This window comes from Symphodus melops (assembly GCF_947650265.1).
Source record: "Symphodus melops genome assembly, chromosome: 5".
Taxonomy (NCBI): Eukaryota; Metazoa; Chordata; class Actinopteri; order Labriformes; family Labridae; genus Symphodus; species Symphodus melops.
Window position 1 is genome coordinate 2,976,968 of NC_136695.1, and position 68,085 is coordinate 3,045,052.

The 68,085-nt window shown below is 44.9% G+C and overlaps 4 protein-coding genes and 2 long non-coding RNA genes across 7 annotated transcripts in view; all 6 read right to left on the reverse strand.

The window, feature by feature from the left end:
- Positions 1-22,071, reverse strand: part of ascc3 (activating signal cointegrator 1 complex subunit 3) — an 82,331-nt gene extending 60,260 nt beyond the window's left edge. Inside the window, exons 1-8 of one of the 2 annotated variants that reach the window (XM_079343479.1) lie at positions 21,894-22,071; positions 20,791-20,903; positions 18,262-18,412; positions 14,581-15,158; positions 9,911-10,028; positions 1,954-2,155; positions 635-770; positions 65-190 (exon numbers count right to left, since the gene is read on the reverse strand). In XM_079343479.1, coding sequence (XP_079199605.1) covers positions 65-190; positions 635-770; positions 1,954-2,155; positions 9,911-10,028; positions 14,581-15,158; positions 18,262-18,412; positions 20,791-20,880 — 1,401 coding nt within the window. In that variant the 5' untranslated portion in view covers positions 20,881-20,903; positions 21,894-22,071. Of the gene's footprint in view, positions 1-64; positions 191-634; positions 771-1,953; positions 2,156-9,910; positions 10,029-14,580; positions 15,159-18,261; positions 18,413-20,790; positions 20,904-21,727; positions 21,868-21,893 lie in introns of those variants that run through there. The other variant, XM_079343480.1, reaches the window with a different exon arrangement.
- A 12,787-nt stretch (positions 22,072-34,858) lies between these two features.
- LOC306823300 (uncharacterized protein) lies at positions 34,859-36,761 on the reverse strand (the record flags this gene model as incomplete). Its single annotated transcript, XM_079342756.1, has 5 exons — positions 34,859-34,998; positions 35,127-35,282; positions 35,397-35,638; positions 35,747-35,852; positions 36,019-36,761. The coding sequence occupies 5 exons, from the start codon at positions 36,759-36,761 to the stop codon at positions 34,884-34,886; spliced, it is 1,362 nt and encodes a 453-aa protein (XP_079198882.1). The 3' UTR covers positions 34,859-34,883.
- A 414-nt stretch (positions 36,762-37,175) lies between these two features.
- Positions 37,176-38,676, reverse strand: LOC306824294. Its single transcript, XR_013779124.1, has 3 exons — positions 38,510-38,676; positions 37,476-37,770; positions 37,176-37,321 (listed from the first exon to the last, which is right to left on the reverse strand). It is a non-coding gene; the product is annotated as an uncharacterized lncRNA (long non-coding RNA).
- Positions 38,677-40,341: 1,665 nt separating this feature from the next.
- On the reverse strand, positions 40,342-44,507 carry LOC306823301 (uncharacterized protein; the record flags this gene model as incomplete). Its single annotated transcript, XM_079342757.1, has 7 exons — positions 44,340-44,507; positions 43,061-43,355; positions 41,478-42,906; positions 41,206-41,311; positions 40,856-41,097; positions 40,586-40,741; positions 40,342-40,456 (listed from the first exon to the last, which is right to left on the reverse strand). Exons 1-7 carry the CDS (start codon positions 44,385-44,387, stop codon positions 40,342-40,344), a joined length of 2,391 nt encoding a protein of 796 aa, XP_079198883.1. The 5' UTR covers positions 44,388-44,507.
- A 1,662-nt stretch (positions 44,508-46,169) lies between these two features.
- LOC306823302 (TOG array regulator of axonemal microtubules protein 2-like) lies at positions 46,170-47,704 on the reverse strand (the record flags this gene model as incomplete). The annotated part of the gene is made up of 5 exons (XM_079342758.1): positions 46,170-46,309; positions 46,439-46,594; positions 46,709-46,950; positions 47,059-47,164; positions 47,331-47,704. The coding sequence occupies 5 exons, from the start codon at positions 47,702-47,704 to the stop codon at positions 46,195-46,197; spliced, it is 993 nt and encodes a 330-aa protein (XP_079198884.1). The 3' UTR covers positions 46,170-46,194.
- Positions 47,705-48,362: 658 nt separating this feature from the next.
- Positions 48,363-49,889, reverse strand: LOC306824517. The gene is made up of 3 exons (XR_013779150.1): positions 49,695-49,889; positions 48,662-48,956; positions 48,363-48,507 (listed from the first exon to the last, which is right to left on the reverse strand). It is a non-coding gene; the product is annotated as an uncharacterized lncRNA (long non-coding RNA).
- Between the last annotated feature and the right edge of the window lie 18,196 nt (positions 49,890-68,085).

Sequence of the window (68,085 nt, forward strand, 5' to 3'; positions counted from 1 at the left end):
ACACACACACACACACACACACACACACACACACACACAGACAGACACACAGAGTGGCTCCTACCTCGTCCAGTTCAGAGATGTAGACGGGCTTCTCTTCAAAGCCGATGGGCATGGGTTCGTTGGGCGGGATCTCCACCTCTTCATACATCTTACTGTTGTCTCTGCGGATTCCTTCGGGAAGCAGCAGCTAAATGTCACAGCAAAGAAAGAAAAAAAAAACACACATAAGAAAACACAGATCTCAAGAACGACTTCAAGGACGGGAAAATAACAAAGCAAGGATTTCAAAAAACACTCTCCAACTTGGAAGGACATCCAAAGTCAGAGAAAAAGACGACTGAAGAGTTCTTCTGCTTTTTTCATGTTTAGAAATACAAACCTAGAGCGCAGGTTCTGACCATGTCCATGCATGAATAAGAATACATCTATACACGTCTGCACACTTGTTTTTCTCTGGTGTAGAAACAAGAGAGTCACGCTCCTCCTGTCTTCTGTTCCAGACAGAGAATCCTGCCTCGTTGGGCCTTAACAGATTAACTCTTCTCAATAATCCCGTTCTTTTTTTAATAATCGGAATTCTAGCAGGTGTTAGGAATCATGCAGACATGTAAAGTGGGCGTGTCACGCTCACCCTGGCTCCTCCCACAAAGGCGGGACTCTTTGTTGCCTCTGCGTAGCAGTCGTAGACGTTGGGGTATCGAACGCGTTCGTACACCCGCTCTCTGCTGAACACGGGTTCACGTCGGGCAGTCAGCAGCGCCTGCTCCCTGCCAGGAGAAAGACAAACACATCTGGAGTTAGAAACAGGAAAAGTAACCCGGCGAGGAAGCTGCTGGAAAGAAGTCAAGTCAACTTTACCAAGTGCTGCACATGAAAATACATTTCATCCAAACATCATAGAAGCACATTTAAAAACAAGTTCAAACAACTAATTGAAGTAACATGCAGTCAAATCACTACTACTCTGAACCATGAGCTTCATTATGAGTCCATATCAACACACGTCTTATTAACAGTTAACTGTGGAAGTTGTCATCTATATATTCCATTCATTTAAAATCAGTATCTGAGCAGGTTCTGTTCCTGTAAATCATAAATGAGGTGAAGCTGTCCCAAACGTTGCAGAGACATTGGGGACTGTCTCCTGCATGAAGCCGTCAGCTTCGTGTGGTTGAGTGCTTGTGCGTGAAGCAGCACACCAACACTTATCAAACAAAGTGGACTTACAGTCCGGACTCGAATCTTTAGCGGACAATCAACAGATTATTAAGCAGAGTCAGGCTGACAGAGTTAATAAGCTGAATGCTCCTGGCACTGACTTGAATGGTAACGGTCCTTCGTGTCAGCTCTACTTCAAAGCTGCCGTCCTTTTTGGGGTTTTTTAAAGGTTTATTTTTGGGCTTTTGAGCCTTTAATGGACAGGACGGTGGATAGAGTCAGAGAGTGGAGAGAGAGAGAGAGAGAGAGAGAGAGAGAGAGAGAGAGTGAGGAGAGACATGCATGTAAAGTTGCCGCGGGTTGGACGCGAACCCGGGTGGCCCGCACGAGGACTGTAGGGCCACCGCACCACGGCAGTGCTGCTGGATGAGGCTCCCGGCTGTTTGGGACAAACTCGGAGATCCGTGGTGTTTTCTGCTTCAGGAGGAATATTGTGCTGCGGATGATTAAAATGAAGAGACGGAGATGTGTGTGTCCTTAAGTGGCTTACCTCTCTCTGCTAATCTGTTCCTTCACACTGGGCTGGATTTGGCCATACTAACTTTTTAATTAAACAGATCGCTGCTCCTTTTTTGTTTTTTTTTATCCTCTGAAATTAAACTTTCAGAAACATGTTGAAAAATGTGACAAGCTGCAGCATCTCTGTCTTTCATGTTTTCATTTTGGACTTGTCCGCTCAGACATCAGAGAACACAGAGAGGACGGACAGAAAACAAAGAGAGCGTTTCTTACCGCAGAGCTCTCATCTCTCTGGGGTCAAAGGTCATGAGAGCATCCGAGGCGTCGCCTTCGTCCCCTCCTTTGCCTTTCTTCCTCTCCCTCTTCTCCTCCCTGCGGTACATCTTCATCATCTGTTTCTCCTGCTCTGATTGGATGGTCACCTGGCAGCCGTAGGCGGGCTTCGTCACTTCCCCGCTGACTTTTCTGCTCCCGTCTGGAACGAAAGAACTCGTGAATTAAATCATTGGATTTCTCCAGCCTCAGTACACATGGCTTTACACTGATGTGAGGAGATGAGCGGATTGTCAATTGAAGATTTATTTGAAATGTAACATATCGTAACATGGACCAAAATATCTGCATCTGAAACGTGTCCGAACGCTCCTGTGAGCGTTGAACTTTCAGTCTGTGTGGATGTCTTCCTGTGGACACGTCTCTTCTGTCCTGTGAAGGCATCACTGAGACGATGCTGCTGCGTCCTCCTCGGCTCACTCAGCTAACACACGAGGAGGTCTGTCAGGAGAGACTCCGGGTGAAGTCCAAGTGTGACAGCACTAAATATCCACCCACTGAAAGTCAGAACAGGTTGGTGTGACCCGAGGGCAATAACACACGCACACCGTACCGAGTGTCTTTATTGAGCTTACAGCGACAGACATCCACGAGGCATTCAGGTGCAGAGCAGTCAGTAGGACAATACGGCGGGGTGAACAGGTATTAACACACATGTTCCGGGGTAAATCACAGAACTCACCGTCTTATCGCTGAGCGTCTCTGTTGATGTCTCATCTGAAACATGTCTCAATACTTTGGCCTCATTTTGTTCCAATAATGACTAAATCAAGACGTTGCACTTGAACACATCGCAAAGACTGCAGCTGACAGCCAATCACCACGCATGAAGCAGGCTGTGGTCCGTCGTTATGATAGGAGAGGAACATTTTCACAGCGCTGTCGCTCACCACTCGTCTTACAGGAAGCTCACTGATGGAGAATAATGTCTGATAGAAAGTTGAAGATGTCACTTGCGTTGTCTTTTAGCGGAAAAAGAAAAGAGGAGGAGAAACTGCAGTAATAGGTGAAAGCATGGAGACGACAGCAGCAGACTCCAGGGGCTTTCATGAACCTGTGTCGAGAGTTCAAGTTACAGGAAACATCCAAACAGCCAATCAGAGAGGAGAGATTCCTCTGGAGTGACGGAGCCGGACACACCGGCTCACCGACAGTCCAACTACCACCGACCATCTCCTCCATGCGTCAGAGCCTGAAGGCATCGATAATATCACGTCAGAGGTTTCAAACGTCCTCACACTCTGACGCATCCTGAGGGAACATAAATGACCTCATTATTTACAACACAGCTCGTTCTGATCCAAGTTCAGAAGCTTCCAGTAAAAACAGATGGATATGTGGCGCTGCTTTAGTTTAAACAGCAGCGCGTCCTCGCCGTGCTGCCTGGTCGAAGGTTCGACTCCTCAGCCTGATTCGGATTGGTCCTTCTCCTCTCCCTATAGCCGTCTGCTTGCAAATAAAGATGGAAGTATGATGTAAAGACTCATATTTAATGTGTGGCCGTGTGGTGCAGCATTGATGCAGCACTGAAGGGGTTAATGTTCCCTTTGCAGCCTCCCTGTTTGAGGCACAACAGCTCAATAAAAGGCAGAATTGCTCTTGAAAACAGATGAGATCTGATGATTGCACCGCGGCCCGGCCTGATTGACTGAATGATTTCTTCTTTATCTCATCTCGTGGCTCTACCTGCTTCGCCCGCTCGCTCCCCCTCCTTCCAGCAGCTCCCCTCTTCCTTGTCACCCCCCCCCCCCCTCCTCCTGCCTCCCTCCCATTACCTCTCCAGCTCTCAGGGCCGTTAACTCTGTCACCCTCTCTGCACCAATCCCTCGCTCTAAACCGTTCGCCGTCCTTTACTTTCCCTCTCTCGGGGAGCGATTGCACCTTGTTATGTGTCTGCAGCAGTGATTGCCTCCAAATCTCCAGGATTCTCATTTCCACATGCGATCACGCCGCCCGAATCACGGTGAAGAGCAACGGCGTGGGAGATGGAGTTTGTTAACAAGATGTTCTGTGTTCTTCAAATGTAATACAGTGGTCACACATCTGTAAACAGTAAAGCACGTTGTGCTCAAACTTCAGTGATCCAATAAAGTACCTTTACATGTCAGAGTGTAAGAGATGTGATGTGACAATTATTGTGATGATGATCACATTAATGATGATGACCCCCCCCCCGTTTTGGACGCCCCTGGGTTTGCCAGATATGAGAGCAGTTATCAGGTCAACAGGTGTTGCAGCGATGGAAGCGGGCAGTGGAACTGCTTCAGATAGAAGTGATTGTACCCGAGCTAAAAAGCCTCTGCATGTTTCTAATAAGCTCCAGCAGCAGAAAGCTGCTCAAACTAGGATCAATGTTGGAGATGCTTTTGAAACATGGAGAGAGGTTAGAACGCAGAAAGCTTTACAGACCCATGCAGAGCTGGCTAAACACTGAAGCTACAGTGTCCACCACATGCAGAGCTGGCTAAACACTGAAGCTACAGTGTCCACCACATGCAGAGCTGGCTAAACACTGAAGCTACAGTGTCCACCACATGCAGAGCTGGCTAAACACTGAAGCTACAGTGTCCACCACATGCAGAGCTGGCTAAACACTGAAGCTACAGTGTCCACCACATGCAGAGCTGGCTAAACACTGAAGCTACAGTGTCCACCACATGCAGAGCTGGCTAAACACTGAAGCTATAGTGTCCACCACATGCAGAGCTGGCTAAACACTGAAGCTACAGTGTCCACCACATGCAGAGCTGGCTAAACACTGAAGCTACAGTGTCCACCACATGCAGAGCTGGCTAAACACTGAAGCTACAGTGTCCACCACATGCAGAGCTGGCTAAACACTGAAGCTACAGTGTCCACCACATGCTGACCTGTGTGAGAGGAGTTGGGGAGACAGCTCTCTGTGATGATTAGAGTTTAGACTGCAGTACTCATTTTAAACACTCGGGGTGTAAAATAAAATAAAATAATAAAAACATCAGTATTTTGATTTGAGGAGGCCGTGTGGAGAAAACTCCAAGTATGAGTCGTCTGTGATATGAATCTATAAACAGGTTTTGATATGCTCCCCCTGTCTTCAGTCCAGAGTCGGGATGAATGAGATGTGAAGAGTCCATCAGTATTAATCGTTCCACTTACAAACATTCATCCATCTCACCAAGCAGCAACTTTGACTGCAGGAGCTGAAGGAGAGAGAATCAAACCCTCAACCTTCTGTTTGAGAGACAACTGACTGTAACCACTGAGCCACAGCCGCCCCACTGTAATGACATGTGACACCTTCAAGCTCTGACCCACGTTTGCAAACAGAAATGAAACCCAGAAAGGAAACTTGAATTTCCCTCGGGATCAATAAAGTATCTTTCTGTCTATCTATCTATCTATCTATCTATCTATCTATCTATCTATCTATCTATCTATCTATCAATCAATCAATCAATCAATCAATCAATCAATCAATCAATCAATCAATCAATCTATCTATCTATCTATCAATCTGTCTATCAATCTATCTATCTATCTATCTATCTATCTATCTATCTATCTATCTATCTATCTATCTATCTATCTATCAATCTGTCTATCAATCTGTCTATCAATCTATCTATCTATCTATCTATCTATCAATCTGTCTATCAATCTGTCTATCAATCTGTCTATCAATCTATCTATCTATCTATCTATCTATCTATCTATCTATCTATCTATCTATCTATCTATCTATCTATCTATCTATCTATCAATCTGTCTATCAATCTATCTATCTATCTATCTATCTATCTATCTATCTATCTATCTATCTATCTATCTATCTATCTATCTATCTATCTATCTATCTATCAATCTGTCTATCTATCTATCTATCTATCTATCTATCTATCTATCTATCTATCTATCTATCTATCTATCTATCTATCAATCTGTCTATCAATCATCTATATATCTAAAATATCTTTTTAAAGAACATTTGCATCGTCACATTCTCGTAAAGTCGTAACAGAACTTTTATTCATCAAGTCGGCGCGCACACACACACACACACACACACACACACACACACACACACACACACACACACACACACACACACACACACACACACACACACACACACACACACACACACACACACACACACACACACACACAGAGAGAGAAAAAGAAATATGCTTAATGACCCAGTGAGAGTCATTTGCACACACAAACACTCCATGGGAGGCTCTCTCTCCCGGGTCAGAGCTGTCAACGTCCCACCGGGCTTCACCTCCGGTTCCCCCACCTCGCTGATTAAGAGACAATGACTCTCCCTCCTCTGGTGCGGTAAACACACAGCAGAGGTGTTACAGTGGAGCTGCCAAACTTAAACAACAAAAAGTCAACAGAGAAAAGTTTGCAGCTGCGGCCCCACGGAGGGACATCAGCGCTCAGTGTGACCTCCTGTCACATTTATCTCCTGAGACGCTGTACAAGGAGCAGGGACAACGCCTCACGCTTTGTTCTGACGCTTTTGGGGCGGGGCCGTCGCTCCGTCTGCAGGGACTGAAGCTGCTGATGACTTACAGGTAAACTCTACTCTGTTTCCATCAGATGGAGATTCACACTCAGGCAGGAAGTCAAGCTGCAGCTGGCTTTTCAGTGTAAGAGCGAGGAAAGGAAGCTGCAGGTAAAGTTTCATAAACACGTTTCCTTCAAATCTCTCCCGTCTTTTCGCCACAGTTAAAAACTTTCCAGATGTGTGGACGTGTTGTCGACGAGCCTCCGAGAGAACCCGGTCTTTGATAAACATGCGAGTGCCGAGCTGCGAACGGAAAATGTGAAAAGCTAATCAGTGAGAGACAGGCATCCCCGCTAAATCCCAGTCTTCCTGATGGCATGCAAATAGTGGAAAATTTAATCAGCCTTTTTTTTTTTTTTTTTTTTAACCCTCAGTCGTCACGGCAACACTAATCTGAAAAGCTGTCTGGAAAGGGAAAATGTTAACGCTGATCACAAGTTGTTCACAAACAGAAAAGCATCAGCAGCATGACTGGATCCATAACTTTAGTTTACAGAGAGAAATAAACCTTTACTGCACTTGTATTTATGTTATTGATACTTTATGTTGTTCCATTTTTAAAGGTGGTCACCTCACTCCAACACAAGCTGCTGAAAGCTGAGCCTGCACCTCCTTTAATGAGCACCACATGTGAAGCTGGGACCCGGGGTGCAGATGGTCTGGACGCAGTGTTAGGGCGCACGTACTGAGGCGAGAGTCCCCCAAGCCGGGCGTCCCGGGTTCAAGAGTTCTGCATGTGTCTCTCCCTGATTTCCCACTCTATCCACGATCCGGTCCAAATAAAGACACGCAGGTCCAAATCCTGATCCTGCCAGGTCAGAGGATTTTTGTCAAACATAATCCCAGATCTTCTGCATTTAGCAACAAATGGGAGAAACCCAAACTGTTATTCATCGTCTAAGATTGAAAAGTTGAAGGTGATAAATATTCACTCTCTTTAGATCCATCAGTCTGTTTAAACTGGAGTCCAGCAGTGATTCTTCCCTTTACAGAGCGTTTAGCACCTTCTCAGACTCTTAACAGATCACACATTTCCTCTCTGAACACGGCGACACACTTGGGAGAATTTTCCTGTATCGTCCTTAAATCTTCATGAAATATAGAAGATGCTCATGTTCAGCTCAACACCAGCGAGACAGAGGAGAGGGTGTTTGACTGGGACAGCTTCAGAGGAGACACACCCACACCTGCTCCCCCACAACAAGGAAGCCTGGAAGTGAAGGGCCAAAGCAGTCTGAGGAGACTGACGTCCAAACAGGGACCCAGCTCCTTCAGCATCATCTTCACATATATGATGAAGACTCAGCGCCATTATTATTAACCACATATGCATGCTGTATCTACATGCGTTTAGAAAGATCACTTAAACCTGGGCAGACCCTGGACTCTCTCAGGTCTCAGACCCTGGACTCTCTCAGGTCTCAGACCCTGGACTCTCTCAGGTCTGATTGCTCCACAGCGCTCGAGGGGGCGTGGCCTGATTTAAAGCTTTTCTTATCAGATTCTTTAGTCCCAATAATCTTCAGGTGCGTGGCATCGCCCCGTGGAGTCAGAGCCTCTCTGATCTGGAGCTGTAAATATCAAACATGTCTGACATTTTCACGCTCCTGCTCACACTGCCTCCCACAGAAAACTGGGATCACGCGGGATCCTGAACGAGCGTCTGTCTGTGTAATGGTTGGGACAAATCGCAGGCGTGTGGTCTCCCGGTCTGGCCGAGTCGTCTGCTGAGTGTTCAGAGGATTACAAGATCAAAAAACAAAACAGGTAAATCTGACATTGTGTGTGTGCTCTCTCATGTTTAATCCTCTGGTGTGTGTGGCCAGCTTTAAGGTACTTCTGTTCTCCTGCTCACGATACAGAAACCTGAAACCTGTCAGCAGAGTTTGTGCTGTTTAAACTAAACCAAAATAAAGTGATTTCATTTCTCGTATCCACAACATGAATAACTTCACCCTCTGGACTCTTTTGTTGAGGCATAAGAAAACGTGAACTCCATCAATGATTTAAGCAGCTAATTGGACGAACAGGGTAACAAGCCTAAATTAATGAGCTCATTTCCATCCTAGAATTAAAATCTATCTTTAGGAGCGCAGATTTTTTACATTAGTCCAACAAGTGTCGAGGATGAAATAGAGCAGCAGCTCTCTCGTCTTATCTTCAGCCACTCTTTGATGTCTACCTTGCATATGGATCAGAGGAGGCAGCTCTGGCAATGAGGAATGATCCGTCCTTATCTCTCCTCCAATATCGCTCAAAGCAGAGGAGCAAGTGTGCGAGGTTAGGACAAAGGAAACAAGACAACGCTGGCTCAGGACGGAGGACGGCATCTGTTGTTACAGGCATGTAGAGATTGTACATCAAGAGGAAGGTCTGCTCACTATCAAACCTCCTGAAATACTATCTCATGCAAAATCAATGAAGTCAGCGTTAAGCTGCAGGGAGAGCCAGATAACTACAGCAAGAACCAGTGTAAGCCATTTTACTCACAAGAGTCTATTTAGGCGTTAGCAACAGCTTCCTGGTGTCAGCCGCGTGCTCCATTAGCAAGGCATGATACTCTATTATTGCTCTTATTCACGAGAGGCATAAAGCAGGGACAGAAACGCAGCGTGTGTCAGGTCTTCTGCATTCCTTTGGACATGAAGAGTGAGGTGGATCTTTAATCACCTTTGAGTGTGTGTAGAAAACACATGTAGCCATCAAGCCCAAAGAAACCACGGCAACACATCAACACAAACAACAAGTCACAACATCCGACATCAGCTCGTCGTAAACACACACACATGTTCAAGGTAAGAGCAGTACAGAGGCCATCAGACCACACACATCATGAGAGGAGGAGCAACAAGGATCCTTCCACTTCAAACACTGATTCAGCGCAACAAATCAAATCAACATGTTCGAGCCGAGGACAAGTCAGACCGCCTCTTGTGCATAATGCTGCTTTCTCCTTCGTGTGAACTCGAGTGGAGTCGAGTCTCTGATTTAAATAAATCTGTCTCTACATCCAGATGTGAACCTGGACACCTTTGAGTCCATCCCTATGAAACTTTGCTATCCCAGTGTCGTCTAAACAAGCCATATAATAAGGCATTGTGATGAACCCTTGGTTCTAGAAAATTCAACCCAAGGACAGAAATGCACGACCATAAAAGGTAATATGAGGCTGAATGAAACGTCCGTAATTATTCCCTCGTTGTGTTTCTGCAGAACAGAACGAGCAGGGCCTGTTTCAAAGAGATTAAGCCACATGAAGTATTCATGAACGGTCTGCAAGCTCGGTCTTAGCCGAGTCTGTGTTACCATGGAGATGACCTGGTTGCCATGGGGCACTCTCACCTGGTGGGTAGCCTGCCCTGTCAGGTGGGAGGGCGAGGAGCGAGTCGACGATGGCGGCCCTGCACTGGAGGAGAGTGGAGATCATCTCGAAGCCCTCGGGGCCGAGCAGCTCAAACAGCTGGAGGGGAGAGAGAGAGAGAGAGAGAGAGGAGAGATGAAAAATCAAGCCCACATGACAGAACCACACACACACACACACACACACACGTATACACATCCTATGGCTCACCAACACCCCCAAACATGCTGCTTCTGCCAAGGCTGAGCACCTGGTAATTACCATCCGCCTGGTACAGAATATGCTTCGCCGCTTAGCCTCCCAAACATCGCCACCTGGCACTTAGCGAGTGACAGGAAAACAACAACAAAAACAACAACAACAAGAAGACACCCGGTGCACAGCAGCAGCAGCAGCACACAATTAAGAGGAAGTGTAGACAGCGCTGCACACGCAGACAGTCATCAATATGACTGTGAGACTGGAGTCGCACGGATGATAAAGTTTGTGCTTTGTAAATTGGAAAACAGCGGACCTGAAGGCGGCGGGTTTGTAAATTGAAGCTGGAAAAAAACACAATGCTGTATTTTCTCCCCCGCTCCGTTCGGGATGGAGGTATGGCGGCGTGCTCTTTCAGTCTGTGCTCCCCTGGGAAGGCGATAGTCAGCACAGCGGGGAGCTAAAACAACAGACGCACTTTGATGTCAGGTCAGCCGTGCTCTTTATTGAGGTTATCTTTGTTTCTCTCGCTGCTCTCTTTTATATCTCTTCTAAATTTCTATCGGCCCCTGTGCCTGTCTGGGTTTTATTACAGTCGCTGCGCTGTGCGGCGGCGGCGGTGGCGGTGGTGCCAGGGAGAGTTTCTTGTGCTCAAAGTGGCTTTTCTTTTTTTATGAACTCTCATGAATGGCGTCCTTGGAGCTGACTGATTAGGCGCGGGCTCCTCCGGGACTGAGAGGCAGAGTTTCACCTTCAGATGTATTCAGCACAGTCCACCATCCCGCAGGCCAGGCCAGTCCACTTTTAATTGTGTAATGCACCCGCATGTGCAAGGCCACAGGTCAGGAGAGTAAACACCAGTGTCCTCCTGCTTTATCTGTGATTACACACTCGGCCTTGCCTGCTCCATTTTTCAGCCAGTAAACGGAAGAATTAAAGACTTATTTGGACTGAGTCATGGCAGGGCAAGGCTGCAGCTCTCCATCCACGGATGTAACACAAACACTCATTTTGATCTTCAGCAGTCAGATCGCCACACTGATGAAATGTCACGATGAGCACGGCCAGAAACTCTTAAAAGACAGACTGAAAGAAAACGTCAATGTGAAGTGCGTCAATAATGAAAACAATGTTCACATTTACAAAACATATTTTGACCCTCATGTATGTAGATATACATGTATGTATGTATGTGTAGGTGTGTGCAGGGCCAAGTGGGGGCCCTCAGCTGGATTTTATTTTGGGGCCCCCCTTCCAATAACATAATAATAAAAAATTACAATTACTAACAAATCAAATGAGCAGCCTCTATCAACAGTGGAATAATAAAAGCATAGATTGATAGGCTATAAACCTGAGCCAACATATGACCACCAACTGGTCAATTAAAAACTCCTTTTTTTCAATAAAGCTGAAAATATTCAGTTAACAAGACATTTAATAAATGGTCATCAGGGCCGCTTGAAAATGTAACCTCCAGTCCACATCTCAACACAGTTATCATCTGTTCTGTCTCATGATGAGCACGAGCAGACATGCCAGCAGTTTATGTTTATATGCCACTAAGTTTTTTCTTTCTTATCTCAACAACATACCCACCTTCAAGTGAAGCACGAGCCTCTTCCTGTTTGGACTTTTTCTTTCTTTTGCTCGCTCCCGAATCGTATTGACGTTTGAAAGCCATCTCTCTCTTCTCTCTACATGCAAACAACTGCCGGCCGGCCCATCTGACCGCTGATTGGTCAGATGGGCTTTCAATCACTGCGTCTCTTTTTTTTCTCTCTCTCTCTCTCTTACTTCGGGCTGACTTGGTGGCGGTGCTCTACGCACACCTCTCGGCAACATGCACGCGCATCCTTTGCGCATTTGCAGAGAATGATGATACTTTATTGATCCCGAGGGAAATTATATTCACTTGCGAAATGGGGCCCCCCCATGGATCGCGGGGCCCCACGCACAGCGCGTGTTCTGCGTTTAGTGAGGGGCGGGCCTGGGTGTGTGTATTCATATATATATAAGTTTCCAGACAGCATAATCATATGCTACACCTCCGTTCCATGCAGGTCTTCAAACTGCTCTGTGTTCTGTGCACATGTATGTGTACTGTGTCTTTATATATATATATATATATATATATAAAGCCCCAAGCTGGCCCTCCTCCTCAGCTCCTTCAATAAAATGTCAGCAGTGGAAGACCAGCAAGGAGAATAATAAGAAGCAGGTTCTCTCCATTGTCAGCTTTAATGGCACTGAGTGCAGAGCCTCTGAACTTTACCGCTGACTTTGGAGTCACAGCGAGGGAGACGCATGGAGAGTCTGCAGGCGCACACACTCTTTTCTCTCAGAGATACACACACACACAGTTTGCTTCCAAATGCCAGCGACGTGAGAAACATGGGCAACCAACAGAGAGCAGCTGAAGATGTACAGTTCAGCTTCTGTAAAAGGAGAGAGAGGGGCGGACAGAGTGAGAGAGAGAGGCGGAGAATGGAAGTGGGTGAAGATGATGGGGCAGCGAATGATGGAGCACTCTCCTCATATATAAGTAAATGTGCTGTGAGACGTTGCAGAGGACTCCAGCGACCTCCATGATCCTGATATTTGTTCTGTTTTCCTCACTCGCGGCGTGGAGGAGGATCTGAACAGCTGAGCTCTCACAGCTGAATGCTGTTCAAACGTGGAGCTGCTAAAAGTACACCTCCGTTTCACAGCAGCCATATTACCAACTGTACTTTAAAACAAAGTGATTCAAGGTGGCTCAGATTAGAAACACGCTCACCAAACTGCTGGTTACACTTTATAACACCATTAATGAGACTTAGGTGTAGTAGTATGGCACGAGCACGAGGGTACACTATGCTGACAGAAACCCAGAGCTTTATATATCTGACTGGAATAACTCGGACATGTTCTCCGTGTGCTCCTCTGACACGCAGACGCAGACGAGCGTCATTTTACAGATGGAGGAACGAGGAACATAAAAATGTGACGAGGTGTGATTCCGGACAGTCTTACAGCAGACCTGTTCCAGTCCAGGTCCAGAGGACGTGTTTGATCATGAATGATCTTCTCCGTGTAAACAAGTCAGTCATGCTGCAGTCTCCGTCTGTGTGACCTTCGATACTCGTCAGACTTTAAAGTCACACGCAGGGACATAAAAAGAGGACATGGGTCTGGATGGGGAGCAGAGTGGAGCTGTTGGGTTGGTGATAACTTTCAGCTCTAAGATGGATGTGGGGTTACATCCAGGCGACAACAGCAACAGGACATGAGCTCCGGAGCAGGCAGCTCAGCTCTGTGCGGCTCGACTCATCTGTGTGTTTACATCCAGGCTACATGCTACCCAAACAAACATCTATTCTGGCTCATCTTTTTTAATACTCTTTCACCGCTGGCCAACATGAAAGCCTGCATGAATGGAGAGGTGACGACCCGGTCCAGACGACCCGGTCCAGACGACCCGGTCCAGAGCCCAAAATGCTGCAGAGAAGGACACCTCCAACAGGGCCAGAGGGACTTTGGACGCTGGCATTGGAAAGCAAAGCAGAGGCATGGGGAGAGGCTGGAGGGAGACCTTTACAGCTGAATGAAACGCTGAGTCAGCTGGGGGGAAAGAGAGTGCTCTGTTCAGAGTCTTCAGAACTGCCTTTCTGCTTTTTGCAGATGATGTGGTTCTGAAGGAAGGCTGTGACCTTCAACACACGCTGGTCGATTCGCTTTCAACTTTGAAAGTGTAAGTCAAAGCGTCTTGATCATGAATATGTTTCACACTGGGTGGGTAACCAGATAACACCCCGAGATGCTACGACCCAGGAAAAGTTTTTAAGTCGACACGTAAGGGTAAAGTGGGCCATGCTAAAAACTCCACGTCAACGTTTGTGGAAGGTAAAGGCCAAGCAGCTGGATCCAAACCAAAAGGCCTGTTGTTTAAGGTCAAGGTTAGAGAATCAATAACGATATTATCAGGACCAACTGAGCTCTATGTCACACACATGTTGACCCCTCATGTCAAGTTCAGAGTGACCTTCTCACTTATTTACCAGGTGTTCTTTTCAGAGGTACTGATGCATTACTCCTTTCCAACCATCTCATTACAGGCAGGGCTGCTCATTTTTCAGGGTGTCCAGATCAGATATTGATATCGGATATCGGTCCGAAATCAGCCAGAAAACTAATATCAGGTTTTATCGGGCTGCATCTAAAATCTTTTATGTAAACGCTCCAATGACTGACTGTAAATAATAACTGAAGTAAACTTGAATTGTTTGCACTTTAATAAGTATAATTTGTTTTTATTGGAAGTAAATCATAAAACCTCAAAATGAATCCTATCCTAACCACTGCCTCTCTCTAAGGTTCACCAGTCTCATGTTTAACCAACACAAAGAGGATAACCCAAATCACGTTTTCACATCCATTCAAACACAATCAGTGTATTTGTAGAGACCCAAACCTCATTCTGCAGCTCATCGTCGCTCCTGTGCGAGGCCAGCATTTCAAACAGAGACGTGCACAGCTCCTCTGGACTCGAGGAAATCATGTTGCCACTGTTCAGATATTTCTCCACCTCTGTTCTTAGGATCGCTCCGTCCCCGGAGCTCAGAGCTCTCCCTGAGCCGGACGCCTCTCCTTCACCATCCGTCTTTCTCCCGCTCTGCTGGTTGTTGAGGAAGTTGATAAAGTCCAGGCTGATGTCCTCCTCGTGGATGTCAGAGTACGGCAGGTCCTCCAGAGGGTGCAGCGTGTAGCCTTCATGCGAGAAGGCGATGTTGCGTCCAAAGGAGGAGCCTCGTTGAGGGTTGTGACGGGAGCTTTGTGTCTGGATGAAGTCCTCCACGTGGGAATCTCCGAGCGGAGCGACCAGCTGAGCCACAGAGGCACAGGAGGCCTCGGCGGCAGATGATGGAAAAGGGCCGAACATCTGTTTGATGGCCCTGGTCTCCTCCGTGCCCACGTGGTCTTTGTTGTGGAAAGTCTCAAACAGAAAGACAGCAGCACTTTCTATGACCTCCTGACCCTGATCAGTCCCCACTGTAAGACAAAACACAACATCTTAGCACGTGCAACGTCAACATCTCTTCACAACGAGCAGAGGAACGTTTAATGACCACACGGAGGAGACAACCTCATGCATGGAGCCAGAAAGATCCACATTCAAAACATTGGATAGAGCTTCCTCCCTACACTTGACTGAGCACATAGGGCTGGGAAATTACAACATTCAGAACCTTTAACCATGACAATAATTCTGATTATTTTCAGGGCAGACACACGTCGATATGTCTACTCTGCTACATGGAAGCAACTTCCTGCATTTGGACATTTTGTCTTTAGGGAAGACGACAATGAACCAAAAGGAGTCAAATGAAAACTCTGCAGAAAAGCAAGTTATTGATTTCAAATGAAGTCAAATGTGTCGTTTTTATTTCAAGCAACCACAAAATAGTTTCTCTTTCATCAGAAAACACATCGAGTATATTTAGAGTAGAGCGCGTGTCAGTCAACTGTGAGGGCAAAAAACTAAATGAATTAATCGTGATGTTGATTTGAGGTCATAGATCCCAGCCCTATGTGCACAATGAAGCTTCAGTGTTTAGCCAGCCACCTTTCTGTGTGGAAAGTGGAGGTCTGTGCTGAACTGCGCCCTCTACTGGAGGTCCTTGATTAATGTCCATGACGTCATAAAAAGGGTGGTGAGTAGTGACGATGATGTCGTTTCAAAGCGCACGTGAAACTTAAGGAGATGTAACTCGACTTAGTTAGTTGGTCTTTATAATAACTATCATCTTTTTAAGAACATTTGTGTTGTTATCATCGCTCAGAGAAGAAGGCCAGCTTGTTAGCTCTTAGAAGTATTACCTCAGTGTGCATTTCATCTGTACGCGCGTCTCTGTTTCCGTTTGATTGAACTAACAAGGACTAACTGAATGTTTAAGGTCCTCGTACCTCATTCACATCATATTCCAAACAACTCCTTCTTTACCACCAGAGCTGCAATAAACAAAAAGGAGCACAGAGTAATTGTCCAATTAGAGAAAAAAATGGCCGGACAGAGGAGAGAAGATGTGTGGAGTGCTAGAGGAGAGCAAGAAAAAAAGGGATGAAACGGATTTACACCAATTAAAATGGTCTAAAAGCATCAGACTCGACGCTGCTAACACGAGCAGGACGGCCACTTTCATCCTCCGCAGAGCGTTTTTTTATTCTTACTTAGATCAGTCACATCAACCGAGGGCAGAATGGTCTCTTAAAGCACCAACAAATACTGTTTTTCTTTGACTGACACGTGAGATGGGAAACAGAAAAATAGTGCCACAAACTGAGAGAAGAGCAAACTCAATTAAAATGATCACAAGCTTTCACGCGAGCGCGCAGTAATTGACTCGTGAAGTTCAGCTAACACCTCAAGTCATAAAAGGAGGATTAGAGCCAACACCTGTTTCTCTCTCTCCGGAGTCAATCAGGAGCCTTTTCATTAGTCGGAGAACATTCGGATTCATTTGAGCACACAGACATTTATCTCTAAATCTTTTTCCTGGACTTTAAATAAACCTGTGGATGTTGGCTCAGATGAGCACATGGAGAAGATTTAATTGTGTATATTCTGAGTTCTTGCTTTAACCTCTGACATTGTCCATGGAGCCGTTAAATATAGCAGGACATGTGAAAAAGAGAAGCAGCATGAACATGAATAATCTCACGGTGGAGAGCTTCAACACTAGCCAGGGTGTTGAACAGAAACACAAACATGAATCTGTTTATATCCCTTGAACTCTTCCACTTTATTCCAATCATCTCATTTTTAGTGAGCTGGACAAACAGGGAGACCTAACCGTATCTAAGGGATCATTTGTTGAAGAGAAGGAAGGTAAAACATCCTAATATAAAAACATGCGGTCTGTATTCGTGGTGTTTTGGAGGCTAAACAAAGACCGCAAACCAAAAATAAGTGGCTCCGCCCCTTTTTACCTGAGAGCAACCTGAGTGGAGAGAGAATCAAGGAGGGGCACCGACAGTCACAACATCTTCTTATCTTCTTCGATGTAATCATTAGTTTCACTGGTATAAATAAATAAGAAATATGACGGGTGTTTCCGTGTCTGTCCCCCGATGGGAAACTATCAAAACGAAAAACACAAGAGGGAAGGAAGGAGATTCGTTTTTGTAGTCAGGTAAAATTTGAATGTGCTCCTCCCTCAAACTCGTAATCATTTCTTCAAGGTGTCAACCAAAAGCTACTCCATGTTAGATTAGAGCCGGGCTGTCCAACCTCTCTTCATCTGAGTGAAGTGTCTAAGAGCTCCCTGCATCACATCACACAGCACACATCAGCTGACTACAGCGACTGTTTACATGTGTTAAACTGTATTAAGACAATACTGATCAATAATCTTATATTCACATCAAGGTCCAAGAAAACAACATGAATATTTGACTCTTCTTATTGTGCCACATAGTGAGCTATGGTACTGAAAATTCACATCAAGATTCAAGAAAACATTTCTCCTTTAGACGTGTTTTTATTAGTCAGATATATGAGTTTTAAATGTTGTCAGATTGATTATTTATTTATTTTATTTTTTACACACTCGGTCAACCTACATGCGAGCTCCTGTTAGCTCCCGAGGTACGTGTTGGAGACCCCTGGGTTCGAGGATCCCAATCAGCAGTGGCCCGTTAACAGCAGAAATAAATGAATGATGTGTGAACAAGCCGGCCGTAGAGCATGGAGGAAACCGCCAACAGCAGGTGAAGCTACCTCAGCACATGTTCACACAACGACCGCTGCACTGACACCTGGCCATGAAGGATTTTCTCTAGTCTCTAGTCTAGTCTGGAGGTGGAGTCTATGGGAGGAGATACCAGGGGAGGGGGAGGGGGGGATTTATTTATCTGAATTGAACTTGTGATGTCACAAACTGAGAACATTTAAAACGGAGCATTTTTCTCTGTGTGATAAGATTTAAGCAAATCACAAACAAACTACTGGATGGATTTATTTCAAATGTTGTGGATCAATAGACACTCAGGTGACCCAAACAAACGTTTAAAAAACTCTGTAAAAGTGGATTTTTCATAAAATGTCCCCTTTAAAACAATTCAGAAACATGAAGATGGACTGTGAGTTAATTACCAATCTGTTTGGCCGCCTGAAGGAGGCTCTTCAGCTCCTGACTGACAGCTTGCTGCTTGGCTCTGTCCTGATGCTCGGTGCAGAGATGGACAATCTTCTGCCACGTCAGGCCCTCTTTGGCAAACAGCTCCCGTCTCTTCAGTCGCTTGGTCTAGATGAGCCGCAGGGAGACAAACAATCAGATTTCAAGAAGGTACACATTAGCACTGACTTCTGGAGCAATCACGGCTCCCTCAGTGACAACCTATCACTCTGCAGGTTGGAGATATTTTGAACAGGATGTGTGCTGCTTGATGATGTGGTGATACAGTAAATTAATCAAGATGTATCCGTCTCTGACTACGCTCTGTTGCACGTCTTAAACACTTAATTATTCCAACACATCATTTTAATCAAATGTTTCTGCTGCATGCCTGAGTTAATTCAAAAATGTCAATCTTCATTTCTTTATTTTCCAAAGACATGTCAACATTCCTGTAAATGTGACAGTGTGAGTCCAACATCAATGAATCAAAGTGAAGCTCCACGCTGATGGCGGGTAAAGTGAGCGTGAAGCCTAACGAAGAACTTTTAAAGCCCGACTCTGTTTCAGCACAGATTCACGTCTCAGATGTTCAAAAGCTGTCGGGACTTGTTTGACTGGAAGTTTTCAGCAAAGAGACACAAAACAGGCGGAAAAGGGAGGAACAGTGATCCTTGGAAAGTTTCCCGACATATGAGAGAGGAAGTAGTAAGTTCGCTCCCTTAAAGCGCAGAGATGTAACAGGACAGAACGGGTCCAACGCTGCTCATTTTGTCCCCCCGTCGTGTCCAGGCTGTGCACTCAGGAGCTCTGGTACGAAAAAGCACTGCCGTCTATCCCGTCACCATGACGACGACAGCCGCTGTGTGATGGACACTATTACTTCTTACTGCTCGTCTCATATTTGAGGTCGTTTCTTTCCCGATCAGACACGCAGCGACGAGACATCAACAACAGCACCGTTCTGAAAAGTTGAACGCTCGAGGCGGACCGCGCACAAAAAAGGCGGAGCGCTCTGAAAACATCTCTGGACGGCTGCTCTCAGCACACACACATATAAGGGCCTTACTTTGGATGGTTGGGGCCGCCAGTGGCGTTTAGTTGTGAGTGTGCACGCCTCATGGATGAAGGCTTTACCTCATGTCACTCCTCTCTCCCTCTGTCTGTCTGTCTGTCTGTCTGTCTGTCTGTCTGTCTGTCTCTCTCTCTGTCTCTGTCTCTCTGTCTCTCTGTCTCTCTGTCTCTCTCTCTCTCTCTCTCTCTCTCTCTCTCTCACAGTGAGGTTTCATATCTGAGCAGGTCCGAGGGTTCAGCCTGCTAAAACTACACATTTGAACACGAGTGATAATCTCAGAGCGACTCCACACGTCTTTTCCCTGGTGAGGCACTTTTTCTGCTTAGAGGATTTAACTGGAGGTGAGCCAGGTGACAGCTCCAAATTTCATTTTCAAAACTCCGAAGGAGGAGACTGATCTGAGAACCAAACTGCTGACAGAGTTTAAAGATTGTACATTTGGATTTTTAAAAAGGCCGATTGACACGGCTGTAAATCTGCAATTTAGCCAAAACTGAAGAAGTGGCAGGAACCAAAAATGTGTCTGAAGATGAAACCTGGCAGGAACCAAAAGTGTTAATCAGACCAGACGGGGAAACTAAACTTAGCAGAGGTCACGAGAGTTCAAACCTTCTCTTCAGAAAGAGTTTCATGGACACAAAAACACAATTTCAAACTAATCCGCTGATTTCTACAGTCATGTTTTAGTTTGAGACTGATAACGGTGGAGCTCTGAGGGACGGTGTAGTGGGTGAAAGCTCCTCAGCTGAGAGGCTCTGCTACGTGTAGAGAGAGAGAGGGGGGGGGGGGGAGAGAGAGAGAGAGAGAGAGAGAGAGAGAGGGACAGAGAGAGAGAGAGGGACAGAGAGAGAGAGAGGGGGAGAACGAGAGAGAGAGAGGGGGAGAGAGGGAGGGAGAGCGAGAAAGAGAGATGGGGGGAGAGGGAGAGAGAGACAGAGAGAGAGAGAGAGAGAGAGAGAGAGAGAGAGGGAACAGAAGTTGGATTTGAACCCAGGCTGTCTGCTCTTGAGGACTTTAGCCTCTGTACACTAACCGCTGGGCTAACGCTGCCAAAATGTGTTCAAACCTGCAATGATTAATCCCAGATTAGCAACTATCTGACTTCTGATCTGACTGAATGAACATGGACTAATATCTGGTCATTACACGCCGGCCTTCAGCCACGAGCTGAGTGAGGAAGTTGGGCTTGTTTCTAAAATATATTTTCTTTTATCTATCACAACAATTCAGACGTTTATGTGTTTATTTGAAATGCTGACTAATTCTGCAGCACAATAAAATATGACACACTGCTGGGTATCCCCTTCACTGATTGGGCGAGCCAGTGTGACATCACACACATTTCTATTCCATAGTGAAAGGGAGCATGATGGTGATATACTGCTATCTGTATGAGAACACAAGTCTCCTGTTAGTGAGTCAGTGTCCTCACCTTCAGATCACACAGGTGTTCAGAGAAGTCCTCCCTCCTGCTGACGTTGGAGAAGGAGCGCAGAGCGCCCGTGAGCCGTGGAGGAGACATGGTCCTTCAGCCTCGTCCTGGAACTGACAAGCACACGAGACGTTAGCTTCATCTCCTACATGACATCAACGAACAGCTGCTGGTTTCAAATACAGAACACCGTCCAAGCTTTGAGCATTTGAAGGAATCTTTCTTAACAATACCTGTCACAAACGTCTTAATTAAAGTGGCTTCTTAATATTATTAAGACCTGAATAAAACAAAGATCCTCTCAATGTCCCTATTACCAGGAATTAGAACCTAAACCGTAGAGCTCTGATCGAGCCCTGAAAGTCAACTATCTGGGACACATTATCAGGAATGAATTGAGTGACGACGACGATGATGACGATGATGATGTGCACTTTCACAGTAAAGCTAAAATAAAAAGCTCACAGGTGACATGAAATGATGCTTTTGGGATATTTCTCAAACTACCAAGAAGGATGAGAAATGTTTGTCTCCACAGTTCATGTTGTATGGAGCCATTTTATGTGTTGATTCATTGATTCAGAAAAAGTAATAATCACACTTGTCTGTTATTTAACTCAGACAAACTGATACAAGGTATTCCTCCAGTTTCTGAACAGTTACATCCTGTATTTAGGTCTTCCACTTTATTTAATGATGTTCTGTACACTACCTCATCTGAGATAAAGTCTAACATAGGTGGTTAATAAGTTATGAAAGTTACTTCAATATTAAGACAGGTGTTTTTCCTTTAACGGTTAAAAAGGAATTTCTAAACATCTCTGGATAGTGACGTCAGGGCACGCGCCTGAGCCGTTAATAACCGTTAAATGCTGTTTTTTTAACTTGTACTTTTAACGACTTTAAACACATTTTTTAACAAAAGAATCTCTCTGACTTTATGATGTGCTGTTGTTGTTTTCTGTGTTGCTAGCTGCTGTTAGCTTGTCCGCTTGAACGCCTCTCTCCCAGCTGCATTAAGAGAGACGTGGACGACACAAAACGCATTTAGGCTAACTGAAGCTCCTGTTAGCTTGTTTCAAACTTTATATTTCTATATCTACCTTCCAACGAGCCTTAAAGCAGCGCTGTCAGACGCATGTGAGTGTCCCACCGGCAGATTCTTGTTATTAAACAGTCCAGGAAGTGGAAATCCATGAAGTGTGGTTGTTGTAGTTTTTTGGCGAGACGTCTTGCTTAAGGATATTGCTACATTGACTACATTACCCATGTACACGGAATGTGTCTACGTCACGCACGGTTTGCTTGTATTTAACAGCAGCGTGCGCCGAAATGAACGCACACGGGGTCCGACTGGGATCAAAACTTTCTCGTACAGACGTTTAATGTGACAGATAGCGAGCAGAATCCTTTTCATGTTCAAGTTTAAAGTCCGCTGCTTTGCTGTGAAGTTGTTTGACTCCTCTGGGTGCTTTTAACCAATCCCGAAGAAGACTGACTGCACCCGTGTGTCCGTGTGACGCGGTGTGAAAAACGAGCTCATCCTCCGAGACTGAAGACTTTTTACGAAACGAAACTTTTCCTCCAGTGACGCGTCACAGTGGAGTCCAAAATCACACATTTATTATTCTTAGTAGGAATGTAACGATTATGGGTTTTGTTATCCCGTTTCTAGTCGGAGAAATAATCCAGGTTTACAGCTGTATTATGGAAATGAAATGTGTTTTTGCTGCTTTTATAAAACTGAAATAACAAAGTAATCAAGTTCAGAATAATAAAGGGAGATAAAAATGTCCATCTCTCCTTTTTGAATTGGAAGCAATATGGAAAAAAATATTTGTAATTAGCTTTTTCACTTAACCTGTTGCTGCATTTTGAAGCATAAATACAAATTTACCATTGACACTGTATAATAATCAAACATAATGAAAACATAATCTGTTTGGCATGTAATATAAGCTATCATCTTGTATGTATTTAATTATGTGTACTTGTTTTGATAAAAAGGGAACAGTGTAATAAAAATTTAATCCTGAAGTTCATGCTGTTATTTTATACATTGTTCCTCGGCCGACAATAAGCTGCACGTTTTAGTTGTGCATCATCAACAACATTATTATGGACGGCCGGAGTAAAGCCCAAAATATTTTTCTTTTTGTGCCCAATGAGTGCACTTTAGATTAAGACAGGTGTCCATAAGTGCATCACTTAGTGTGTACACACAACTGCATCTCATTTGATTGATTTATGACCCTCCATACTCTGTCTCTCTTAGGCAAGGCAAGTTTATTTATGTTGCACATCTCAACTACAAGGCAATTCCAATCCAATCCAACTTTATTTGATTAAGCACTTTAAAACAACCACAGCTGATCAAAGTGCTGTACATCAAAATAAGATTAAAAAAAAGTGAAAAGGGATTCAACTTAAAGTGTTTCACACCAGTCATCAAAGAAAGGGAATGTCAAAATAAACATTTTAAAATCACTGAAATTAAGTTCAGCTGTAAAAAGGTGAGTCTTTAACCTGGATTTAAAAGAGCTGAGTGTTTCAGCAGACCTGGGAGTTTGTTCCAGATATAGGGAGTATAGAAACTGAACGCTGCCTCTCCATGTTTGGTTCTGACTCTGGGGACAGACCTGGACCTGGACCAGACCACCTGAGCTGTCTGGACACTTCATAGTTAATCAGGAGGTCACTCACGTATTTTGGCGCTAAACCATTAAAGCGCTTTATAAACCAGCAGCAGGATTTTAAAATCCATTCTCTGTGTAAAGACCTCAGAACTGGACAGATGTGATCCATGTTCTTGGTTTCGGTGAGGAAATTAACTAAACATGCAAGAGTATCATCTTCACATGACAGTGTCTGTTCGTCCTCTGCTGGACGAGTGTGTGGTTTCTGACACAGACCAGGTACAGCACACTCTCACGCTGACACAATGAGTCCAGCGTATAGCGTAAATATTGTGCTCGCCAAGAGTTCAGAAACCACTACGATATGTCAAACCCACTCGCCTATATGACGAGTAGTGTCCATGACACTGCGGCACATATGGCAGGTAGGGAAGCTGCTAGTGAATGGCAGGTACCAGGACCTACCAGAGCCACCACGGTATTTCTGCTAGCTTGGCGCGGCACAACGAATGGTAACTATTGTTGTAGCCCCCTTTATCATTCCCTGGAATCAAAACAGGTAACTTAAGTAAATACTGCACCAATATTCAGACTTCCTGCTGTCTGTGTAAACGTGTAATATTTCTGAGGGGGTTTTTTAAGTCAGCAAAAAGGTTTTTTATTTCCAAATGCAAAAAACCAGGTGAGAGCTGTTTGAGATTTTCTGTTAAGAATGATCTTAAGTTGTATTTTTCCACACGCTCTCAATCATGTAAGAGCTCATTGAGAGTCATTTTGACTCTACCTGTGAAGATGTCTCATCTGCTGTATTCGTCTGTGTGCTTTGTCCTCTTGGCTAGGCACAAATAATCCCTAACACACACACACACACACACACACACACACAGATGCACACACGCATGCATGCACACACATCACACAAACACCTCCATGCACTGTATGCATGATTGGTGTCCACTGAATGCTGGCTATGCCGTAAGAGAGCTCTTCTTCAGAGAAAAGTGAGAGAATGATTCACTCATTTTCTCTGTCTCTCTCTTTATCCCCTACACACACACACACACACACACACACACACACACACACACACACACTGAGCAAAGCAACAACACTCCCTGAGAGCACACTGAAGGGCAGGGCTTGTAAAAAACAATGCATCACTTTGAGTTTTATTCATGTGAATTTCTCATGTTTGACTTGTCAGCTCTGATAGCGTTCTGTCCGACATAGACCACATTACAAGTGAACACTGTGTGGATGACATTACCACGGGCAAAGACAAAGTAACATGAACCAAACTGCTTCGAAAAACCAACAGATTCACCAGGCAGACACATCTCATGTTCACGGGACTAAAGAGAGCTGCAAACAGGCCGGGGCCAACAGAGAAGAAAATGACATTTATTTATTCTGAATATGTTTTTAAATTCTTTATTTATTTCTTATTTCGCTCACATGTTTTTTTTTTTTTGATGTTTAGTGAATACATATTTTGTCCTGGTAGTCAAATCATATCAAGTCAGGTCATACACAATGATTGGGAACATTTCAAACTGACAATGTAAAAATCCCTCTGGGCCTCTTTCCACACATGATGATGTTAATCGTCACCTCTTTGTCAGTATTTTGAAGATAAAGCATCCTGCCCCATCTGAACACCCCCCCCCCTCCCACACACACACAGACGCGCACACACACACACACACACACACACACACAAATCCTTCAAAGCAACTAAGACTACATGAGGCTCAATCTGCGATCAGAATGAGAGTTTGAACATACTTTTATTTCATGGTTTATTCAAACGTCTGTAGATAAAACAGTCATAGAAATACACACGTCAGGCTATTTATAGTTCGCTACACCGAGGTGCACCATGGACGGTTCTCCAGTCAATTAAAGGGCTGACGTGAAGCTCACATTCACACCTATACAGACAATTTAGAGTCACCAATAAACAGAAGAAGCTTGTGTTTGGACTGTGGGAGGGAGCCGCAGTACACAGAGTGAACCCATGCATGAGGGGGGAGACGTGCAAACTTCCTCCATGAGGCGCAGCATTTCTTAGAGATCCAAGTAAAGGAGGAATCCTCTGAATCATATATCATGTCAACCTAGAATTATGTTTCAGAGCACAAGTAAAGGACCCTACTTCTACCCGAGCACAATTCAAATACTTTAATGAAGTGAGCATGAAACTGTGTTTTTCCTGGAGCCAAATATCCAGGGGTGTACATTTTCCACAGTCCTACTTTGAGCACAGGGTGTGTGGGCGAGTCAAAGGAGACTTGGTGCCACAGAGTCTAACTAAGAAGCACTTCTGCCTCTCAACAGAAACAATAAAGGAGCCTCTCAGTGTCTCCTGTGGCACATGGGGGCCATTTGTTTTTGTCACAGGGCTGCTCAGCACCCTGCTAATGCGCTTCCAGGATGCTGCTTTCAGCTTTTCCCTCGAGGCGTAAATCCATCCTAATTATTCACATTTTGAAGTGAGCTCCATGGTGGAGACCCTCTCCCACGGTGCAGCCGGCGTCACATACATCTTAATAACTCACCACCCTGAAAACTGCAGCCAGGCTGCCGCACACTCCCAACAACTCGTCGCAAAAGCAGCACAGTCCAGGGTCTATTTCTGGAGGTGTGTGAGCATATGACAAAGTGAATCTGTTGTGTGTAGCGTAGAGAGTTTATGACTGCACTTTGTAGAGTGGACTGTGTGATGTCACAGGAAAATGATGAATTATGTCGCGTGCTTTAGAAATGTAATAAAAATGACACAGGAATGTATTTTTCTGATTGTACAAAAAACATTGAAGAGAGACTTTACATTTCAGCCTGTGTCCCCTCACAGCGAGCCGGTTGCAGGTTCAAATCCCTGTGTGTCAGGAGCCTCTCTGTGTGGAGTCTGCACGTTCTCCCCCCGTGCATGTCGTGGGTCTTCCTCCCAAAGTCTGAACACATTTCTTCATCTCTTTTTTTTCACATTTCATTTGTGTAAGAGAGAAATGAGAAATAAATGCAATTTTACTGTGAAAGGAAACATCGTCCTTTATCATCCTCGAGAGGGAGATACAGTCAGTACGTGTGTGCTGCTGTGACATAAAAGAGCGTGCTTTCAGCGTGTGTGTGTGTGTGTGTGTGTGTATTTCATGTCAGATTGCAGCGTGTGTTCAGGTGTGTGTAGTTTTGTTAGTGTGTATGTGAGTAGCGTGTTTGTGCGTGTGCATGTAATGTGTTCGTGTGCGACTGTGAGTGTGTGTAGTGTGATTGAGGTTGTGTAGTTTTGTTTGTGTGTGTGTGTGTAATGTGCTTGTGTGTGTGTGTGTTGTGTATTTGTGTGTGTTGCTGCGGACTCCAGGTAATTTGTTGGCAGGTTGTTCAAAGAATGGGCTCTGAATTATTCACTTTTCCTCTCCCTGAGAAAGATGATTTTTTTTCTCTCTCTCTCTCTCTCTCTGCTGCCTTTTAGGTCCCAAATTGAATTCTCGGCGGGCTCAGTTGATCAGACTGAAGGATCGTTTAAAATATTGAAAAATCAATTTGAGATAGAACTTAATACGACAATCAGGACAGTAAAAAGAAAAAGAAATGTGAAGCAGGCCGAGCTCTGTGTGAGAGAGAAACACGGCCGCTTCCATCTGAGGCTCCGAGGATGATAAAGGCTTTCTTAATTTAGCTCAGTCTTCAGTGATGGACATTTCAAAGAGAAAAATCAGATCTCCAGTCTTTTATAAAAACATCACACATGGAGGAGTGAGAGCTAAACTAAGCTGAAGGCTTGTTGATGACAAAGATGCTATTCAAAATAAGCTGCAGTCCAGAGACATCAAAAGTACAAAGTACAGGATCTGATACTTTGGATTTATGAGACCAGAAAATATTCAGGGGACGTATGTCACAGATTGCTGTTCATTTTTCCTCCACACAGACTTACAGCCATGTGGAGGATTTCATGTTTCTAATCAGTTACTGTATTATTATATTATTATATTATTACACTCAACAAAAATATAAACGCAACACTTTTGTTTTTGCTCCCATTTGTCATGAGATGGACTCAAAGATCTAAAATTCATTCCAGATACACAATATTACCATTTCTCTCAAACATTGTTCATAAATCTGTCTAAATGTGTGATAGTGAGCACTTTTGCTTTGCTGAGACAATCCATCCCACCTCACAGGTGTGCCACATCAAGATGCTCATCAGACACCATGATTAGTGCACAGGTGTACCTTAGACTGTCCACAATAAAAGGCCACTCTGAAATGTGCAGTTTTGTCTCACAGCAAAATGCCACAGATGGCGCAAGCATTGAGGGAGCGTGCAATTGGCGTGCTGACAGCAGGAATGTCAACCAGATCTGTTGCTCGGGCATTGAATGTTCATTTCTCCACCATAAGCCGTCTCCAAAGGCGTTTCAGAGAATATGGCAGTACATCCAACCGGCCTCACAACCGCAGACCACGTGTAACCACACCAGCCCAGGACCTCCACATCCAGCAGGTTCACCTCCAAGATCGTCTGAGACCAGCTACTCAGACAGCTGCTGAAACAATTGGTTTGCATAACCAAAGAATTTCTGCACAAACTGTCAGAAACCGTCTCAGGGAAGCTCAACTGCATGCTCGTCGTCCTCATCGGGGTCTTAACCTGACTCCAGATCGTCGCCGTAACAGACTTGAGTGGGCAAATGCTCACATTCGATGGCGTCTGGCACGTTGGAGAGGTGTTCTCTTCACGGATGAATCTCGGTTTACATTGTTCAGGGCAGATGGCAGACAGCGTGTGTGGCGTCGTGTGGGTGAGCGCTTTGCTGATGTCAATGTTGTGGATCGAGTGGCCCATGGTGGTGGTGGGGTTATGGTATGGGCAGGCATCTGTTATGGACGAAGAACACAGGTGCATTTTATTGATGGCATTTTGAATGCACAGAGATACCGTGATGAGATCCTGAGGCCCATTGTTGTGCCATACATCCATGAACATCACCTCATGTTTCAGCAAGATAATGCACGGCCCCATGTTGCAAGGATCTGTACACAATTCTTGGAAGCTGAAAATGTCCCAGTTCTTGCATGGCCAGCATACTCACCGGACATGTCACCCATTGAGCATGTTTGGGATGTGCTTGACCGGCGTATACGACAGCGCGTACCAGTTCCCACTAATATCCAGCAACTTCGCACAGCCATTGAAGAGGAGTGGACCAACATTCCACAGGCCACAATTGACAATCTGATAAACTCTATGCGAAGAAGATGTGTTGCACTGCATGAGGCAAATGGTGGTCACACCAGATACTGACTGGTTCTGAGTCCCCAGACCCTCAATAAAGCAAAAACTGCACATTTCAGGGTGGCCTTTTATTGTGGACAGTATAAGGTACACCTGTGCACTAATCATGGTGTCTGATGAGCATCTTGATGTGGCACACCTTTGAGGTGGGATGGATTGTCTCAGCAAAGCAAAAGTGCTCACTATCACACATTTAGACAGATTTATGAACAATGTTTGAGAGAAATGGTAATATTGTGTATCTGGAATGAATTTTAGATCTTTGAGTCCATCTCATGACAAATGGGAGCAAAAACAAAAGTGTTGCGTTTATATTTTTGTTGAGTATATATTACTGTATCACACTCTGTATGCTTGTTGGGTCTTCAGTCCTGGGCCGAGGCTCGCAGCAGCAGGGGTCTCCGAGTCGTGATTTAAAGGCAGGGTTGGTAATGTTTTTAAAGCTAGCATGATTTGAAAGTAGCATTCACTCCATGCTCCTTCTTCACCCACCCCCGGCTCTCTGTGCGCCCTCTAAAGCCACGCCCCCTCACTTACATGCACTAGCGCCATTGGTCCAGAAGTGGCCTGATTGGTTCATAAAGCATGTTCCGAGTGCCGACATTTTCTGGGCACATCAGTTATTATTCGTTTTAGCAGGTAAGCTAACCCAAAATGTGTATGTGGAGAAAATGACCGAGACAATAAAATAATGATCCAAACTGAGGTCGTAGTTCAAACAGAGAGGAGGACCCATGTGCATAATGTAGGACATGTCCTGTAGTTTTGTCTCCTCCGCATCGTCTTGTACCCACATCGTCCTCGCTCCGTGTCTGATTGGGTAAAAAAATGATCTCAAATTAAAAACATGATGGACAACAGATGGTTGTCATGGAGACAGGGCAGTCGTACGCACTAAAGCTCAATGTGAACACCCCTGAGCGCACAGAAACAACTCGGCTGTAGCTGCTGTGGACACGGCCCTCTGAAAGGTTTTCTACTGACATGGAGCCACTGCTGGGTTTTAAAGTTTGTCAGCCCTCTGGGGCCCCCTGCTGGTCTGGAGTCCCAAGTTGCCTGTCTCGCCTGCTTCTAAGCAGTGCCTCTGGTTGCTCGGTGGAACAGCATATGGTAGACGACGGAGAGCGAAGGAAATTGCGGCGCTTTATTGCCATATGATAATTGTTTGGGCAGTTTTAAAGCACTTCCAACTGTTGGCCACTTTAAGAAAGCCTTTGATAAATAAATAAACAAATAAGATTACATTAGAATAAAGTGATGCGATAACTTGATTTAAAACCCGGCAGTCCATTGGTTGGGAAAAAAAGTATTTTCCCCATTTTGCCAGCCATGAATAACAAGTGTAAAACCCTCGAATCCCCAGAAGAAGAAAGACTCAGGACATGATGACCTTGGAGTCCTGCAGCAGTGGTCTGTTTGTGTCGCTGCACGCTTCAAACAAAGATCCTGATGGAAGGACACACAAACAAGACATTAAAAACCTCCTTAAATGTAATTGATTTACAGCTCTGACAAAAAGCCTGACATCTAATGTTTTATCCTTTCTTATCTTTGTGACAGTTTATCTCACATATTTACCCAGAATGCCTCTGAATGAAAGCAGAGTCAACACTTAGATGTTGCCGTGCTCGTGATTTAATAGCAATAAACAGCTCGGGAGGAATCTGTTTGCCTTTTTTCAGATAATCAATTTGACAGAGACTAAACGAACAGATTGATTTAAAGCATCCAGCAGCAGACGCAGCTGCACCCAGCAACTTCATCCATCAGCGGGCACAATTGCTTTCTTCGGCGTGTCGCAGGTACGACATACTCCATCACCTTCCACAGAGAGAGAAAGAGAGCGCAGTCACACTATCAGCTGCAGGCTGCTGCACCAACACCTCCCTGCCTGATCAACTCAGTCTGCACAATCTGAGCAATATTTGACCCATTCAAAAAAACTCTAATTTACATGATTGAAACATCAATGATTCAACGTGCAAATGCCTCGATACATGAGGCTGATTGGTCGCCAATATGGAGCCTTTTGAGAGTCTGTTTCCATTTTACTGGCAGGTTGCAGATTATACGCCACTGGTACAGGGGTGATGGTCGTTATTTGGCCTGTAAACAAGAGAAACGTTTTATTTCAGCGGCTGTTGAATTGATTTCTGCAGAAAGGTTGTATCAACATGTTTCCTCCTGGTCCCAGAGGACGCCTGAATTTGGTAAACTCAGAATATCTCAACGAGAAGAGACCGAAAAAATGAGTCAAAGATAAATGCAGTAGTGAGGGTTTCATATATGTTTATGTATTCAGGGGCGTGGCTGATCGGACTTATGGGCGGGTGCATTGTCAGGAGACAAGACCAAAGATCTGATGACTCACCCCCAATTCTCAATTTCGCTCCTCTGCCATGCGACCCACTGGATCCGGAGAGCGTGAGTACAGCAGAGGGCGGCCATGAGCAGATGTACACACATCACAGGAGAAAAAAGGTTACTTTGTTTGATTTCTTTTTTATTTGGTGTGAAGTTGGAGTGATGAAAAGTACAATCGTGAGTCCATGTATTCTGTTTTCATGTGTTAGTTTCTTTGTCTGACTTCCTGTCAGGGTTGTTAGGGTCTGTCCAGCTTGACGCTTGCCTGCAGCGTAAAGACTCGCAGCGTAATGGAGACGGAGCTGAGCGTAGTGGCTCACTGTGGAAACACAACGATTGACTAGAATAGCAGCTAATGGCGGTGACGGAGCCCGCAGCGTATATGCTATATGTGGAAATTGTTGGCCACTTCCAGCTCAGTTTCCAGACAGTTAGTTTGGGAAAGCAATTTTGAACTTGGCAACTTTTGATGTGTTAAAAACGAACCTTTGGCTACATCACTGAGACTGTCGTCCATTTTTTGTAAATGATTGAATTGTATTCTTCCAGCCAAAGCTGCTATTCCATTAAACAGTCTAAAGTGTAAAGAAAAATGTTTTAATTGAACAAAGCTTGGACTCCTCCACGCACAGGTGTGTCTGAAAAAGTCTGCTTGAAATGAAAGGGTTACGTGAGAAACATCACGGCTGCTGTTAAACACCAAAAAAATAAACACGTTCCTTAAGTCATTTTTACAATTCGTAGGTCACCAGTGACTCAACACAAAACTACATTTATTGTAGATGAATAATCTTTTGTGTAGCAACTGTCATGCATCAGTTGTCACAGTGAGTCTCCATCTGCATAAACAAAATACCCCCGCCAATTAGATAGGCGACTGGCATTTCTCCCTGCAGCTATCACTGAGTGCACACTCCTCCCAAAAAAAACAGAAAACACTCAAATATTTCCAGGAAAGAAAAACTGCTTCTCATGTTTACCGGGCTGAAAAATAAACTTAAATTGGATTACACTTGAAAGAAATAATTTCAACAGCCTTTTCTTGGAACCATAATTTAAATTCTGCATTAAAGGAGGCAATATCCCGAGCTGAACTCACAGTTTGAACCAAATTTTTACCAACTTTAGGACATTTTAGAGACATAACCATCAAGATGTAATACGTTGGCTAACTTTTATTAAACAGAAAACACTGGGCCCTAAATGTTAACACATGGAAATGTACTCCCATGGGGCCGTTAGCTTTCACCTGCTGCAAGTACTACTCACTTAGAAAACAATATAGGTCGCCTAATGACCAATTCCAGCATCATAAATGTTTAAGGGAGTAGAAAATGAACCAATTTACTGTTCTGCTGGCCGTACAAAGCTCATATGTGCAGGACGATGATTGGCCGAGGAGGCAGAGAGGGAGGAGATGTGGTGGGAATTTTAAGTGACAAATTGACTCAGGGTGTGCAGGGTCAGCCTGACTTTATACCAATCTGACTGACGACTGACAGCTTTTACAAAAAAGACAAAAAGATCAAAACTTGAACTGATTTGGTCCTGCAGGAAAATATACTGAAAATGGAAGAGAGCGATTATTATGTATCACTCGTATCGTATGAAGCAGCAGTAAGTTGGGACTGACTGTTCCTGCCCTGCAGACCTACGAGAGCTCGACCAGCCCTCACACTGAACAGAAAACAGACAGAAGCTTGTTTAAGCAAGACCGAGAGATTTATGGGGGAGTATCTTCATTTTATCTCTGATAATAATGAAAGCCAAGAAAACATGGATGTAGTCTCATTGACGTCACTGATTGTTTTTTGAATTGTAGTTTTGAAGACGAACAACTACACTTTCGGCCAACCTAGTGAAAGTTAAAGATGTGGAGTAGAGGCGGGACTTAAGCCTCCTCTCAAACAACTAACTATGTACAAATCTTTTCCTTCAAATCAAAACCAAAGAGTTAGAATAAAGCAGAGGTGTCCAACAGGTAGCTCGGGAGCTAACAGGAGCTCGCCTATAGGTTGACCGAGTGTGTAAAAAATAAAATGATAAATCTGACGACATTTAAAACTCATATCTGACTAATAAAAACACGTCTCAAGTAGAAATATTTTCTTGAACATTGATGTGAATTTTCAGTAACATAGCTCACTATGTGGCACATAGTGATGTGAACCTTGACACTTTAATTTTTTTTAAAGTCGCTCTCAGATGAAGAAAAACAATATTTTTTGCTATGAAATTGTTTATGTCTTTTGTTTGTAAATTAATGTTTAAAATGTTTATATATAATTTTATTAAATCTTCCTTTTTTAGTGCCTTCATCACCTTCTATTGAAGATACAAAGAAGTATGCCATAACACATGTAAGACTGTTTAGCCATCACACAAACACACAATTCAATTCTATAGTATTAAAATGAAACAGATCACTATTAACACAAATCAACATTATTTAAATCTAACTATATTTACATTTCATTGAATAAATGTGTAATAAATAAATAATTAAAATTGTTCAAAGAGACACATGTCTCTTGGGCCTCTCTGTTGCTGCTCTTTCCCGGGCCTCTTCCCTTTCTGCCTGCTCCTTACTAAAGGGACATTTGTCCTGATGGACTCTGGCCCTCTTTGCTGGACGTCTGGGGGATCTTTCAGGTGAGGCAGAGGAAGTGACTGTATCACTGTGGAGAGATGGAGTGCAGCATCCATCAGGCCAAACCAGCCCTACCCATTTATTCTTCCCTGTCAGAGGATCTCAGATTCATGAAGTCCACTTCCTCTTTTAAATCCTGACCGTGGCGCTGCTTTACATTATTCCTTTCTGTCATTAAAACACCTTACTATAACTGTCCTTGGGTCTTATAAATATCCGTTACGTATTTACAGAAACTGGCATAAGCCTCTTCCCACAGCATTGAATGACTGAGGGAGCTGTCATGGAATCTCAAAGACGTATTTGCTGTTTTTAACGTGTTTTATTATTTTCAAATGAATGAATTTCATTATTGAAACAAGACTTGGTCCTCAGAAAGTGTTTTTTCAAAATGTGAGTCTTGAAAAGGAGGAGTGGTCTTTAATTCAGAGTCGTCCTTTATTCAGGTCAATATGGTATTTTTTTATTTATTTTATGGCCAGTTGAAAGTCCTAATTAACATGAGCGGCATGTTTTTGGATTGTGGGGGGAAACCGGAGCGCCCGGTGAAAACCCACATGTCTTCAATCAATCAATCAATCTGTATTTATATAGCGTCAATTCATAACAGGTGTTATCTCGAGACACTTTACAAAAGCAGGTAAAGGACCTTACTGTTTGTCTGTTAACATTAACAAAAGAGCAGGTAACAAGACCATGCTCATCATTACGTTTACAAAAAGCAGGTAAAGGACCTTACTGATGGCTATATTACAAGAGCCCAGCTGAATCCGTCATAGCGTGGCAAGAAAAAAACTTCCTTTTAACAGGCAGAAATCTTCAGCAGACCCGGATCATGACGGAACAGCCATCTGCTAAACTGTGCTGGGCTTGAAAATGGGATGGGGGAGATGGGACAAGATGCAGAAAGAAGAATAGGATAGGGTGTGGATAGGATAGGGGGCGGGGGGGGGGGGGGGGGGGGGGGGGGGGTCTGGGCAGGCCATCCTCGTGGGGGGTGGGTGGGTCTGGGCAGGCCTTCCTCGTGGGGGGTGGGGGGGTCTGGGCAGGACATCCTCGTGGGGGGCCACTCTTGTTCTCGCTTCCTTCTCTCCTTCTCCCCTCGTCATGCCTGGAGCAGCACTTTGACAAAGGGATCCTTCTACATCCTCACGAACTCCAGGTGGCGTCGATCCTCATCTGGGACGAGGGTCAGCCACAGCTCCAGGAAACTATCCTCGAAGGCCAGGTCCTCTAGAGTGGTTTGTCCGTACCAACTGCAAAGACATGAACCTCTTGTTTAGCACTTCATTCAATTATCAGAAGATTAAAAAAAATACTGTTTAAGGAGAAACAAACCCGAAAGCTGTTTGTTCACACAGTTCTGAACAAATTGATAACTCACCTGGCACCGGGGGAAATGTCCATCGCCAGCTTGCTGACAGCAACCAAGAAGCGTTGGGTGAAGGTGGTTTCTCGTGTCAGGATTTCTGCCGTTCCCAGATGGCTAGTCATCAGGAGGAACATCATAGCGGTGTAGTCTCTCACAGCAGCGCAATTGCTGAAAAAAAAGAAAAAGAAACAGACATTCAGTCATTTTGATTCATCAAACTTTTGACAAATGCTGCTTTGGCACTTCTTCATAGACATGATTTGACCCTTAGCATTAACTTACCTCATGGCTGAATTCTCCAGAGCGTTCAGCACTGGACCCGTGCTGCAGCACTGCACCATCACCTCAAGGCACAAGGTGGCCTGGTCCTTAAGCTCGGTGCTTGTACCGGGCAGTACGATCTTCTGCAGCAGAGCTCGGCTCGTCCTCTCCACATGAAAATCCAGATCCGTCTGCAGGCAGGAGTGAAGCTCGAGCATGGTGTCCATCGCTGCAGCGGCCACCGTCGGGTGCAGATTTGAAACCTGAAAAAAGAAACATCAGCAGTCAGCCGTGGTACTTCTTCTCACTGACACTTTGGAATATGATGGTGATTGGACACATGTAAAGAAAGAGATGAACGACTTCCATACCTCTGCTGTCACGGCGTAACACACTTCAAGGAGTCGGGTCTTCACGATGTTGACATCCTGCTCCATCAGGATTTGGAGCAGTTGTAATCCCTTGGTCTTCATGTCCCTGAGACAAAGAGACAAAATGAATAAGCTGCACTGTCGTTTGACACTTTGAGCTAAAACTGCTGCCACATTAAAGAAGTATTAAACGAGTTCATATTAGATTGACAACAAAGCGGAAATATTTAAGGAGCTATAAGATCTCATTGTGTAAGGTGTAGAAGTCTTACCATTGGTTACTTTTGATCATTTTGATGCTGGAAGTTAGAGTCTCTGAAGACCATCTTGTGTTCATTTCTTCAGTGGAGGTCGTCTGAGGGGCATTTGGCCATCTACCCCGATCTCCTCTCTCCTTGTTCTGGGCAGGTTTTGGAGGTTGAGTAGGTCTGAGGGGTGGTTGGTTAATGTTGGTCGTCTTTGGTGGGGCAGGTTTTGGAGGTGGAGTAGGTCTGAGGGGTGGTTGGTTAATGTTGGTCGTCTTTAGTGGGGCAAGTCTTTGGGGTGGAGTCGGTCTCAGGGGTGGTCGGTGGATGTTGTTTGTCTTTAGTGGGGCAGGTTTTGGAGGTGGAGTAGGTCTGAGGGGTGGTTGGTTGATGTTGTTCATCTTTAGTCGGGCAGGTTTTGGAGGTGGAGTAGGTCTGAGGGGCAGTTGGTGGATGTTGTTCGTCTTTAGTGGGGCAGGTTTTGGAGGTGGAGTAGGTCTGAGGGGCAGTCGGTGGATGTTGTTCGTCTTTAGTGGGGCAGGTTTTGGAGGTGGAGTAGGTCTGAGGGGCAGTCGGTGGATGTTGTTCGTCTCTGTTGGGGCAGGTTTTGGAGGTGGAGTAGGTCTGAGGGGCAGTCGGTGGATGTTGTTCGTTTTTAGTGGGGCAGGTTTTGGAGGTGGAGTAGGTCTGAGGGGCAGTCGGTGGATGTTGTTCGTCTTTAGTGGGGCAGGTTTTGGAGGTGGAGTAGGTCTGAGGGGTGGTTGGTTCATGTTGTTCGTCTCTATTGGGGCAGGTTTTGGGGGTGGAGTAGGTCTGAGGGGCAGTCGGTGGATGTTATTCGTCTCTATTGGGGCAGGTTCTGGAGGTGGAGTAGGTCTGAGGGGTGGTTGGTTAATGTTGTTCGTCTCTATTGGGGCAGGTTTTGGGGGTGGAGTAGGTCTGAGGGGTGGTTGGTTTATGTTGTTCGTCTCTATTGGGGCAGGTTTTGGGGGTGGAGTAGGTCTGAGGGGCAGTCGGTGGATGTTGTTCGTCTCAATTGGGGCAGGTCTTGGGGGTGAAGTTGGTCTGAGGGGCGGTCGGTTTGTGTCAGTCGTCTCTGGTGGAGTAGGTCTTGGGGGTGAAGTTGGTCTCAGGGGCGGTCGGTTTGTGTCAGTCGTCTCTGGTGGAGTAGGTCTTGGGGGTGAAGTTGGACGCTCAGGCCTTCCAGGAGATCCTCCAGATAGAGGTCTAAAGATAGCAATGCAACGCAGCAAGTCCTCCAGTGCACTGTGTAATTTCTGGACCTGCCCTTTAGCCGTCTGGAGTCTGTATCCTCTGCCAACTTCTTTTTCTGTTCAGGAGAAGATATGAATATGTATCAGTCGCATGTTTAAACACTTCTAACATCTTCATCTATTAATGAATTTTGGATTCACAGTTGAGAGTTATGCACAACACATGAACATGCAAAAACATTTGAGTTCTAAAAAGAACTCAGAACTTACCTGCTTTGCTGTACTGCATCTGAATCACAGGGAGGCGGGATACTCTTGGTCCTGGAAACACCGGAGCCAAATCACACCGATTTGTGTGGCGTGGGCTGTTCCACTCGGAAGGAGTGTAGGAATCCTCTGAGCTGTTTGGGGTCGATCCTCGACTTTGGGGTCGAGGTTCTGAGTCCTGCAGTCCCAGTCTATTTAGGACATTGTTTGTGCGAGTTTCGAGGGCATCAACAGTAAACGCCGTCTGTCGAAGGCGATGCTCCATGTGATTGTTCTGTATCTGGTCGGACTCGTCCATCTGTAACAAAAAACCCCCCAAATAAACAGATTAGTTGAGTTTCAGTTACATTTTAAGACACTTTAAGCACAAAACAGTGACCCGCATGTCCAGTTCTCAGAACACATTCACCTCAAGCCTGGCTCACACCGAAGGATAATCGGCTCATTTGAGGTCCGATTCCTCTTTCCCGACTACCGTAGGGTCGCTCTCGACTCAAGACTTTTCAGAACCGATTATCAGCCCAGATGATCTTGTAGTGTGAGAGGTAGAAAGTCCTAATCGTAACGTCCCCGATCTGCTCAACGATCGTCGAGGACGCCTCGATCAATTTCAAACAGGTTTGATATTAAAAATCTAAAATCTTAAACATTTCGTCATAAACACGTCTGATTTTCACTCGTACAGACTGAGCTCTCAGGCCTTGCCCAACAATCGGGTCGTACTGTGTGAGCGCTTAAATCTTAAAGTCTGGTTGTGCGTCGTAACACGATTCAGTCGCACAGTGAGAGCTGACATGCCACCTCAACTTTTAAACAATCGGGGAAATCGTACAGCGTGAGCCAGGCTTTACACGACATTAGAAGTCAGTATTTCTGACTCACTCATCAAACATAAAACAATAACTTTAAACAATAAATACATGAAAAATCAAAGTCGTTTCACCCCAACAATAGAAACACACACTCTACTTTGAAAACTGTAAATTGTACCCGTTAAATTGCCTTCCTGTTACATAAATCAAGCTTGTTGTACTTACATTTTCCTCTTGGCTGGACGTCCTCTTCTTCTTTAACCAGTAAGACATTTTTTAAAACGTTGAAAAAGCGTTTTAAAAAGAATTGACTAATAAGTTGAAATCCTCGTGTGATCTCGTCTAGAGTCCGTGTCTAAATGATTCCTGGCGAATCTTCAAGTCTGGAAGCTGAATGAGAACATTCCAGAACTCTTTGGTGCAGAGTCACAGAACAGAATTTAAATCAAAACAAAATGTTGAAAGGCACGTTACCATGGAAACCACTCACCTGCAGCTCACAGATAGGAATGCCACCTTCCAATTATGAGTTTTTTTTTTTTTTTTAGTTCACCATCTTTATTGACAATTTAACATGATACAAAATGTTAATACAAACTCTCAAAAGTATGAACAAACAACAACAAGCAAAATATACAGAACAAATTTTCCAAGATGAAAAATAAAGGACTCCCCTGGCAGTGGGGGCGCCATTTCGCCGGGGCCCGACCGCCGATGGCCTACCAGTGTGGTGGGGCACCAGTTAAATGAATAAATGTGTAATAAATGAATAATTAAAATTGTTCAAAGAGAGACACATGTCTCTTGGGCCTCTCTGTTGCTGCTCTTTCCCGGGCCTCTTCCCTTTCTGCCTGCTCCTTACTAAAGGGACATTTGTCCTGATGGACTCTGGCCCTCTTTGCTGGACGTCTGGGGGATCTTTCAGGTGAGGCAGAGGAAGTGACTGTATCACTGTGGAGAGATGGAGTGCAGCATCCATCAGGCCAAACCAGCCCTACCCATTTATTCTTCCCTGTCAGAGGATCTCAGATTCATGAAGTCCACTTCCTCTTTTAAATCCTGACCGTGGCGCTGCTTTACATTATTCCTTTCTGTCATTAAAACACCTTACTATAACTGTCCTTGGGTCTTATAAATATCCGTTACGTATTTACAGAAACTGGCATAAGCCTCTTCCCACAGCATTGAATGACTGAGGGAGCTGTCATGGAATCTCAAAGACGTATTTGCTGTTTTTAACGTGTTTTATTATTTTCAAATGAATGAATTTCATTATTGAAACAAGACTTGGTCCTCAGAAAGTGTTTTTCCAAAATGTGAGTCTCGAAAAGGAGGAGTGGTCTTTAATTCAGAGTCGTCCTTTATTCAGGTCAATATGGTATTTTTTTATTTATTTTATGGCCAGTTGAAAGTCCTAATTAACATGAGCGGCATGTTTTTGGATTGTGGGGGGAAACCGGAGCGCCCGGTGAAAACCCACATGTCTTCAATCAATCAATCAATCTGTATTCATATAGCGTCAATTCATAACAGCCGTTATCTCGAGACACTTTACAAAAGCAGGTAAAGGACCTTACTGTTTGTCTGTTAACATTAACAAAAGAGCAGGTAACAAGACCAGGCTCATCATTATGTTTACAAAAAGCAGGTAAAGGACCTTACTGATGGCTATATTACAAGAGCCCAGCTGAATCCGCCATAGCGTGGCAAGAAAAAACTTCCTTTTAACTGGCAGAAATCTTCAGCAGACCCGGATCATGACGGAACAGCCATCTGCTAAACTGTGCTGGGCTTGAAAATGGGATGGGGGAGATGGGACAAGATGCAGAAAGAAGAATAGGATAGGGCGTGGATAGGATAGGATGGGGGGCGGGGGTCTGGGCAGGCCATCCTCGTGGGGGGGGGGGGGGGGGGGGGTCTGGGCAGGCCATCCTCGTGGGGGGGGGGGGGGGGGGGGTCTGGGCAGACATCCTCGTGGGGGGCTGCTCTTGTTCTCGCTTCCTTCTCTCCTTCTCCCCTCGTCATGCCTGGAGCAGCACTTTGACAAAGGGATCCTTCTACATCCTCACTAACTCCAGGTGGCGTCTATCCTCATCTGGGACGAGGGTCAGCCACAGCTCCAGGAAACTATCCTCGAAGGCCAGGTCATCTAGAGTGGTTTGTCCGTACCAACTGCAAAGACATGAACCTCTTGTTTAGCACTTCATTCAATTATCAGAAGATTAAAAAAAAATACTGTTTAAGGAGAAACAAACCCGAAAGCTGTTTGTTCACACAGTTCTGAACAAATTGATAACTCACCTGGCACCGGGGGAAATGTCCATCGCCAGCTTGCTGACAGCAACCAAGAAGCGTTGGGTGAAGGTGGTTTCTCGTGTCAGGATTTCTGCCGTTCCCAGATGGCTAGTCATCAGGAGGAACATCATAGCGGTGTAGTCTCTCACAGCAGCGCAATTGCTGAAAAAAAAGAAAAAGAAACAGACATTCAGTCATTTTGATTCATCAAACTTTTGACAAATGCTGCTTTGGCACTTCTTCATAGACATGATTTGACCCTTAGCATTAACTTACCTCATGGCTGAATTCTCCAGAGCGTTCAGCACTGGACCCGTGCTGCAGCACTGCACCATCACCTCAAGGCACAAGGTGGCCTGGTCCTTAAGCTCGGTGCTTGTACCGGGCAGTACGATCTTCTGCAGCAGAGCTCGGCTCGTCCTCTCCACATGAAAATCCAGATCCGTCTGCAGGCAGGAGTGAAGCTCGAGCATGGTGTCCATCGCTGCAGCGGCCACCGTCGGGTGCAGATTTGAAACCTGAAAAAAGAAACATCAGCAGTCAGCCGTGGTACTTCTTCTCACTGACACTTTGGAATATGATGGTGATTGGACACATGTAAAGAAAGAGATGAACGACTTCCATACCTCTGCTGTCACGGCGTAACACACTTCAAGGAGTCGGGTCTTCACGATGTTGGCATCCTGCTCCATCAGGATTTGGAGCAGTTGTAATCCCTTGGTCTTCATGTCCCTGAGACAAAGAGACAAAATGAATAAGCTGCACTGTCGTTTGACACTTTGAGCTAAAACTGCTGCCACATTAAAGAAGTATTAAACGAGTTCATATTAGATTGACAACAAAGCGGAAATATTTAAGGAGCTATAAGATCTCATTGTGTAAGGTGTAGAAGTCTTACCATTGGTTACTTTTGATCATTTTGATGCTGGAAGTTAGAGTCTCTGAAGACCATCTTGTGTTCATTTCTTCAGTGGAGGTCGTCTGAGGGGCATTTGGCCATCTACCCCGATCTCCTCTCTCCTTTTTCTGGGCAGGTTTTGGAGGTTGAGCAGGTCTGAGGGGTGGTTGGTTAATGTTGTTCGTCTTTGGTGGGGCAGGTTTTGGAGGTGGAGTAGGTCTGAGGGGTGGTTGGTTAATGTTGGTCGTCTTTGGTGGGGCAGGTTTTGGAGGTGGAGTAGGTCTGAGGGGTGGTTGGTTAATGTTGGTCGTCTTTAGTGGGGCAAGTCTTTGGGGTGGAGTCGGTCTCAGGGGTGGTCGGTGGATGTTGTTTGTCTTTAGTGGGGCAGGTTTTGGAGGTGGAGTAGGTCTGAGGGGTGGTTGGTTGATGTTGTTCATCTTTAGTGGGGCAGGTTTTGGAGGTGGAGTAGGTCTGAGGGGCAGTCGGTGGATGTTGTTCGTCTTTAGTGGGGCAGGTTTTGGAGGTGGAGTAGGTCTGAGGGGCAGTCGGTGGATGTTGTTCGTCTTTAGTGGGGCAGGTTTTGGAGGTGGAGTAGGTCTGAGGGGCAGTCGGTGGATGTTGTTCGTCTCTATTGGGGCAGGTTTTGGAGGTGGAGTAGGTCTGAGGGGTGGTTGGTTAATGTTGTTTGTCTCTATTGGGGCAGGTTTTGGGGGTGGAGTAGGTCTGAGGGGTGGTTGGTTAATGTTGTTCGTCTCTATTGGGGCAGGTTTTGGGGGTGGAGTAGGTCTGAGGGGAAGTCGGTGGATGTTGTTCGTCTCTATTGGGGCAGGTTTTGGAGGTGGAGTAGGTCTGAGGGGTGGTTGGTTAATGTTGTTTGTCTCTATTGGGGCAGGTTTTGGAGGTGGAGTAGGTCTGAGGGGCAGTCGGTGGATGTTGTTCGTCTCTATTGGGGCAGGTTTTGGGGGTGGAGTAGGTATGAGGGGCAGTCGGTGGATGTTGTTCGTCTGTATTGGGGCAGGTCTTGGGGGGGAAGTTGGTCTCAGGGGCGGTCGGTTTGTGTCAGTCGTCTCTGGTGGAGTAGGTCTTGGGGGGGAAGTTGGTCTCAGGGGCGGTCGGTTTGTGTCAGTCGTCTCTGGTGGAGTAGGTCTTGGGGGGGAAGTTGGTCTCAGGGGCGGTCGGTTTGTGTCAGTCGTCTCTGGTGGAGTAGGTCTTGGGGGGGAAGTTGGTCTCAGGGGCGGTCGGTTTGTGTCAGTCGTCTCTGGTGGAGTAGGTCTTGGGGGTGAAGTTGGACGCTCAGGCCTTCCAGGAGATCCTCCAGATAGAGGTCTAAAGATAGCAATGCAACGCAGCAAGTCCTCCAGTGCACTGTGTAGTTTCTGGACCTGCCCTTTAGCCGTCTGGAGTCTGTATCCTCTGCCAACTTCTTTTTCTGTTCAGGAGAAGATATGAATATGTATCAGTCGCATGTTTAAACACTTCTAACATCTTCATCTGTTAATGAATTTTGGATTCACAGTTGAGAGTTATGCACAACACATGAACATGCAAAAACATTTGAGTTCTAAAAAGAACTCAGAACTTACCTGCTTTGCTGTACTGCATCTGAATCACAGGGAGGCGGGATACTCTTGGTCCTGGAAACACCGGAGCCAAATCACACCGATTTGTGTGGCGTGGGCTGTTCCACTCGGAAGGAGTGTAGGAATCCTCTGAGCTGTTTGGGGTCGGTCCTCGACTTTGGGGTCGAGGTTCTGAGTCCTGCAGTCCCAGTCTATTTAGGACATTGTTTGTGCGAGTTTCGAGGGCATCAACAGTAAACGCCGTCTGTCGAAGGCGATGCTCCATGTGATTGTTCTGTATCTGGTCGGACTCGTCCATCTGTAACAAAAAAACCCCCAAATAAACAGATTAGTTGAGTTTCAGTTACATTTCAGGACACTTTAAGCACAAAACAGTGACCCGCATGTCCAGTTCTCAGAACACATTCACCTCAAGCCTGGCTCACACCGAAGGATAATCGGCTCATTTGAGGTCCGATTCCTCTTTCCCGACTACCGTAGGGTCGCTCTTGACTCCAGGCTTTTCAGAACCGATTATCAGCCCAGATGATCTTGTAGTGTGAGAGGTACAAAGTCCTAATCGTAACGTCCCCGATCTGCTCAACGATCGTCGAGGACGCCTCGATCGATTTCAAACAGGTTTGATATTAAAAATCTAAAATTTTAAACATTTCGTCTGACAGAAGTCGCACACAATTATAATCTGAACGTAATTAGTTTAATCTCTAATTGTCTGTGTGAAACGTACACACCAACTGTCCTCGTCTCCTCACCCACCTACGAGTCCATACACGCCGGCGAGTCTTTTATAGGTTTGGTACACAAATGATTCTACAATAACTTCCACTTCCTTCTCTTTCTCCAGCCGCCGTCCCCTGCAGTCCGTTGACGTTTTCAGCTGAAACTTTATCAACAGTTTTCAGTGCTTCGTCCTGATTTTCACTCGTACAGACTGAGCTCTCAGGCCTTGCCCAACAATCGGGTCGTACTGTGTGAGCACTTAAATCTTAAAGTCTGGTTGTGCGTCGTAACATGATTCAGTCGCACAGTGAGAGCTGACATGCCACCTCAAGTTTTAAACAATCGGGGAAATCGTACAGCGTGAGCCAGGCTTTACACGACATTAGAAGTCAGTATTTCTGACTCACTCATCAAACATAAAACAATAACTTTAAACAATAAATACATGAAAAATCAAAGTCGTTTCACCCCAACAATAGAAACACACACTCTACTTTGAAAACTGTAAATTGTACCCGTTAAATTGCCTTCCTGTTACATAAATCAAGCTTGTTGTACTTACATTTTCCTCTTGGCTGGACGTCCTCTTCTTCTTTAACCAGTAAGACATTTTTTTAAAACGTTGAAAAAGCGTTTTAAAAAGAATTGACTAATAAGTTGAAATCCTCGTGTGATCTCGTCTAGAGTCCGTGTCTAAATGATTCTTGGCGAATCTTCAAGTCTGGAAGCTGAATGAGATCAGACAAAGACACAACGAACATTCCGGAACTCTTTGGTGCAGAGTCACAGAACAGAATTTAAATCAAAACAAAATGTTGAAAGGCACGTTACCATGGCAACCACTCACCTGCAGCTCACAGATAGGAATGCCACCTTCCAATTATGAGGTTTTTTTTTTTTTTTTAGTTCACCATCTTTATTGACAATTTAAAATGATACAAAATGTTAATACGAACTCTCAAAAGTATGAACAAACAACAACAAGCAAAATATACAGAACAAATTTTCCAAGATGAAAAATAAAGGACTCCCCTGGCAGTGGGGGCGCCATTTCGCCGGGGCCCGACCGCCGATGGCCTACCAGTGTGGTGGGGCACCAGTTAAATGAATAAATGTATCATAAATAAATAATTAAAATTGTTCAAAGAGAGACACATGTCTCTTGGGCCTCTCTGTTGCTGCTCTTTCCCGGGCCTCTTCCCTTTCTGCCTGCTCCTTACTAAAGGGACATTTGTCCTGATGGACTCTGGCTCTCTTTGCTGGACGTCTGGGGGATCTTTCAGGTGAGGCAGAGGAAGTGACTGTATCACTGTGGAGAGATGGAGTGCAGCATCCATCAGGCCAAACCAGCCCTACCCATTTATTCTTCCCTGTCAGAGGATCTCAGATTCATGAAGTCCACTTCCTCTTTTAAATCCTGACCGTGGCGCTGCTTTACATTATTCCTTTCTGTCATTAAAACACCTTACTATAACTGTCCTTGGGTCTTATAAATATCCGTTACGTATTTACAGAAACTGGCATAAGCCTCTTCCCACAGCATTGAATGACTGAGGGAGCTGTCATGGAATCTCAAAGACGTATTTGCTGTTTTTAACGTGTTTTATTATTTTCAAATGAATGAATTTCATTTTTGAAACCAGACTTGGTCCTCAGAAAGTGTTTTCCAAAATGTGAGTCTCGAAAAGGAGGAGTGGTCTTTAATTCAGAGTCGTCCTTTATTCAGGTCAATATGGTATTTTTTTATTTATTTTATGGCCAGTTGAAAGTCATAATTAACATGAGCGGCATGTTTTTGGATTGTGGGGGGAAACCGGAGCGCCCGGTGAAAACCCACATGTCTTCAATCAATCAATCTTTATTTATATAGCGTCAATTCATAACAGGCGTTATCTCGAGACACTTTACAAAAAGCAGGTAAAGGACCTTACTGTTTGTCTGTTAACATTAACAAAAGAGCAGGTAACAAGACCATGCTCATCATTACGTTTACAAAAAGCAAGTAAAGGACCTTACTGATGGCTATATTACAAGAGCCCAGCTGAATCCGTCATAGCGTGGCAAGAAAAAAACTTCCTTTTAACAGGCAGAAATCTTCAGCAGACCCGGATCATGACGGAACAGCCATCTGCTAAACTGTGCTGGGCTTGAAAATGGGATGGGGGAGATGGGACAAGATGCAGAAAGAAGAATAGGATAGGGTGTGGATAGGATAGGGGGCGGGGGGGGGGTGGGGGGGGGGGGGGGGTCTGGGCAGGCCATCCTCGTGGGGGGTGGGTGGGTCTGGGCAGGCCTTCCTCGTGGGGGGTGGGGGGGTCTGGGCAGGACATCCTCGTGGGGGGCCACTCTTGTTCTCGCTTCCTTCTCTCCTTCTCCCCTCGTCATGCCTGGAGCAGCACTTTGACAAAGGGATCCTTCTACATCCTCACTAACTCCAGGTGGCGTCTATCCTCATCTGGGACGAGGGTCAGCCACAGCTCCAGGAAACTATCCTCGAAGGCCAGGTCCTCTAGAGTGGTTTGTCCGTACCAACTGCAAAGACATAAACCTCTTGTTTAGCACTTCATTCAATTATCAGAAGATTAAAAAAAAAAACTGTTTAAGGAGAAACAAACCCGAAAGCTGTTTGTTCACACAGTTCTGAACAAATTGATAACTCACCTGGCACCGGGTGAACTGTCCATCGCCAGCTTGCTGACAGCAACCAAGAAGCGTTGGGTGAAGGTGGTTTCTCGTGTCAGGATTTCTGCCGTTCCCAGATGGCTAGTCATCAGGAGGAACATCATAGCGGTGTAGTCTCTCACAGCAGCGCAATTGCTGAAAAAAAAGAAAAAGAAACAGACATTCAGTCATTTTGATTCATCAAACTTTTGACAAATGCTGCTTTGGCACTTCTTCATAGACATGATTTGACCCTTAGCATTAACTTACCTCATGGCTGAATTCTCCAGAGCGTTCAGCACTGGACCCGTGCTGCAGCACTGCACCATCACCTCAAGGCACAAGGTGGCCTGGTCCTTAAGCTCGGTGCTTGTACCGGGCAGTACGATCTTCTGCAGCAGAGCTCGGCTCGTCCTCTCCACATGAAAATCCAGATCCGTCTGCAGGCAGGAGTGAAGCTCGAGCATGGTGTCCATCGCTGCAGCGGCCACCGTCGGGTGCAGATTTGAAACCTGAAAAAAGAAACATCAGCAGTCAGCCGTGGTACTTCTTCTCACTGACACTTTGGAATATGATGGTGATTGGACACATGTAAAGAAAGAGATGAACGACTTCCATACCTCTGCTGTCACGGCGTAACACACTTCAAGGAGTCGGGTCTTCACGATGTTGGCATCCTGCTCCATCAGGATTTGGAGCAGTTGTAATCCCTTGGTCTTCATGTCCCTGAGACAAAGAGACAAAATGAATAAGCTGCACTGTCGTTTGACACTTTGAGCTAAAACTGCTGCCACATTAAAGAAGTATTAAACGAGTTCATATTAGATTGACAACAAAGCGGAAATATTTAAGGAGCTATAAGATCTCATTGTGTAAGGTGTAGAAGTCTTACCATTGGTTACTTTTGATCATTTTGATGCTGGAAGTTAGAGTCTCTGAAGACCATCTTGTGTTCATTTCTTCAGTGGAGGTCGTCTGAGGGGCATTTGGCCATCTACCCCGATCTCCTCTCTCCTTGTTCTGGGCAGGTTTTGGAGGTTGAGTAGGTCTGAGGGGTGGTTGGTTAATGTTGGTCGTCTTTGGTGGGGCAGGTTTTGGAGGTGGAGTAGGTCTGAGGGGTGGTTGGTTAATGTTGGTCGTCTTTAGTGGGGCAAGTCTTTGGGGTGGAGTCGGTCTCAGGGGTGGTCGGTGGATGTTGTTTGTCTTTAGTGGGGCAGGTTTTGGAGGTGGAGTAGGTCTGAGGGGTGGTTGGTTGATGTTGTTCATCTTTAGTCGGGCAGGTTTTGGAGGTGGAGTAGGTCTGAGGGGCAGTTGGTGGATGTTGTTCGTCTTTAGTGGGGCAGGTTTTGGAGGTGGAGTAGGTCTGAGGGGCAGTCGGTGGATGTTGTTCGTCTTTAGTGGGGCAGGTTTTGGAGGTGGAGTAGGTCTGAGGGGCGGTTGGTTAATGTTGTTCGTCTCTATTGGGGCAGGTTTTGGAGGTGGAGTAGGTCTGAGGGGCAGTCGGTGGATGTTGTTCGTCTTTAGTGGGGCAGGTTTTGGAGGTGGAGTAGGTCTGAGGGGTGGTTGGTTAATGTTGTTCGTCTCTATTGGGGCAGGTTTTGGGGGTGGAGTAGGTCTGAGGGGTGGTTGGTTAATGTTGTTCGTCTCTATTGGGGCAGGTTTTGGGGGTGGAGTAGGTCTGAGGGGCAGTCGGTGGATGTTGTTCGTCTCTATTGGGATAGGTTTTGGGGGTGGAGTAGGTCTGAGGGGTGGTTGGTTAATGTTGTTCGTCTCTATTGGAGCAGGTCTTTGGGGGGAAGTTGGTCTCAGGGGCGGTCGGTTTGTGTCAGTCGTCTCTGGTGGAGTAGGTCTTGGGGGGGAAGTTGGTCTCAGGGGCGGTCGGTTTGTGTCAGTCGTCTCTGGTGGAGTAGGTCTTGGGGGTGAAGTTGGACGCTCAGGCCTTCCAGGAGATCCTCCAGACAGAGGTCTAAAGATAGCAATGCAACGCAGCAAGTCCTCCAGTGCACTGTGTAATTTCTGGACCTGCCCTTTAGCCGTCTGGAGTCTGTATCCTCTGCCAACTTCTTTTTCTGTTCAGGAGAAGACATGAATATGTATCAGTCGCATGTTTAAACATTTCTAACATCTTCATCTATTAATGAATTTTGGATTCACAGTTGAGAGTTATGCACAATACATGAACATGCAAAAACATTTGACTTCTAAAAAGAACTCAGAACTTACCTGCTTTGCTGTACTGCATCTGAATCACAGGGAGGCGGGAGACTCTTGGTCCTGGAAACACTGGAGACAAATCACACCGATTTGTGTGGCGTGGGCTGTTCCACTCGGAAGGAGTGTAGGAATCCTCTGAGCTGTTTGGGGTCGATCCTCGACTTTGGGGTCGAGGTTCTGAGTCCTGCAGTCCCAGTCTATTTAGGACATTGTTTGTGCGAGTTTCGAGGGCATTAACTGTAAACTCCGTCTGTCGAAGGCGATGCTCCATGTGATTGTTCTGTATCTGGTCGGACTCGTCCATCTGTAACAAAAAAAACCCAAATAAACAGATTAGTTGAGTTTCAGTTACATTTCAAGACACTTTAAGCACAAAACAGTGACCCGCATGTCCAGTTCTCAGAACACATTCACCTCAAGCCTGGCTCACACCGAAGGATAATCGGCTCATTTGAGGTCCGATTCCTCTTTCCCGACTACCGTAGGGTCGCTCTCGACTCAAGACTTTTCAGAACCGATTATCAGCCCAGATGATCTTGTAGTGTTAGAGGTAGAAAGCCCTAATCGTAACGTCCCCGATCTGCTCAACGATCGTCGAGGACGCCTCGATCGATTTCAAACAGGTTTGATATTAAAAATCTAAAATCTTAAACATTTCGTCATAAACACGTCTGATTTTCACTCGTACAGACTGAGCTCTCAGGCCTTGCCCAACAATCGGGTCGTACTGTGTGAGCGCTTAAATCTTAAAGTCTGGTTGTGCGTCGTAACACGATTCAGTCGCACAGTGAGAGCTGACATGCCACCTCAACTTTTAAACAATCGGGGAAATCGTACAGCGTGAGCCAGGCTTTACACGACATTAGAAGTCAGTATTTCTGACTCACTCATCAAACATAAAACAATAACTTTAAACAATAAATACATGAAAAATCAAAGTCGTTTCACCCCAACAATAGAAACACACACTCTACTTTGAAAACTGTAAATTGTACCCGTTAAATTGCCTTCCTGTTACATAAATCAAGCTTGTTGTACTTACATTTTCCTCTTGGCTGGACGTCCTCTTCTTCTTTAACCAGTAAGACATTTTTTAAAACGTTGAAAAAGCGTTTTAAAAAGAATTGACTAATAAGTTGAAATCCTCGTGTGATCTCGTCTAGAGTCCGTGTCTAAATGATTCCTGGCGAATCTTCAAGTCTGGAAGCTGAATGAGATCAGACAAAGACACAACGAACATTCCGGAACTCTTTGGTGCAGAGTCACAGAACAGAATTTAAATCAAAACAAAATGTTGAAAGGCACGTTCCCATGGCAACCACTCACCTGCAGCTCACAGATAGGAATGCCACCTTCCAATGATGATTTTTTATTTTTTTTGTCCACCATCTTTATTGACAATTTAACATGATACAAAATGTTAATACAAACTCTCAAAAGTATGAACTAACAACAACAAGCAAAATATACAGAACAAATTTTCCAAGATGAAAAATATAAGACAGTGACTCGTCCACCGATGGCCTACCAGTGTGGTGGGGCACCAGTTACATGCTAAATGCGATGTTTGTCTTCTCTTTTTTGGTGTTTTACATGGTCTGATTTATGATGTGCTCATTAATCTCCAGGGGTCTCCAACAGGTAGCTCGGGAGCTACCAGTCGCTCACGGACAGGTTTTCAGTTACTCGCCTTTAGGTTGACCAACTGTGTAAAAAATAAAATAATAAGTCTGACAGTTAAAACACTTTTCCCTCTCTTCGTATATCTGGCCCATAAAAACACGTCTAAAGGAGAAATCTTTTCTTGAACCTTGAAGTGATTTTTTAGTAACATAGCTCACTATGTGGCACAATAAGAAGAGTCAAATATTCACGTTTTTTTCTTGGACCTTGATGTGAATATAAGATTATTGATCAGTATTGTCTTATTGCAGTTTAACACATGTAAACAGTCGCTGTAGTCAGCTGATGTGTGCTGTGTCAATAAATACAAGCAATGTGATGCAGGGAGCTTTTAGACTGTTACGGCTGTATGTTCCCTGTGCTGTTTTATTCCCTGTGCTGTTTTATTCCCTTTCTATTTGTCTCCTGCACAGGTGTGGCCACTGATTGTCCAACGAGGCTCACCTGGATTCAGGGCTTAAAAGGCTTGTGCTGGCTTCAGCAGGCAGAAGACTTTTGGGGATGGGACTGCTGTGGGTGTCTGTCAGGGATTGTTTGTTGTGTTTTGTCACATTAGTCTAAGTTGATCATTGTTATCATTTAGTTTGTATAATTGTAATAAATCCCTTTATTTGACTTGGTTAGTGTTAGTGTGTTTTAATGGGTTAATTTGTGGATTCTTGTTAGCCCCATAGGGCCGCCTGATGGTGGGCCGTAACATAGACCCCTTACAGGTATTACCAAGGAAGATGTAAGATAAGTTTTGTTGCACTCGGCTGTGAACAGTGTGTCTGCTGTAAAAGAGGACATTTTATTAGAGGGTGTGTAAGTAACTTGTCCTGCTTTTGTAGCCATGCAGCCTCATGTGGTCTATCTATTCATCCATCCATCCATCTATTTATCTGTTCTCTATCTATCCTTCAATCCATCCATCCATCTGATTTTTTTGCTGTATCCATTACATTGGTGTGCCTGTGTCCGACCAGCAGCAGAGTGCTGTGTTTGTTGTTTGTGCAGAGCAGCTGTGGAGTCAGTGTTGGAGAGCTCTGTAATGTATCTAACCTTCATTTGACTGGAGGATTTGCTGCCTGCCAACAGCCTCATGAAAGGGTGTTGTCACTGACTGATATTGTGTGCTGTCTGGAGCTGAGTCCATTGTTGTGCCAATAGAAGGGCTGATCTGTGCTCGCTCTCCTCCATCAAAACAACAGCGTGCGAGCTGTGAGGTGAATGTTACTGACAAAGACACATCTACAAAGACAAACAGAAGAAGAGCCGGCGGACCTTTCAGGGTTAATGTTCAGCTTTTTTATTCCAGCTGCACTGAGCTGGAGATATTTGTGGAAATTTCAAATAGAGGCTATTCTGAGAGAAACATTAAGCTCTGGTTGCCATATTCGTGAAAGGATAATCACAGGGTGACATGCTGCGCTCTTGTCGGAGGGATTTCCGGAGCAGTATGGGGCTAATTCAAAAGGGCCCCAGTATGTAACATGAGAGGATGGAAAAAGAAAGGAAAGAGGACAGTGGAGAGAGGAGGGGAATACAGGAAGTGTGGAGGAGAACGTGAAGGACAAGAAGAGTACAGAACACGGCAAACTTTCAGAAATGAAATCCAGTGCTGCAAAGATTTTTTTTTAATACTATTGTTTAATAACATGACAGATTATATCAGATAAGCACTACAGCTTCCCTACGCTGCTGTCCCAGCGTACACTGCACTAATAAACACAATCACAACATTCAAAATAACAAGAACAAAAAAAACCCCCCACAAATGAATAACATTGTGAAGGGAACTGAAAACTAAATACAACATGTAGGCTATAGGCCATGTGGTGTGTATTTATATCTGTGTTGATTATTTGTTATATTTTGCTCTTTACATGGGTTGATATGTTATTGGGTAACTCATTTTTAATGGGAGGCTAGACAATATATTTTCTGTTGATTGTCATCCTCATAAATCACCTTTTGGACTTTTTCTTTTGAATTATTTTTTTTTTAACAAATCCACAAACTTATCTTGACTTTAAATTTTATTTACATATATTATTACTTAGATACGAACAAGTCACAGGTACAGGCCCATTCAGTCAGTGTGTGGTATTCTCCAATTTCAGCTGCCACAATCGACACAGTTGAAGACTAAATAAGCTTAGTCAACACAAATCCACACTGAGGGCGAAGCCTTCTTTTACAAACTGGACCACAGTTCTTTGCAGTATGTTTGATGAGCTCCAGTAAGGCAGGGCTGTGTGAGGGTGTAGCCACACTTTTTGACTGAATGGCTGAACCGGGTCTCTGACTTCCGTAAGGGCGGCCAGACGTGTTGGAAACACATTTACACGTTGTTTTTATCTCCAGAATAAAGTGACAACATTTAGATAATTGAACCAACAACTCGGGAAAAAACGCTACTCAACTTTTCAAACAAATTTTAACCAGATGAAAAGTTTATTTTATTTATTGAAATCCGGACAGTGTACATTCATGAACATAAACATGTCAATATGGCAGGTTATAGCTGTAGGGTATTTCCATCTGTAGTCCCTTTGAGGTTGATGGTAAACATGTAAAGAAAACTACATAAAATCACCATGACAAGTAACAAACAATACAAACGACAAAACAACATTTACATTAGTGAACAGTTAACAGATCAAACCAGTATAAAGTGACCATCAGAGTTCAAAGTGTGAGAGTATTAAAGTGTCACAGCACTGAGGTGTTACACATCTGTCATGGGAGTCTGTCCTCCAACCTTTATGACTCCACTGCTCGTTTGTGCAAGCGTCAAATTACGACCCATATTTACGTTTTGGAGTCAAGCGCCCTCTAGTGGACGTATAAATAACCTCGATCCGGTGAATGTGTGTTCGTCATCGAATGACGTTTGACCCCTAACCCTAACCCAAGTCCAAGCTAGCTAACATAATAGTTAATTAGCACTCACTTGGTAAGTGCATCAAGCTGTGTGACGGTGCTCCGGTTCTCCGTTCGCCAGTAGGGGGCGCTAATTTAGGAAACGCTCCTACGGGTCGTATTACGTGACAGACGACCTCTACAGTCGTGTAGGTCGGAGGACTTTTTGATCATGGGCTCAGATAGAAAAAACAGGGTAGAAGAACCGAATTGCAGATAAAAAAGGAAATGATTTATTTAAACTAAAAGCCAAACTAAACTTTAATCTAAATAATAAATCCAGAAAATCCAAAAGAAAGTAAATCCAGGAAGTAGAGGGAAACACACGATGGACTACAGGAGACATACACATGACACTCACAATGAACTGACACAGAGGGGAAGCAACACAGAGACTAAAGGTAATCAAACACAGGTGAGACCAATCAGCACAATCAGACAGGCGGGAAACCAGAACACTGAGTAAAACCTGGCAACAAGATATTACAAAATAAATCAGGAAACACTTTAGACTGAACTAAGAAACACTAAACACCAAACTTTGAACCTTAAAACACAAGTAACACAGGAATCAAACTAACAGACAACACAGAAGGACACACGAGGAAACACCAACACACAGAAACAGGGACCAATGAAAACCAAGACGAAACACAGAAATATGTGTATGTGTGTATGTAGCTAAGTATAGTCATATCAGAGTTATGTTATATGAAGCTTCAGTTTGGGCTCTCTGTGGGCTAATCAGCTGTCCTGTCAGCGGACCTCATCTAGCCAATGGCACGGCGTTCCTCCCTTGTTTTCAGCCAATCATTGTCCAGCTCTCCTTTTAAATATGATTCTTTCTCCTCCCTTGTTCTTTCATGCGTCCCTCCACCTCCCCTGGATGTACATCGACCCAAACATGCTGAACTACCTGGAGCTACTGCCAGGAATACATGGCTTTCTGTAATGTTACTGTTACTGTATGTCACACTGACTGTCCGCGGTTTGATCCCTCGCTGTTGAAAAGCTATTACGTGTTTTAATGAGACCATTTAAAAAGCGAGTGTAGGCCGTGAAGTCGTGTCTCTACAATTAAAACAACAGAGGACAGAAATATTCTTTGTCTCATTGTCAATGAATTTTGATTTCACAATCATTTCTCTTCATCTTGAGTCTGTTTTTTTTTTTTTTTATGCATTTTGAAGTACGGCCAAGGACAACTAATGTAAGAATAAGTGTCCCTGTGTTGTGCTCGGTCAGATCTACAAACAGATTAACAGCACAGTCGCACAGCTCTGGTTTTATCTCATCTCTGTCTGTTCACAGCGTCGGCCTGAATTAAACATGGCTTCATATAATGTGAGAGGCGATGGAAGCGGCCGGTCGATACGCTTTTAATCCCCTTCCTGCTCTCCTCTCGTCGTCCTCGTTCTGCAGTTTTTTTCGTCTCCCAGCTAAATACAGTGTGGCTCTTTTCTCAGCGTCCTTCAGAGCTGCTCTCCCAGCTGAGCACCACTTTGGCCGGCTAAACACTTTCTTTGTCTCATTCCTCCTCTGGCCTCGGCCCCTGTGCTGGGTGTCATCCTGTTCTCCTGAGGCAGCTGCTTCAAAGTCGCTGCTGTTCCTCTTTTGTGTCTGTGTGATGTGAAAATCATGAAGCATGGACTTAACAGCGTCTTTTGACGTGCATTTTGCTTGATTCCACGTTCCTAGTCAAAATGTTTTTATAAACAATTAAAGGAATACTTCATTTGCATTAAGCTTTGCATCATTAGAAACCTGGTAGTATGTTTGATAGATAGATAGATAGATAGATAGATAGATAGATAGATAGATAGATAGATAGATAGATAGATAGATAGATAGATAGATAGATAGATAGATAGATAGATAGATAGATAGATAGATACTTTATTGATCCCGAGGGAAATTCAAGGCATCCAGTAGCAGTATACAGACAGGCAGGACACAAGACACTAGTTACAATACACACCCGCTAAGAATAAACATAATTACAGGTTAAACCTGTGCAGTTAGCATTAGCATTAGCATTAGAATTAGAATGGTCATGCATCCCGCCCTCATTTTTCGCCTGAGATGGAAAAGCTCCATCTTTCTCGTCTGAAAAGGAGAAATCGTCATTTTGCATCATCAGAGGCTGCTTTGGCGAGAGGTGGTGAAACTACATCGCTCATTCTTCATGTTTTCAACCCACTGAAGCTACAGACCTATCACAGATCAGGGGGCGGGACCCTCCCTCCCAGAATCTAAAGGCAACGCCCGCCATCTTGCTAGGAAGTATGTGAGCAGGCTGTGGAGAAAGCTGAGAAGAACCATACAGTGAAATAGCAAAAAAAAAGAGTATGTTTTAACTTCAAACTGATGGATGAAGGGGATTTTGAAGGTCTTGTGTTGAGTCGGATGTTTGCGGCTCTTTCTAGCGGGCGGACTGGAGGTGTCCAGGTGTTAGCTTAAGTCCGTTTGCTGCCAGGAATTTCCAAGATGCCCTTTCCTTCTGGAATAAATCTCGGAACCAGTTGAAGAAACGTTCATAAAGACTGTAAATAGAGCAACCTACAGTAGCTCCAGTCGTAGTGGCCTGCTGTGCTGTGCATTCTGGGAGTTGTTGTCTTTAATCCACATTAGCCAAATAGACCCTTTCTGCCTTTTCTCAGTGACGAAGGCACCAACTTCAACATTTATTCCACATTTCTACTCCATACATGACCCAGTGTCAATACAGATCCATGTTTCAACGGGGGAAGTGTCCCTTTAATTCTTGCTCCTTGCCCGATAAGGTCATTTGATTGGACGTCTCTCTTTGTGTGTAGCTACAAACACCGTGCATCGTTTTTATTGACAGAAGTTTATCTGATGCTGCGACAGGAGCGCTGCTTGTCAACACGCAAGGCAGGCAATCGCTTGTGGCGCGACACCAGTAGTTTCCCAAAATGTGCAGAGTTTGTAATGACAGACGGAAAACGCCCTAAGGGGGCGCCGTCTTGTTGCACTGCTTCACGTTGCATGCATGACTGCTGGGAAAACCAGAGTTTATCAATGACAGTCAATACAGAAAAATGAAGCAATTATCTGTCTACAGGAGCGATAAAAGAAAGAGGAAGAGGAGGAAGAGTCGGAGCACTGGCAGACAGGTGATGAATGCAGGTTTCACAACTGTGAAAAGTCAGCTCACACTGCAAGATGCAAAATAACACAGCACAATCTGTGTGCTCAAAATCAGTCATTCGACTCAAAAATCACACAGACTTAGGACAGCAAACTTTTCTTTCTGCTAATGTGATTGAATATTTTAATAACTTACTTGATTTCCCTTATTAACAAAGAAGCATTTTAACAGGTTGAAACATTGATCCAGGCGAACATCTTTTATTCATCTGTTCAGAGAGCGTTTCCTCCATCAGAGCGGATCATCACTCGTCTTCCTCACAAGACTCCGCTTGATGGCATCTTGATGAGCCTGCAGAGCTGCTCTCTAACAAAGTCCTGCTGCACTTATTGGCATGGTGACTGCATTAAGGGAAACATTCAGCACACTCTAATCTGAAGTGGTACGCCACAGAGCATTTCTAATTAGTGTCGGGTTCAGCTAATTATAAATCAGCAAAAACCTTTGAATCCGCACAAATGAGAGAGGAAGATCAAGGGGGCAGAAGAGGAAGACGACAGGTAACTCTGGTAACAGCATCTTTTCTCGTTATTCCTTCTGTCTCCCCCCATTAAATCTTTTCCCGCCCTTTCCTCTGTAATCTCTCTCTCTCTCTCTCTCTCTGTGGCATCTCATCCTGGAGCTGCTGGGCATTGTGAGTCGGGAACAAAGCGCGGGTTGTGTGCTTGATCTGCTCTGGTATTTAGAAAGTTGATGTCACATGCATGGCACTGGCCCTCTGTCTCATTAAGATGGAGCCGGCTGCTCGTCCTGAACCTCCGCCGGAGAGCGCGGCAGTAATTGGTAATCAGAGAGGGACCGGGCAGGCATCCCTTGCTGGCTGCATGACCTCTCCCTGCTGCTAGATGCCGACCCATGTAGACCACTGCAGCTCGCTTTGAAACATGAATGAACACTGTACTTGACAAGTTCCTGGCTGTGCAACCAAAGCCGCTGCTACAGAAGGAAAAGGTTTAAACTGAGTGAGCTGCTGTTGGTCGATACAAATCAGTCGACACTGTGATCCTCAGATCTTCTCTCGTCATAATAATTGCTTTAAATGCTGTGCTCTAAACATCGAGGCTTTCAGCATTCAAGGGCAGAACGGACGTACATGTCCCCCTGCACTGCTGATCATTTTGAAACCATGAGACTCAAACAGATGAAAGGGAGCATGTTTAGCATTTCAGGGAACGATTAATGCCTTTTATTAACCATTATCTATATCTGCTTAAATGCACCACAACATGTCCTCTCTCCTCCTGTCTAAAGACGGCCGTGAAGATTTCATGTTTAAGCATCAGGTTTGCTAGAGTTAAAACTCCATGTTGAAGTTTCTCGTGGGACCCCTCCCATTTATTCTCATTGACAACATCAACATTATTTTGACTTTAAATGTCTTCTGTTTTCCCCCTGAAACCAGGAGAGAGAGAGAGAGAGAGAGAGAGAGAGAGAGAGAGAGAGAGAGAGAGAGAGAGAGTGCAGCTCACTTTTTATCTTTATTATTACCCTCGTCGATACATAAATTATGTTGGAGTAAAGACCAAACTTTTAGAAAAACAAGACAGACTAAAATTGCTTTAGATTCCGAGACCTTCAAAAAATGGTCTTGAGAGCGATTTGGAGTCCGATAACAGCAATATAAAGATTCACAACTGACCACCCGACTGGAGCTCTTACATGCCGAGCCATCGATGCCTCAGGTTAGAACTTTATACAAATCCATACGCACAGATTTGTATTTTATAGACATGGTTTGATCAACTGTGTGCACAGATTTCTTTTGCAGATTCATGCTCACAGATTGTAAAAATGTACGCACATGGTTTACAAACCTGTGGCCACAGATTATAAAAACCATGCACATGCATTTGTTAACCGTGGAAATGGATTTAAAATCTACTCTTAAATTTTCTCACTGAACCTCGCAGGGCTCTTTACTGATGTTTTTAGTCCGAGGTCACTAAAGGGTTAACCGTGCATATAAAGGGATTTACAAAACACGTGTAATAAAATACAAAATGAGACATCTGTGAATCTTAAAGCATTTAAAAAAGTGATAAAAAAAATGACATAAACCCGACGAAATAAGAGAAACAGAGTATAAAGGATAAATGTTTCTATTTAATGCTTTTCCTAAATGTTGTAAATAGAAATCTGACTCCTCTAAATAATTACCTCAAATCTTTCTGCGCATCCTTTTGATGGGATGAGAGGAATGACTGAAGACGTCTCTTTCAGGTTAACAGAGTTTATTAACCCGATGAATCAAGAATACAAGTTACAGAGTCTCTGGGTTCAACACTACGTGTCCCTGACGACAGACAGATACCTGGTCAGTTCATGAAGTCTGAGCCCCGACTATCTTTCCCTGAACCCTTTTATACATTAGACAGAGATTATCTAAACAAATTATGCATTTTCAGATGTGAGGTTTCCTTCCTCCAATTGGGGCAGCTTTCCAAATGATGCGCCTCCTGATGTTTGGTTCTGCTTCTCTCATTGGTGCATCAAACTCCCGAATCCTCAAATCTGTAGGGGAAGACACATCCTACCTGTTTCTTATCACAACCTGACATCTCGTCTAGTAACTAATTCTTTTTAAGGAGAAGACAATTTAGGTGATTAAGAATCAAGGCTCACTCAACCTATATGAAAGTGGGTGAGTGATTAACTGTTCAGGGCCTTAAACTAAACCTATGTTTGATTTAGTGATTCAGTTTAAAGGGCCACATCAAAACACACCCTCTTCACAGAATACCTTTAACCTCTGAACTAAAATCTCAAACAATTACATTACAATTCATTCAAACTGTAAATATCAAACCTTTCCTTTGGACCGGGTGATGAAACTTTATTGCAGTGAACACATTGATTATAAGCAGAAAAAGGCCTAATAGTCTATCAAGAGCTAAGCGCTAATAAATTCCAAACATGAACCTTTAAAGGTCCTTTGAAAAGCTTTTCATTTGTGTTGATTTTGGCGCCCCCAGTGGACAGAGTTGTCCCTTACCTCTTTGCTGATCTTGTCCTTTACATTTATCGTGAATCTCATCCTGTTGTCTCTCAACAGTCAGACACATCACATGCGGTGCATTTATGGAGTAAATTAAAGGCTTTTTCTGCAGCGTGCTTCCGACTCCAATCACACCTCTGGCAAATGGTCTTTTTGCCTTCGTAAGTCCTGTATATTTATCAACTTTAATGAATCAGCAGGTTTCATTTCCAGCTGAAAAACTCCTCAGCTTTAAAGCCGGACTCACAGGCAGAGAGGTGAAGAGAAAAAGTTTCTTCAATCTGATAACGGAGAAGGATCAAAACCAGGAAGGCAGAACAAGCAATTTATCAGATAAAGGAGGAAGAACAAGGCAGGAAAGCTGGGGCACACACAATGTGGTGAAGACAGAGTGGAACTAGGGCGGTATACATACTAATGAGGGAAGCAGGGAGCAGGTGAGTAAATAAGCAGAGCTAAAGAGGCGATGGGAATGGAGAGGTTCCTGCAGTACGAGGTAGAAGACAACGCCACAGAGGACGCTAAGGTCTCATATTTTGAAGCACTGGGCCGTCCAGCTAGCGAAGAGGTATGCACGATTCTTCGTCTCTTCTGCTTTAACTTCACACCGTGTCTCGTTAGAAAGAGTCTACAATTCAATTCGAGGATGTCGAGAGAAGAAGACAAGATCAGGAAGTGCAAACGAACAGATTTAAATCTGACCAGAAAGAAGACGTAAAAACACGACGTCGACAGCTAATCAGCATCAAAGCCGTCCGAGATGTTGTCATTATCAATAGTATCATGAAGGTTGAAGGTGTTCATAAAGAGCTGGGTCTTTAGCTTTCTCTTAAAGGTGCACAGGATCTCTGCTGATCAAATGGAGTTTGTTCATTGGTTCTACCACCAGGGGGCGACAGAGGGGAAGAGTCTACTTAAAGATTTAGGACCCTGCTTTAAAGGTTGGATCAGACACCTTTTATTAGTGTAGTGGGCGAGAGAGGAACACCTCCATGACACTGATGACCCACTGAAAGATTAAGGTCCAGACTTTGCTCTTCCTCCAACGGGGCCCTGGGTAGTCAGTCCCAGTTTGACCCTGACAAATACTGCACCTGTGAACGTTCACATTAGTTACCCTCAATGTAAAAGTGAAATCCTGTACCATGTGAACACAGTCCTCCACGGCCTTCATCTTACAAACCACGCACTCCTTAAGCGCAGGTCTGCTTTGGATTTAAAAAGGGAATGAAGGCTGTGACACGCAGCGGGAGATGTGTGTGTGTGCGGTGTGTCAGTGACTCATCAGGTGAATCTACCAAAAGATCGTCTATTAGTTTGCCTTAGCTCTCTGATTTCACTTTAATGAGAGTGTTGTGTGACTGAAATTACATGAACCTGGCCCCCTGAAAAGATTTGTTTTGTGCAATCAACAGCAACATGTGCATTTACACAACCTGCAATTTCACGTAATTATTTTGGCTAAGGGGGCGAGGCTGTAGGTGGTCTGTGATGTGAGGGTGGCCAGGAGCTGAAAAAAAAAAAGCCTTATTTTCTCTCAGGCAATCTCTTCTCCAGCTCTGTGTGCACGGGTCCTCCTCCTGTAATCGCCAACGCCGGGCTCCAGGCCTCATTACCAGCCCCGATAAGAGAGGAGAGAGCACAGGACTGACAGGAGAGAGAGAGAGAGAGCAAGACCTGTTTTTATGTGAAGGTCCAATTTAGTTTAACTTCACAGAAAAAACATTCTGGAGTTATTCTTCCAGAGTGTACGAAAGGAGCAGTGAGAGCGTGAACGAGGAAGCTCTCATTAAGAAAGAACAGGACGGACGTGGAGGTCAGTTATGTATGGTAACTGCTTACATGACTGAAGTCAATACTGCACAGTCTTAGGGTGCGTTCCCACGAGGCAAAGTTAGACTGTGCTGTAAGCACGATGAACTGGAAGCACACCTCTTCCATCCAAGGCCGAGGAAGTGCACCGCGCCTGAGCAACGACCAGAGCGCTCACACCCGTCCAGTGAACTGGACTTTAAGAGTTGAAGCGTGCAATGGGACGGTACGGCTCTCCCAGTGTGAGCGCGTCTTTATGTTAGCACCTCCGAACCCTTCGTCTGATAGCTTTGGATAAAAGCTTATATCTTGTAATTTTCAAGGTGAAATGCCAGAATATCAGTTCCACTTTACGTCGCTTAATTTGTTTAATTTCTCCGTGAATGTTTCGTTTTCTAAGTTATAGAAGTTTAATTTCATAATTTGATCCCTTCACCACTGGTAAGACTCTGCCAATGATAATCTGCATTCAGACACTTTGTTATTGGTGGATGCGACACATACTGTACTCACAGGGGGGCACTTCATTGTATTTCCACTGACACCGTTCAGTCTGCATTACAGTAAACCCACAAAACTATCAAAATATCAAAACTGTCTGAGGCTGTGAACAGACGACTCTGCGGTGACATTGAGAATCCCTCCAGAGAAGAAAGACTCGGTTGTTTACCTCGGCGTTGGAGCTGATTTGTATGGTCACTGAGATTTTGTTCCCTCACTGATGGGCTATAAAATCTCAGCGTTGGGGACAGTTGTGAGTCGCTGCGAGCGGAGACGTGATCACGAGTTTACTGTTGGATGTGGGAAGAGTCACTGCGGACAAACCCGGACTCCAAGGACGTGAGCGAATGTTTTCTTTTGATGTGTGTGTGTGGGGGAACACACCAGATACACACTCTTCAGATGAAATAAATAGGGAGGCAGGACAGGGAGTAATTTTAAACTTTTGCCGAAATGTCATCATGTCAGCAAACTGGACTTCAGAGACCTTGAGTTGTTATAGGATTCACTGAAGTGAGACGAAAACAAACAAGCACAAAAGAACGAGTGTAGTGAAAATAACTCCTACTTTTATACTCACATAACCTGATGGATCAGCAACAACAGGATTCTGTGAAGTTATTTGAATATTTCGCGGCAGAAAAAAGCCATTTTAGATTTTGAAAAACGGCTCAAGATACTTTGGCAGATACAAAAATCCCCCCCCAAAAAATGTTCTGATTATTTGACAAGTTAAAGAATGATTGAGTTTGATTTAGGTGTAAAGCAGTAAGATATCTACTGACTGAAGCGACGACGCTCTCCTCCTCTGTGATCATGAAGGAAACCTGCTGTGTTGAAGCTTCTCTTCAACAATGCAGCAGCCAGTATGTCCTCCTTCTAACTTTAGATTCTGCTCCTGAATGCTCTGGATTTGATTGGACCAGAGAAGGTAGGCGGGGCTTTGAAGGCCGTTTTGGACGCCCCTGGGTTTGCCAGATATGAGAGCAGTTATCAGGTCAACAGGTGTTGCAGCGATGGAAGCGGGCAGCGGAACTGCTTCAGATAGAAGTGATTGTACCCGAGCTAAAAAGCCTCTGCATGTTTCTAATAAGCTCCAGCAGCAGAAAGCTGCTCAAACTAGGATCAATGTTGGAGATGAAACATGGAGAGAGGTTAGAACGCAGAAAGCTTTACAGACCCATGCAGAGCTGGCTAAACACTGAAGCTACAGTGTCCACCACATGCAGAGCTGGCTAAACACTGAAGCTACAGTGTCCACCACATGCAGAGCTGGCTAAACACTGAAGCTACAGTGTCCACCACATGCAGAGCTGGCTAAACACTGAAGCTACAGTGTCCACCACATGCAGAGCTGGCTAAACACTGAAGCTACAGTGTCCACCACATGCAGAGCTGGCTAAACACTGAAGCTACAGTGTCCACCACATGCAGAGCTGGCTAAACACTGACGCTACAGTGTCCACCACATGCAGAGCTGGCTAAACACTGAAGCTACAGTGATCGAGTCTGTGAGGATCCACTCTATTCCTCGCACGCTGCTGGACGGTACAACTCAAGAATCAGAATCAGATCAGGAGGCCTTTTTAGTGCCCCCTTTTTAACTTCATATCCCAAAAAGTAGTGGAGCCCCGGTAGGAGTGTAAAAAGCTTCTGAGAAAACAAAACATTGCTCTGCAAGCGGCCATCACAGCCCAACCTGAGCTAAACAGAAGAGAATGAAGGGATAGATCTGTGTAAGGAAGTCTGAGGCACACTGAAGTCTAATGGTCATGCTTGAAAAGAATCACTCCATTTCTATAGACCTTCCAGCTGTGAGAGTTTTTAAAGCAATTATAAGAGTACTTTGACAGGGCCGTGGACTGATTCAGTGTGCAGTAGAATACATTAAAAATGACCCTTTTAAGTCTGACACTTGATGGCTTTCACATGTCAGGGTGTCAGCTGGAGAGAACTGCACTGATGACTGCAGCGGCGACATGACTGGAACAAAAATGGGCTGAAAATGGATGATACAAGAGCACTTGACTTGCTAATTCCTCTCTGCATATACTGTATACACACACACACACACACACACACACACACACACACACACACACGTACGTGCAATCAGCAGTATTTTAAATCCACAACAGCACAACTTCATAACAGCGAAACATCGAGGACGAAGAGAACTGTTTTTAAATGATTCACAGCGTTAGCAACACTGTACAGCGCCTCGTGTGTGTGTCAGGTGTGTGTGTTGTAACGCTGGTTCAGTGTGTGTTCTTTAAAAGCATTTGTGTGTCAGCATTTTTTTTTCTCTCCCAGGTTTAAACATGACCTGACTGGATTTTCCTACAGGTGAATCAAAGTCACCGAGCTTCCTCCTGAGCGTGTCTGGGCTCAGCCTCAGAGAGAGGAGGACGCTCCTTCACATGATCCAAAGGAGACAGTGGAGGTGGTTTGGACTTCTGACTAGGATGTCTCCTGGAAGCCCCAAATGGGAGGAGACCCCGGGGCAGACCCGGACATACTGAAGGGATTATATGCATATTATACATCTAGGCTGGTAACGCCTCGGACCCCCTGTGCTAGATAGAAGAAAGTTTGGGTTGACTTACTGCGACTGCTACCACCATGAGGGGAGACACCAGGAGGGAGACACTAGAGGGGAGACAGCTGGGGTCAGACACCAGGGGGGAGACATCAAGGGGGAAACACCAGGGGGGAGACACCAGGGGTCAGACACTAGGAGGGAGACACCAGGGGGGAGACATCAAGGGGGAGACACCAGGGGTCAGATACCAGGGGGGAGACATCAGGGGGGAGACATCAAGGGGGAGATACCAGGGGTCAGACACTAGGAGGGAGACACTAGAGGGGAGACACCAGGAGGGAGACCCCAGGGGGGAGACACCAGGGGTCAGACCCCAGGGGGGAGACACCAGGGGTCAAACACCAGGGGGAAGACACCAGGGGAGAGACACCAGGGGGGAGACACCAGGGGGGAGACACCAGGGGTCAAACACCAGGAGGGAGACCCCAGGGGGGAGACACCAGGGGGGAGACATCAGGGGTCAGACACCAGGGGGGAGACACCAGGGGTCAGACACCAGGGGGGAGACACCAGGGGTCAAACACCAGGTGGAGACACCAGGGGTCATACACTAGGAGGGAGACACCAGGGATCAGACCCCAGGGGGGAGACACCAGGGGGGAGACACCAGAGGGGAGACACCAGGGGCCAAACACCAGGTGGAGACACCAGGGGTCATACACTAGGAGGGAGACACCAGGGATCAGACCCCAGGGGGGAGACACCAGGGGGGAGACACCAGAGGGGAGACACCAGGGGGGAGACACCAGGTGGAGACACCAGGGGTCAAACACCAGGGGGGAGACACCAGGGGTCAGACACCAGGGGTCAGACACCAGGGGTCAAACACCAGGGGGGAGACACCAGGGGGGAGACACCAGGGGTCAGAACGTCACCCCTCCTGCATTAACCACATGGTATCTCCCAGAACCTTTAAGATGGTGCACAGGTACCCTGGGGACTCTTTTAGCCGGCACACGCTGCAGAGGAAACAACAAAGGTGGGTGACCAGCCTTGAAGAGTCTCACATTCACATGACTGTGTGGTTCAGGCTAGAAGGAAGCTTTTTGGGGATGTTGTTACATGAGGCCCTGTTGCTTCTGACCCTGGTTCCTGTCTGGGGTTCAGCACTCAGGTGAAGGTGGTTCAGAGGAGCATGTAGGATCTCTTCCCCCATGCATCTTTATGTTCCTGGGCTTTGCTATTTCAGTTTGGGCTGGAGGTCTCTACTAGTTCTGTTTTCGTCCTTTCATTTTCTCTGATGTTTATTTCTAGCCAAAGGATGCAACAGTACGTGTTTTAAATCCTCGTTGTCTTTGGAACACATCAATTAATATTGCTCTTTAAAATCATCACTAATTCAAATTTACACCGTGCAGCCTCAACCCGACTGAATAATTCATCTCTAAAAGTTCCCATCTTCTCCCTTCCTCTCTCGTATGTACTCGGGTCTCTCCCTCCTTCATGTCCCACGGGTGAGAGTAGTAGAGGTTGTTGGATCACAGAGCTGTCATTGACTATTTATTTGTAGCCCCCACAATTCAACTTTTCATGCTGCACGCTGTGTGGGGAGGGGGGGGCCGAGCAGGGATCAAAGCTCTCTTTCATTTCAGCTGCAGACTGTGGGCTCAGATCGGCCCTCCGTCACTGCAGCGATGTGCTCCTTCAGCTCTAAACTGTTTATCTTGCTGCAGTTCTTTCTGTCGGATGGCCTCGCATTGTTCCCCTTTATTCCTGATCCTGCCGTTTGATTGGCCTGATGTGCTCGAATACAAAGAGAGGGAGCGTTCTGAGCTGTGAACTGCAAAGAGAATAACTGCTCTCCATCATAACCACGCTGCCATTCAGGCGCTCAACGAGAAGACGAGCAAACAAGATAATTTCATTGCAAATCACGATGTTTCAGGATTTCAGACTGAGAGACGTTATCACGCCTGGCGTCGAGATATTGTCACTTACTTCCTTGAACTGATTGGAAACAGAAAGTGAATCTCCTCGCACAGTTTGTCTCCAGTTTTCAGGACAGAAAATGTGTTACACGTCGTAACAGTGATTCGTTACGCAACATTCTCCAAACAGCTTTTATTCAGTCAGTGTCATTCCCCTCTGCTCCTGCCTGACCACACTTGAATGAAATCAGTGCAGTAAACCTGATTTTTATCAGTTGTTTTCATGTGAATTTTGTATTTACATCATTTCATTGTTCAGTTTATTTATATTTCATTTCAGGCGGTCGCGAATGTGCAACATGTTACTCATAAATAAATCCAGACTGTCTCCAGTGAGGGAGAAGCTGGACTCCCGCTGGCTGTGTTGTTGTCAGAGCTGTGTTTACATGGAAGGGACGGCTGGGCGCTAACATTAGCATGCTAACACATCGATGCTTACAGCTCAAGGAAAGGATGATTGTGTCGGACGCTTGCACTGAGCTTGTTTGTGTGAACGCGAGTGAAGACGGGTTGGAGGTGTGTCGATGGAGGAGGGCGGAGGCTTCAGTAAGGAGGAGGCGTGGCCAAACAGTTTGTTTTGGTTTCATGCTGGCGCTCAAGGGCGACACCTACTGGATCAAAAAAGTCTATAAAAAGATCAAACAGGCCAGAGTCCAACAGTGTGAGGATGATTCCAGGGTTCAATCAAAGGCCCAAAAAAACCCGACTGAAACCCACGGACATGAGAATCAGAACTGGGCCGGCAGAAGCTCCGTCTGCAGGGACTCGGGTTAGGAACCAGGGGTGTTACTGGTTCAAGTCCAGATGCTGACTACAACATTGCCAGACCACTTCTCGAATACTGCCGAGGTGCTCCTGAGCAAGGCACCGAACTCCCACCAGCTCATTGTTTGTTCCTGTGTGTGATTTAGGCCCGTGTGTGTCAGAGAGGCTTTTTAACAACATCAGAGGGCAAAACAGAAAAAAAGTAAATTTTAAAAACTCCTCTCTGTCATGGTTTGGATCTCTGTTTGGTCTTGTTTTAGTTTTCTGTCCTCAGTGTTGATTTGTGTGTTTTAATGTTTCCTCGTCTTGTGTTTACTTGAGTCTTCAGTGTGTTTCCATGTGTCCTCCTGTAAGTTTGGTTCCTGTGTTTTAAGTCTAGTCTTTAGTGTTTCCTGTTTTATTTTGTAGTATCTGGTTTTAGGTGGTGGTGTCAGTGTTGGGTTTTACTTTGTACTTGTCCTCAGTGTTCTGCTCTTGTGTTCCTTGTGTTTCCGGCCTGTGTGATTGTCCTCACCTGTGTCTGATTACCTCATGTCCTCTGTGTTGGTTTATTGTCTGTTGTAGCTGTGTGCTCTGAGCCTTTGTCGTTTCATCTCTCTGCGTCTTTGGATTACTTTGTTTTTTGCTCCGCTTGATTTTGGACATTTTGGATTTATTATTTAAGTTAGTTTTTGTTTTGCCTTTTTTGCTTCATAAATATATGTTTTTTTTCTGCAATTGGGTCGTCCTTGTTTTTCTACCTCTGTCCATAACTATCTCATGTCTCCCTCCTGAGTCCCAGCTCCTCCCCTCAGACAGACAATAAGTTCACTTCAGCTGTATTAACCCTTTAAAAGTGTGTGTTGGCCTAGTGTATGTATTGATGGATATTTGCAAGATGTTACTGAAGTGTGTGGTTTGACTGTGATGTGTGTGTGTGTGTGTGTGTGTGTTTGGTGTCATGATTACGTTGCTGTATCGTTGTTGGTTGTAATGAGGTGTTGTAAATTATTTTTGAAAACCATGTCGACCCCAGAAAGAAAATCTGCTGCGATGCAAACGCCAACAGAAATCTAAAAAAAAAACCTAACA